Source organism: Vulpes lagopus, chromosome 4 (genome assembly GCF_018345385.1).
Source record: "Vulpes lagopus strain Blue_001 chromosome 4, ASM1834538v1, whole genome shotgun sequence".
In the NCBI taxonomy this organism is placed as follows: Eukaryota; Metazoa; Chordata; class Mammalia; order Carnivora; family Canidae; genus Vulpes; species Vulpes lagopus.
In genome coordinates, this window is record NC_054827.1 from 49,791,927 (window position 1) to 49,864,015 (window position 72,089).

At 40.9% G+C, this 72,089-nt stretch overlaps 1 protein-coding gene and 1 pseudogene across 2 annotated transcripts in view; both read right to left on the reverse strand.

Moving 5' to 3' along the window:
• The window catches only part of LYPD8 (LY6/PLAUR domain containing 8), a 10,744-nt gene extending 805 nt beyond the window's left edge, over positions 1-9,939 (reverse strand). The window contains exons 1-6 of one of the 2 annotated variants that reach the window (XM_041751283.1): positions 9,865-9,939; positions 7,672-7,780; positions 7,168-7,287; positions 4,621-4,785; positions 2,990-3,127; positions 1-248 (exon numbers count right to left, since the gene is read on the reverse strand). The exon at positions 1-248 is cut by the window's left edge and continues 805 nt beyond it. In XM_041751283.1, the coding sequence (XP_041607217.1) occupies positions 1-248; positions 2,990-3,127; positions 4,621-4,785; positions 7,168-7,287; positions 7,672-7,726 (726 nt within the window). In that variant the 5' untranslated portion in view covers positions 7,727-7,780; positions 9,865-9,939. Of the gene's footprint in view, positions 249-2,989; positions 3,128-4,620; positions 4,786-7,011; positions 7,134-7,167; positions 7,288-7,671; positions 7,781-9,864 lie in introns of those variants that run through there. The other variant, XM_041751285.1, reaches the window with a different exon arrangement.
• Positions 9,940-21,885: 11,946 nt separating this feature from the next.
• LOC121488729 lies at positions 21,886-54,955 on the reverse strand (annotated as a pseudogene).
• Between the last annotated feature and the right edge of the window lie 17,134 nt (positions 54,956-72,089).

Consider the following 72,089-nt stretch of genomic DNA (forward strand, 5'->3'; position numbering starts at 1 on the left):
GGAGACTCTGGAGCCCGAGTCCAGGCTGGTGGGCTTATTGGAATTGGGTGCTGAAGAGGTGCTGGAGTTGCTGACAGGAGGGTTGGTTGGGGGGGAATTAGGAATGGCAGTTGAGGAGGAGCTGAAACCTTCTACACACTTAAACTTTCGGAAGATGATTCCTCCAATTGTCTGGTTCTCAGCAGACAGGAACTGACAGGTGGAGTTACTGATTTTGGAACAGCCTTTCAGCACGAGCTTCTTGGTCTCTGTGAATGTAATGCGAACAGTAAGGACTTCACAACACTCTTGCCCTTCCTCCTTAGGCCTGTTTTAGGTCTGGTTCAGCAACCTGTTTTACGTCTGGTTCTAAAACAGGAGCCTGGAGGAAGGAGCCCAGGATCAAGAACACCACACCGTAATGGCAGAGGTACCATGGAGGTCCCAGCGCCCAGACACTCTCCCCCACCTAAACTCAAAAGAAACAGGCTCCAGAAGGTGGATGCAAGCCCGAGCTCACAGGTGAAGGCCAGAAATGGGCCTGGGACCCAAGTCTCTGGTGTTTTCCTGAGGGGCTGGCAGGTGATTAAAAACCCAGGAGATGGGCTCAGAGAGCGCTCTCCTCTCAATCCAAGAAGGACTCCTCCCAGGCTCCTGTCCTATGAATTCCGTTTTCTATCCCCACTCTTCTCTGGACCTGAGTTCTCTCTGCCTGAGTTTTATCTGAATAGAGGAAAAAAATAGCTGGAGGTGGTCTTCATTCTAAATCTGAATTATATTATGTTTAACTCTGTTAAAAGGTGTAGGTCCTAGGAAAAGGCCAAGGGGATTTGCAAAGAAAATGTGGGTGTGACTGCAGCCACCTCTATTGAGCTGCTACTATGTGCCAGTTGCTCTATGACTTAAACAGGTCTGAAGGACAGGCAGTTACACAGGGGTGGAAGGAAGTGGAGGACAGGACTGGCTACTTATCAGAAGGGCTATTAACTTGTTCTGAGAAGGAAAGAGAAATCTCTACATCCCTTAGAAGAAAATAATTAATTCCTTTTTTATAGCAAATAGCAGTGCTGGAGATTGAATTACAGTAAGCTAGAGAAATGTGTTGCTTGGCACATGTCTACAATATTGAAAAAAAAAAGTGATCTTGGGCAAAAATAAATAAAGGAAAAACCCCCACATGTATGATGGCTTTGATCTATCTGGCTTCAGATTAAATCAAAGGAATATTTTTAAAATTCCATCCTTGGCATCAGAAGACACCTGGGAACAAAGTGAGCAGAAAGAGAAATTGTTTCAGATGTTATTGTTATCCTCAGACATAGCTTAAGAATTAAATATCAGAGCTGCGTAGACATCCTAGAGATTTTTTAAATTAAAAAAACTTTTAAGTGCATATTACTAAGTGAAAGAAGTCAATGTGAAAAGGCTACCTATTATATGATTCCAAATATATGATATTCTGATAAAAGCAAAACTATGGGGAGAGTACAAAGATCAGAGGTTAAAAAACAAAACAAAACAGAAACAAAACAAAACAAAGATCAGAGGTTGCCAGAGGCTACAGATTAATAGTGCATAGAGGATTTTTAAGACAGTGAAGCTATTCTGTGTGATGCTATAATGGTAGATATACTTCATTATACATTTGTCACAACTCAGAGAATATGCAACCTAAACAGTAACCCTAATGTAAACCTTGGACTCTGGATGATAATAATGCATCAATGTAGGTTCATGGATTCATGAGGTACCATTTTGGTGGGGAATGTTGACAGTGGGGGAGGCTGTGTGTGTGGGGACAGAGGTATGTGAGAAATCTCTTTACCTTCCTCCCAGTTTTACTGTGAACCTAAAACTGTTCTAAAAAATAAAATTTATTTAAAAAAAAAAAAAGAGGTTCGGGATACTTGTGATGTTTGGCCCCACTTCTCAGCCTGCAATTACAGTTAAGCATGGATTTCCAGTACTATAATTGCCATTGGTAAAAGGTGAAATCAAATTGTACCTGGATATTGGTGCTCTTAAACTGTTATTAAGCTGAGCCATATTGTGGCAGAGACTGGCTGGCTGTTCATTTTAGCTTCATGTCTCTTCCTTTCTTGCTGGACCACACTAGACACCATGAGACTGCATTTCCCAGCCAACAGAACGTGAGAGAGAGTGATATATGCACTTCCAGGCTTTGCCTATAGAAATCCTCCTGCCTCCCTCCATTCCCTGTCTTCCCCCAACTGCTGATGAGAGACAAAGAATACAGCAGGGAGCTGCTACGTCCTGGGTGGCTGGGGACCAGATCCTCCAGATGAAAACGACAACAGGCCCCAGGACTCTGCAATGAACTGCCATATGAGCAAGAAATAAATATCTGTTACCTTGATCCTGAGGATTTAGAGGTTGCTGTTTAACAGTAACGAACTTATCCTTGCTAATAAATGTATTATTCTTTAAATATTCAGATGTAACATCTGCCTGAATCTTTAAAGCATAATATACGTATCAGTTTTCTATTTATAGTGGTTAATTTGATGGTTAGTATCAAATTACTTCTGTAGGAAAGAACAATTGGTTGGATGTTAAAATCCAATTTGACTCTTCAATCAGGTGACCCAAGTTGTCATAAGGCAGCCCCTCTCAGTGACAGACAGAAAAAAATGTAGGTATAAAAGGAAATAAAAGACAAATCCTACACACACCCACAGAGCAATGCAATCTGGTAAAGAAGTAAATGTCAGGAATAGCATGATGAGCTTAAATGAGTCTGGCTTGATTATGAGCCAGAAGAGAACAGGGTTCAAGAGATGTACAGCCCAGAAAGAATGGTTCTGGACTAAGGAGGCAAAATAGCAAGCAGCTCAGGGCTACATTAACAGCCTCATTATGCCAAAAGCATTCTGACCTTATTCTTTTAACCTCCCCCAGCCTCCTTTTGTTAACTCAGAACTTATTACCCAAGGCTTAATATGTTTTCAACTCCAGTCCCATAAAAGGGAATTGAAACCCCAAGACAAACCATTCTTAAATTCCGCAACTAGATCGACACACTGTTCTTCTTTATGACATTTCCTGGATTTCACACTACAGGAACTTTCATTAGATCCATAACATGCAGGACATTGTATGTTGCTGGATGAATCTTCCAGTGGAGGAGCTGGATAGAATAAGAGCCATTAATTTAGAACAAGGTTGTAACATAGAACATGGTACTGCCTTGTACTGAAGGGGACAAGTAAACAAAGATGCTAGCCAGAGGGATCTTGAAAATGGGACAATTGCATAAAGACAGCAGTCATCCTAACCTCATATCCCACCAAAATAGTTACAGCACACAACCTCACAGACCTTCCCTTACAAGCCATCCAGTCGTCAAGGACTGTGGTCAGTGGGTGTGTTGGGCTGAGAAGAGAAACGTAAGATTTTGATCTAAAACCAAGCAATGTCGGGGCACCTGGGTTCCTCAGTGGTTGAGCATCTGCCTTTGCTCAGGTCGTGATCCCAGGTCCTGGGATCGAGTCCCACATCAGGGTCCCCACAGGGAGCCTGCTTCTCCCTCTGCCTATGTCTCTGTCTCTCTCTTTGTGTCTCTCATGAATAAATAAATAAAATCTTAAAAAAAAAAAAAGAAAAGAAAATCAAGCAATGTCAACATTAGCCAGCTATTCTGAACATCGGCCAATAGATGTGTAATTATTACTAAATCTTTCTCTGAATAAATGATCGTGCCCCTTTAACATTTAATACAAAATTATATTGAGATACAGCTGTGCTACTAATGACTTGTACTCTAGAAACATGCCTTTTTGGCCATGGTTTCTTCTCTTCAAAAAGAGAGTTTTGGTATAAACCAACAATTTTCAATATCAATTTGTGGTCCAGGAACTCCTGGGAATCCCAAAGAACCACTCAGGGAGACCACAAGGTCAAAACCATTTTCATAACAATACTAAGATGTTCCTTGCCTCTTTCACACTCTTTCTTTCATGAATGTACAATGGAGTTTCTGAGAGACCACATGACATAAGAGATTGTAACAGACTAAATGCACAAGCAAATCTGAGAATCCAGTTGTCTTCTATTAAGCCAGAAACTAAAGGGCTTTGAGAAAATATGTAACAATGCCGCTCTTCTCACAAAATATTTTTTTGCTTTGGAAGATATAGTTATTTCTATGCAAAAATGTTATTGTTAACATGTAATGGGTTTATGATTTCTTAGTGAACTATAAATAAAGATTTTAAATTTGTTTAGAAATTCTTTGAATTTTTAAAATTTCTGAGTGTAAATATTGATAGTATGATTCACATAAATCAAATTTCTCTAGAGTCCTCAATAATTTTTAAGATTTAGAGTCTTAAAAGAGAGCCTGAAACCACAAAGTTGGAGAAATACTAATAAGCCTCTAATTTTATGCAACATGGAGTACTATGATTTCTGTCTGTTCTGACAAAGAGGAAAGCATGAAAGTAGTGATGATTTTCCCATTTGTTTTTCAAGTAATTGCTGTAAGTCAGCTGTTGATGTTACCCAGATATGCAGTGAAGTGCTTGGACTTGAGATGTTCACCAGAAGGTGAGGACTGCAGGTGGCAAAGGAAAGGAGAGAGCTGAAAGGCCAGAGGGAGGATGGCACATTGCCAGCACCCACCTAGAGCATCACTGGTGTCATTGCACTTCTTTCCTTGGCAGCACTGGCTTGTAAAATGGAAGTATTCTGTATCGGACACATGGACAATGATGGTTTCAACCATGTCTCTCTCTTCTAGGCAGTTGTCCACAGAGCAGGCCTTATCCTGGTATGTGTGGTCTGGATCTATTAAAAGGCAAACAAAGACTGTCAGTCCTGGGTGTAAGGCTTGGGAAAGGGTAGAGACTCTGAATAGTGACTGCTTCAGGCAACAGCAGAAAACACACCCCCAGTTCAATGTGATTTCAGAGACACTGAGGGTTTCCTTGCAAACAGAAAAATCTTCCTTGTGAGGTAGTTCCTTCTTGCAGCAGTATATGAGCAGAGATGCAGGCTAAATTTCAGATCAAAGATTGATGAGGAGCTTGGAAATGGTCGTTCAGGCCAACATCCAGAGCCACTGATCAGTCTTAGCATCTCTAAAAACAGCCAAGCAGAAGATGGTCCCACGTGCAATAGGATGTTAAATCTGAATACAGTCAAGCTTCTAGATCAGAGCTATCTGATATGGTAGCCAGTAGCTATATGTGGCTATTTAAAATTCAGCTCTTCAGTCATATAACTATATTTCAAGTGGCCAATAGCTACATGTGGCTACTGTACAGGACGGCATTGATATAAACATTTCCATTTTTTTAAAAGATTTTATTTATTCATGAGAGACACGGAGAGAGAGAGAGAGAGAGAGAGAGAGAGAGAGAGGCAGAGACACAGGCAGAGGGAGAAGGAGGCTCCATGCAGGGAGCCCAATGCGAGACTCCATCCCGGGACTCCAGGATCATGCCCTGGGCCAAAGGCAGACACTGAACCACTGAGCCGCCCAGGGACCCCAACATTTCTGTTATTGAAGACAGCTCTATTGAGCAGTATGGGTCCAATTTACAAGGAAACACCAGGAATATGGAAACAAAGAAATGACACCACAAGAAAATAATCAGCCAAAGCCAGAATATGGGACAGCTAGCTATAGGACAATTGGCCCAATTTATCCAACAAATCAATGGGATTGAACCAAAAAAAAAAGTGATGGTAGCTATTATAAAACAAATTTGACTTAATAGACCTAACAGCAAAATGCTATGTGGGGTTTTGTTTGTATCTGAAATCTAACACATTGGCTATAACACAACATCTGAAACAACTAGGATATTTCTAAGATGGCCTGGGTATTAGAAGAAATTAAAGAATCACAGTTAATTTTCTTAGGTATACAGTGGTATGGTAGTTATGTAAAAAAAAAAAAGTCCTTATTAGAGATGAATAATGAAGTGTTTTCAGGAGAAATTACATGATACCTAAATTTGCTTTAAAATACCATTGCAAGGGATCCCTGGGTGGCGCAGCGGTTTGGCGCCTGCCTTTGGCCCAGGGCGCGATCCTGGAGACCCGGGATCGAATCCCATGTCGGGCTCCCGGTGCATGGGGCCTGCTTCTCCCTCCGCCTGTGTCTCTGCCTCTCTCTCTCTCTCTGTGACTATCATAAATAAATAAATAAATATTTAAAAAAAAAAATACCATTGCAAGGGATCCCTAGGTGGCTCAGCAGTTTAGCACCTGCCTTCAGCCCAGGGCATGATCCTGGAGTCCCGGGATCAAGTCTCGCATTGGGCTCCCTGCATGGAGCCTGCTTCTCCCTCTGCCTGTGTCTCTGCCTCTCTCTCTCTCTCTCCGTGTCTCTCATGAATAAATAAATAAAATCTTTTAAATACATACATACATACATACATACATACATACATACATACCATTGCAGGAGTGCCTGGGTGGCTCAGTTGGTCAAGCATCAGACTTTGGCTCACATCCTGATCTCCAGATTCTGGGATAGAGTCCTGTGTGGGGCTCGACACTCAGTGAAGAGTGTCTGATTCTCTCTCTCCTTCTCCCCCTCCCCTCCTCCCAGCTTGTGCTCTCTTTCTCTCTCTCAAATAAATAAATAAAATCTCAAAAAATATAAAATACCATTAAAAGAAGCAAAATGATCATTGTTGACACAGGATAGTGGTTACATGGCAATTCATTATATTCTTCTTGCTTCTGTGCATATTTGAAAATGTCCATTATAAAACATTAAAAAGAAATCTAAGTGCTGTGGGAAAGAGGCAAAAATCATGCAGCAAACTACCCTGGGTGCAAGCGTGTTGGATCTCGAAAAGGAAGGAGCAGTGAGGAGAGGAAAGGGAGCCAGAAAAATGGAAGAATGCAAGCACCCAGAGCAAACTGCCTGCTTTGTAATTTAACTAAGAGCTGCCCTTGCTTCTCGCATCCACCAATATAGGTCTAGAATGGGATTTTAGACAAGAACAGCAATTCCAAGAAGTCACAAGAGCTTGTCAGCTTGCCCCACATTCTCACCTGACTCCTGCATGTTGCTTTTTCCAGAAGGGTCTTCAAACCCCATCTGTCTCCTTGCACAGCCCAGCCCTTTCTCAGTCTTCCTTTCCTCCCTGGCTGAGTTGCTCCTGCCCTGTGCAAATCCCAGAAATGGGGGTTATAGCATCCCAGGCTCACCTTGAGAAAACCTGGCCACCAAACTGGTACAGCTGGCATTGGCATTGTCAGGACACTGAGAGACGCTGCTGTTTTCACAAGGGTTTGTCACTGAATTACACTGCACGCAACTTAGGGATTCTGGTGAGACAAGATGGGCAGCACTGTCAACATTCAGGGGACACTTATAGACTGTACTCTGGACAAAGCACCACATCCACACCCCCCAAAGAATAGTGGGGATGGCATCCCTTCCCTCTGGGACCCCCCATACTTGAGGCTGTGAGATGGAGCCACCTCCATTACTTTCTCCGCACTGTGTACCATTTCCCAGTGGGAAGACCCATAGCACAGAGAGGCTCCTCTGAGGGCAGTGTGCCCAGAGGGGTCTCATATTTTCCACTGACCACACCTTGACATGAAATGCCATGGGACAGGACCCCAGAATACCAAGAGTGAGAAGACTTTGATACAGTGTGTCAGAAGAGGTCTTCATTCCCAAAGGGTGTCAGTGGTTTCTCTCACCTACAGCTGCAACCACAAATGCTGTGATGATAACAGCAACAAGGATGCCCTTCATGGTGCAGGACCTGGTGTCTCCCGAGGAAGAGGACTGTGGTGCAGAGCCTTATGCCTGAAAAGACACAAAGAAGGCAGTCTGGGGGCTGGCAAGGGTGCTGGGCCACAACATCCCATGTTACAGAAAAAATCAGCATTCTCAGCTGGGAGCACAGAACTGTGATGTAGTTTCTATGCTGCCCTTTCACCTGTGCCAGTCTGAGTTTCCCCCAATCCTGGATGCCTGCACATCTACACACAGCTACAAAACACAGCCTGGACATTCCCCACAGCCACTTCAGATACAACATGAGCAGACAGATGATTATCAGCCCCACTGGGGATGGGGTCCAAGAATAAAGTATAATGTAGTCCTCTAGCTAATAATATCTCACCACATTCACATAATTCACTTAGGAGCTCTGTCGTTGTCATCACCACCTATTGAGCACGTACTCTCTTCCAAGCACTTTATGTTCATTAATTCATGTGCTGCCTTCACCCTAGCAAGCAAGTGCTATTATTAGCACCACTCTCATTTCATAGGGGAAATCAAGTCCCAGAGAGATCAAATAAACCACTCAAAGTCAAGATCACATCCCTAGGAGGTATTAGAGCTGGGGTTGGCCCAGGCACCTAACCACGACCCACACTGCCTCCAACAGATGGGACTCCCAGAGCCCCAGGCCTGGACACACTCAACCTGCAGGACAGAACCAGAGGCCCCAGCACACCTCCAACTGATAAGTCTCCAAATCTTTCTGTGTTGACAGTCATCTGATAGCTAAGGTTTGCTGTATCCATTAGGATCCCGAATCAGAGCTCCCAGGATTTCAACTTGCCCATGTATCAGAGCAACAGGGAGTAGAAGTATCTGTCTCTGCCCTGAGTCCTTCCTAATTGTTAGTTCATTGATCCTATAAATGGTAGCCACAAACTGCATGTGGCTACTTAAATTTAAAGTCATTGAAGGAATGAAAGAAAAAACATTCTATTTCTCGGTCTCACCTGGCTAGCTACTACTTATTGGCCAGCACAACTTTGGAACATTCCCTTCATTACAGAAAGTCCCAGGGCATAGTGTGGCTTACTGTCCCACTCAGCAGGTGAGGAACCTGCCAATGGAGAGATAGGGAAGCTGCCCAAATTCACCGAGCTCATGAGGCCAAAACTGGGACTTCATTCTGCATCCTTCCAGCTCATGATAGCTGCTGCTTACCAAGACAACTAACACCTGAGGCTGCAGTCAGCCCCCCACCTCTTATCTCAGCATACCACAACCACACACACATACCACTGCAACTGTGATCACTTAGTTGACTTATTAGAGGTTGGCAAAAAGGAAGAGACACTAGTTCAATCAGGGTAGGTAGAGGGGTATATCTATTATGTAAGGGCCACATAGTACAGAAATCCAAGGAGAAAAATTAAGTATATATGGTTTGGAACTTGTGGCAGATGTTCCATACGTTGCACCCAACATACCCCCACGCCTGATCACCCCTCCAGGCCTGAAACCCCAGTACAGAGACAGGCTCAGAGGTTGAGCCTCCTGGGAAGGGCCTCTCAAGCCTTGTAAGTATAGAGAAGGGAAAAGGAAAGAAAGAGATGAGGGTAAGGAGGTCACAGCAGCCATGTCAGATATATCAACCACTTCTTCTTGTGGTATACCCCTGATTATTAGCCTCATCTTCAGAGGGAAATAAAGGAGGCCCACAGAGATCAGGATCTGGCCTAGAGACACACAGCAAAGAGAGCCTAGAAGTGGCCCTGCTCACCACCTCTACAGAGAAACCAGGGAGGTGGCTGTTGGTGCAGGAGGCCTCATCTGCAAAATAAGAACAAGTAGCATCTGAAAAACCCCTTTGCAAATTCCTTCCCACTCATCTATCATTGGATATTTTTTGAGTGCATCCTATTACAACTGCTTTCATGTTATACATAAGCAAGTTCAGAGCAGCTATGAAAAGGACATAGCACAAAACAGAGAGCAAACCCCAGGCACAGAGCTCTCCCCTCCAGACTTCCTTCCCCTGAGCACTGCTAAAGAAGCAAGGGCCATGATAATGCCCTGAACCCCAGCCATCCCACATTGGCCTTCTCTTGGTTTTAGCTTTTTAAAGCTGGGGCCCCCACCACAGCTTGGCTTCAGCCCCTCACCTTCAGAGTCTGGCCTGGAGACTGCTCTCCCGAAGGTGGATCCCAGTACAGCATAAGAGCAGGTGTGTGAAGGGCCTTATATAGCAGGTGACTGAACAATCAGAAAGCACCACTGCCTGCAGGGAGGGGTTTCTGGATCAGCTCTGCCAAAGCCAAAGAGCCACAGGCAGCTTAACCTTTTGGCAGCTGTGCAGTTGGTCAACTTTCTTAGGCCTCCAAAAATCGGGTGCAACTTTGGTTAAGGCCTGCCTTTGGCAAAACATGCAGGAGAACAAGGTGTGTCCTTGATGCTGTCTCATGTTGGCTATGCCCACTGAATGTATTCCAGTATCTATTAATAAATCATAAGCATCACTTTATACCAACCTGATAAAGAAGTCACCTTGATTAGACCATTTACAAATGAAACCAAGGCATAGAAGAGAAACATGAGACTTGTCCAAGCTCACACAGCTCGGATAGTCAGAACTCAGAATCATGCCACATGGGGTCCTTGCAGCTCAGGAAAGGGGGTCAAGGCCCCCTGGAGCAACTGTTTTAACCAGGATGAGAGTAAACCCATGATACAGCCTCACAGGGCAGAGAGGCCATGAAGCCCCTGCTTGCAGCATGTTCTACATACCAACATGAAGGGCCCACACCATTGCTCCTGCCACCTCCAACACTCCGGGCAGTTCATCTGGCCTGGCTGTCTGGGAAGCCACTGTTGGGGAGAGCCTAGATCAGCCCCTCCCAGCACCTTCACACAAAGCCCGAGGTACCCCTGGCATTGAGTGTAAACTGGACTTCCCTGGCCTCTCCATCTTTCTGCATTCATACACACTCAAACATGTATTCACATACATCATAAAACGTACATGCACACACACACACACACACACACGATTGGTGGAGGAGGACCAAGGAAACAGGGGTTGGGGTATATATCAGGCCAGCACCCCCTGCCTGCAGTTAGACTTTGGTTCCCTGCTCTTGAAAATACCCCTTATACACTTGCTGCTACTCTGCCCTAATCTGTGGCTCAACTCTCCTTCCTTTCCCAAACTCACTCATTCATCCAACAAACATTTGTGAGTTTTTTGTATTGTTCATGCGTTGGGTCTGCCCAGGCATTTGGGAGGTATCTGAGCAAAGAGACAGAGACTGCTCTCCTGGAATGTAGTCCAGAATGGGAGATAGACAACATAAATAAAGTGATAAATAAGCAAATTATAGAGTAGACTGGAATGTGGTAATTACTCTCACAAAAAGACAGAGAAGATGCAAAGGTAAAGGACCAACCATGCTGGGGGAAATAAGATTCAATTTTAAATAGTCAGATCTGCATTGGTCTTGTAGAGAAGACAAAATTTGGGTCATTTTTATAAGCAGAGCCTCTGGCCATCTCTCATTTTCTCTTCATTTCCCCTTCTGTCCTCAGGCTGACTACAACAGATTTTCCTAAACAAAGGCAATTCCCTCCCTAACAGAATTTTATTATGTCTTTCTTCCAACCACCTGGGATAGCCCAATGGGAAAAGTGGCAGCAGAAGCCACAACAGGATGTGTGTGAGAGAAAGGTCCCATGCACTGGGCTTTCCCCAGCCAAAGATGGAGGACTTCAAAGACACCGCAACAGCCTCAGGGGCCACTCTGGTAACACACTGAAAAAATGACAGTAGACTCAGGCTAATCTTTATTAATCCTTCTCAGAAGGCAAATGGACCAAAGGCAACAACTTCCTGAATCCAGTCTTTGCCCTTCATAAATAAGTCACTTATTAACCTGGCTCACTGGGCCTGAGCTCCCCTCTATAAAATGGGAACATCAGACCTTGAGGAAATGGTTGCTGGTTATTTATTTCCTCCTGGAGTCCTCACCCCACCTCACTGTATTGTTTCCTAATGTCATGTAACAACAATGGTATAGGAGGTGGGAGTTGATCATGTGTGATGTGGTTGCTATACACAGCCACTCACAGTAATCCTGAATTTGTCCATCCTGAGGTCTAGACAGTGTGCAGATGGGTATCATAAACTCTCCTTGACAGATGAGGAGGCTGACCCCAGAGAATTCTCTCCTCTAGGCCTTAAGACACCTAGGCCAACTTCCTTCCACTCCAACACAACTCATGTGGGGGCCCGCCTCTGTCCAAAGTGTTGGGAATACTGACCCACTTTCCTCCTTCCTGTTCCTCTCTGTAGTCAGCATGGGACTATGGAGCCAGAAGCTGGGATCAGTCATAAGGCATTATAAAAGAAAGTATCAATACAGTATCTACCACATAATAGATATTTAAAATATATTTTTCTCTCTCTCTCTCTCTCCTCTCTGTGTATTCTCATGAGTAAATAAATAAAATCTTAAAAATAAATAAAATAAATAAAATAAAAATAAAAGAAAGTATCCCCTAAAGCAGATTCTCCTTCTCACTAGCCAAGAAGTCCAGGGATCCAAGAGAAGCAGGATCTCAACACACTAAGTTTTGCTCTTAAACTAAGGATACTTGGCACATTTAAGGCACTACGGCTGTATTATCCCCTTATAAGAGAACAAGGATGGCTGGCCCCATGACCATTCAGCAGGTGTAAGCTAAAACTTACCCAGATATTGGAGAATCTGGGCTGAAACACATGTGGGAAATAGGCTTCTCCTGAGTTTCCCTAAACTATCAGTAAAGCTTAGAGGTGAGTTCTCAAAGGAATCCATTCCATTTTGGAATAAATATGCAGAGGTGAGCAGGGTTGGGGCAAGACAGTCAGAGCAGATACTCCAATAAATTCTAATAGGTGTCCAAGCCAAAAACTCAGCTAAGTGTCCCAACTGAGAACATCCCTCCATCTGTGTTTACTTCAGGGAGCTTTCGCTGACTAGCTTGTTCTTCCAGCTTGGAAATGTGAAAATAAGCTGAAGATACTGTTCCCAGTATTCCTGACCTGCAGACACCACTCAGGGAAAATGTGAGTGCTCTGAGAGATAAGCCTGCCAATAGTCCATGCCCTGTGCCAGTTAATGAACCTCTGAGTCTTGGGTTCCCCATCTGTCAAATGGAAAAAGCAATGCCACCCACTTCTTAAGAATTGTTCTGAGGGTTAGAGACCACTTAAGCAGACATTAGTATGTACTTACCATATTGTAAGAGCTCCAAAAATAATGGTTCCCACTCTGAGCTTACACCAGTGGCACCACAGCCTGGGGAAATATACAAAGCCTAAGAATTAGGCTAAGAATTTAGCCTAAGAAAATTTAGCTATTTTTACCCTTAACTCAGTCACTGGCAGTTTACCTGGGCTTCCTTTGTGGCAGGGGAGATGTCTAGTACTAAATCAATCATCATCTCAGGAAATTTTAAATATGACCATTTTCCTAAAAACTCTAGGCACTAAATACAAGGCATATTTGAAGAATTGTTGCATCCAACATTATAAAACCAGTTTGTTTGCATGATCTACTATTGTGGACCTTCACTGGATTGGTAAGGAAAAACAAAAACCAACAGACAGGTCTGGCTTGACAGCTGGCTACACCAGTTATTAGCTCTGTAACCTAGTTTAAGATTCTGAGCATCCAGGGGATCCCTGGGTGGCTCAGCAGTTTGGTGCCTGCCTTTGGCCCAGGGCACGATCCTGGAGTCCCGGGATCGAGTCCCACGTCAGGCTCCCGGCATGGAGCCTGCTTCTCCCTCCTCCTGTGTCTCTGCCCCACCCCCTCTCTATCATAAATAAATAAATCTTAAAAAAAAAAAAAAAGATTCTGAGCATCTGCATCAAAACAAAAAGAAAACAATGCTATTTCATGCAGATGCTGGCACACAAAAAGCACTCCCTGAAAATGACTATTTCTTTCCCCTCATCCTTTCTCTGCCAATATAGACCTAAATGTCTTCAGGATTCAACAAATATTGTTACTGCCTTTAGGGTAACCTCACTGGGTAGTGGGGTCACAAAGTTAATGAGACAGATGAGTTCCTTGCCCTAAGATTTTAAGCTGACAACTACAAACAAACAAGGAAACATTTTAAAAATACAAGTAAACAGACAAGATCATCGCAAATTGAAGAATTGTAATGGAAACAAAATGGCAGCTGAGAAAGGAAAGAATGACAGTGAGGCGGGAAGACCTCTCTAAGAGATGAGAAGAGACCAGACAAAGGAAGGAGGTCAGATGGCTCCCTGAAGAGGGCAAAAAGCATGAGCAAAAACGGCTCATTGGTGAAGAACATGCCTTGCTTAAGGAACTGAGTAAAGGAACACCAGTTTATGGGAAAATCACAAGGTCAGTATTCACACCCTCCTCAGCTCATTTCAACATTATGCTGCTATTTCTCACAAGCGGCTTAGGTGAGGTACAAAGAACACTGGGTCTGTTGGCAAAAGTGTTTTAGTTTTGCAATTTACTAGCTTTGTGTTAACTTTTCTCCATGAGTCACAATTTCCTTATCTATAAGATGGTAAAATAGGTAATATTTATCTAGAGAAAATAGGTGGTGACTTCCTGCCCCTTGTCTACAAAACATAATGAGAAATAATCAATTTTCCACTGGTTACATTATTTCTAATGAATGTGATATGTTAGTGGGACTAACCAGTACCCATTAAATATTGTGCCAAGCTTATTTTGTCCATGTGGAGCAGAGTCAAAGTCATGTTGACAGGAAGATGTGCTTTCTTGATATAAGACTGAATTATATATGTTGGGAAAACTATTAACACTCACTTTTGCCTTCTGAATAATGAGTATACCTGCAGGTATTGAAAATACCTGCAGGTATTTTCACTCCTAAGGAGTCTGAATTGAATCTGTTTACTTATCTTCCACTCGTCCATCCATTCATCAGATCCACAAACCCTGGACAGAAAACCACCTCCATTAGCAGCTGGTCAGAGCCCAAAGTGCTAGTACTGGGGAAACTCCAGAAGTAAATAAATGATGAGGCTCTGTGTTCCTTGGGATACAGTGGAGTTGAGTTTCTCTGGGGAATGGGAAGAAGGTAGAGGAGACATAAGAGTGGAGGCTTCAAAAAAAGATACAGAGGGATGGAAATCAGGGAGAACTGGGGCAGGGGGGAGGTAGAAGCAGAAGAAGGAAGGATCTTTCAGGACCTTCATTCCCTCCTGCTTCCTCTGTGAGACCGAGGACAAGAGTGAGTTGACTCAGTCTCTTTCTTGATATAGTTGTCTGCTCCATCCCACTGACCTGTGACTGAATGCTCTTTCACCAGGAGTCAAGACTGGCCTACCTCAGTGAGGTGCAACAAATAATTTTCAATCACTCTGATGGTGATGACAAACAGTAGTGCTGGTTTTTGTATGTTTTTCTTTTACTATATATTTGAAAATAAAATCTAGAAACTCTATGGAAATTTCAGATATATGTTTGGGAACCCCTAGGGCATAGACCTCATTCTTTTATTCAGTTTGTCCTAAAGACAGAAACTAGAATGGGGAAGAGTTAAGAAAGATTGTCAGGCCTAAAGGAAGAAAAAACAAGAAAAGGCAGCTGAAAACAGACAACTAGTGAGACTACTTCCTGCAGGTTGCTTCCAAAGCTCTGTCTATTGGCTCATGGGTATAAGAACAGGCTTCCTGGGACACATGGGTGGCTCAGTGGTTGAGCATCTGCCTTTGGCTCAGGTCATGATCCTGGGGTCCTGGGATCAAGTCCCATATCAGGCTTCCTGCAGGGAGCCTGTTCTCCCTCTACCTATGTCTCTGCCTCTTTCTTTGTGTGTCTCTCATGAATAAATAAATAAATTTAAAAAAAAAAAAAGAATAGGCTTCTTATGTTTCTGTGACTCATTGAAATGGAATTTTCATTTAGAAATATAATGTCAGAGAATCCTTGAGTGGCTCAGCGATTTAGCACCTGCCTTCAGCTCAGGTCGTGATCCTGGAGTTCTGGGATCGAGTCCCGCATCAGGCTCCCTGCATGGAGCCTGCTTCTCCCTCTGCCTGTGTCTCTGCCTCTCTCTCTCTGTCTCTCATGAATAAATAAATAAAATCTTTAAAATAAAAGAAAAATATAACGTCATTTCAGACATACTAAATGACTTATTAAAGGGTGAAACAGTTAAGGGCCTATATTGATGCTGGTGGCAATAAAAGATATAGAATATAGAGCTGGTTTCTATTTCTGGTTTTCATAGGCTGTATGACTTTAACCCATGTCCTTCCTCTTTTTCTACCCCAGGAAAGACACCATAAGTGCAGAATTCAGTCTAGTTTTAAGTGTATTATTCCAACAGAGCTAACTACTCTGGGGCTTCAGTCCCAGAGTTCAGGTCTCTTCTCTGAGTCCAAATACGGTCATTAAGATTAGGCAGGGGTGAGGAGCTAAGATAGCAGATCAGCAGGGGGGACTCTATGCTTGCCTTGTCCCTCAAACACAGCTAGATAAATATCAAAACATTCTGAACACCCAAGAAATTGACTTGAGGACTGAGAGACCAAACTGCACAACTAGGGCCAATGAAGAGACCACATCATGGAAGGTAGGATGTGCAGAGATGTGATTTGGAGAAGAAAAGAAACATTGGTGCTGAGTAGGGGAGGGAGCCCTGGTCACAGAGAGATGAGGGGGAGAGAGAGAATAAGAGAGAGAGCAAGAGAGCAAGCAGTGCACAGGGGATCACCCAAGAAAAACATTTTCCCAAAACCATTCACCAGGAAAACAAGAGAGGTTATCATCAGATTTTACAACCACCAGATGTCAACGACTAAAGTTTCAGAAGTCCATAGTGTGGCTGTGGCTGGTGTGGAGCCCAGCAAGTGCAGCGGTGCACCTGTGCAGAAAGAGAACAGAAGCCCGAGAGCAGATGAAGCAATTTGAAGATCCCCTGAGACCCATGGAGAGAGAAGTCTTCCCCTCCTTGGAGTGCATCTGACAGAGGTGGCACCACCTCTCCAGGGACAACAGAGCTGCAGGCACCAGTGTGCTGACCAGTTCCTTAGCATAGGGACAGAGACACCTGCTGAAGGCAGCTAACCTGGACACCAGTTTTTTGCTGTGCTTTACTCTAAACTCCAAGCTCCTGCTGGTTGGTGCGACTTCCCTTCTGGGACAAACTGGCACCAGTCCCAGCATGATAAGACCCTCTCCCAGAGGATCAACATGAGTCCACTCCTCTCCCAGTCCCTAAAGTTTGGAGTTTTAAAACCCAGCCAGTGTGCCTGATATAAAACACGGGTGCACTGGGGTATGTGGTGAGCACATAGCCTAGATACAGATAAGGTAAAGGCAGGATCTGAGGAACAGAGACACAAGAGGAGAAACTGTTTGCTCTTCTGTGAGGACTTCTCAGATAGTGATAGATATGAACTCCTCTTTCCAGGAACAAGGTAAAGAGCAGGTGCCATTTATCTCCCCCACCCATCAGCATGGACTGACTTCTGTGAGCAGCACAGCACCCACAGGAGAGGCCTGAACTGCCTACACCAAACCCCAACCACCTATGCTCAGCAGATGACAGATGCTTCTTTCCAAGGGCAAGTATGCCTGAGAACCAGAGAAGCAAATCCCTCCCCCAGAAGACCAGCACAAACTCCTCACATGCACCAAGTGTACTGACCATCCAGTGCTGCAAAGCTTTAGCTCTGGTGGAAATAGGATCAGATCTCTTTAGTGAGCAGACCAGAGCACAGCTGGTTAAAACTTGCCACACACTGGCCAAGGTCCAAGCACTCCTCATTGCAGGAAATGAGAAACTCTGCAGAGGACTGACCTGAGGGAAAGAGCAGCCAAAACAGCAGCAGACAGCATACTCCAGAAACACCTCATAAAATGATATTCCTCTTCTTTTTTGGGAAGAGGGTAGGGGGGGTCAAGGTTCTAATTTTTATTTATTTTTTTATTGGAGTTCAATTTGCCAACATATAGCATAACACCCAGTGCTCATCCCATCAAGTGCCCACCTCTGCCCCTCACCCTCCGCCCACCTCCCGTTTCTGCCTCTGCCCCTCACCCTCCGCCCACCTCCCTTTCTACCACCCCTTGTTCGTTTCCCAAATTTAGGAGTCTCTCATGTTCTGTCTCCCTTTCTGATATTTCCCACTCATTTTTTCTCCTTTCCCCTTTACTCCTTTTCACTATTTTTTATATTCCCCAAATGAATAGACCATATAATGTTTGTCCTCCTCAGATTGACTTTTTTTTTTTTTTTACGATAGTCACAGAGAGAGAGAGAGAGAGAGAGAAGCAGGCTCCATGCACCGGGAGCCCTAAGTGGCATTCGATCCCAGGTCTCCAGGATCGCGCCCTGAGCCAAAGGCAGGCGCTAAACTGCTGCGCCACCCAGGGATCCCCTCCGATTGACTTATTTCACTCAGCATAATACCCTCCAGGTCCATCCACATCGAAGCAAATGGTGGGTATTTGTCATTTCTAATGGATGAGTAATATTCCATTGTATACATAAACCACATCTTCTTTATCCATTCATCTTTCGATGGACACCGAGGCTCCTTCCACAGTTTGGCTATTGTGGACATTGCTGCTATAAACATCGGGGTGCAGGTGTCCCGGCGATTCACTGCATTTGTATCTTTTTTTTTTTTTATGATAGTCACAGAGAGAGAGAGAGAGGGGCAGAGACATAGGCAGAGGGAGAAGCAGGCTCCATGCACCGGGAGCCCGATGTGGGACTCGATCCCGAGTCTCCAGGATTGCGCCCTGGGCCAAGGGCAGGCGCTAAACCGCTGCGCCACCCAGGGATCCCCTGCATTTGTATCTTTTGGGTAAATCCCCAGCAGTGCAATTGCTGGGTAATAGGGCAGATATATTTTTAACTCTTTGAGGAACCTCCACACAGTTTTCCAGAGTGGCTGCATCAGTTCACATTCCCACTAACAGTGCAAGAGGGTTCCCCTTTCTCCACATCCTCTCCAACATTTGTTTCCTGCCTTGCTAATTTTCCCCATTCTCACTGGTGTGAGGTGGTATCTCATTGTGGTTTTGATCTGTGTTTCCCTGATGGCAAGTGATGCGGAGCATTTTCTCATGTGCTTGTTGGCCATGTCTATGTCTTCCTCTGTGAGATTTCTCTTCATGTCTTTTGCCCATTTCAGGATTGGATTGTTGGTTTCTTTGCTGTTGAGTTTAATAAGTTCTTTAGAGATCTTGGATACTAGTCCTTTATCTGATAGGTCATTTGCAAATATCTTCTCCCATTCTGTAGGTTGTCTTTTAGTTTTGTTGACTGTTTCTTTGCTGTGCAAAAGCTTCTTATCTTGATGAAGTCCCAATAGTTCTTTTTTGCTTTTGTTTTTCTTGCCTTCCTGGATGTCTTGCAAGAAGTTACTGTGGCCAAGTTCAAAAAGGGTGTTTAGGTTCCAATTTTTACTATGATTTGTTCAAATACATATTCTGGCCCTCTGGCCCTTTCAGTGTCCTTGGGAACCCCAATTAAACGTAGGTTTTTCTTGCTCAGGCTGTCGTTTATTTCCCTTAATCTATCTTCATGGTCTTCTAATTGTTTGTCTCTTTTTTCCTCAGTTTCCCTCTTTGCCATCAACTAGTCTTCTATGTCACTCACTCGTTCTTCCACCTTGTTAACCCTCGTCATTAGGACTTGTAGTTTGGATTGCATCTCATTCAATTGATTTTTAATTTCTGCCTGATTAGATCTAAATTCTGCAGTCATGAAGTCTCTCTTGAGTCCTTTATGCTTTTTTCTAGAGCCTCCAGTAGCTGTATAATAGTGCTTCTGAATTGGCTTTCTGACATTGAATTGTAATTCAGATTTTGTAACTCTGTGGGAGAGAGGACTGTTTCTGATTCTTTCTTTTGAGGTGAGGTTTTCCTTCTAGTCATTTTGCTCAGTGCAGAGTGGCCAAAAGCAAGTTGTACTGGGAAAAGGAGAAAAAGAGACAGAAAGAAGGAAAGAAGAGAGGAAAAGAAAAAAGAAAAAAGGAAGAAAAAAAGGAAAAAGAGAAAGAAAAAGAAAGAAAGGAAAAAAAGGGTGGGGGAAGGAAATCAAAAAGAAAAAAAAACAAAAAAAAAAAACAACACGGGGGAGTATCTTCTGATTCTGTATACTTTAAGTCCCTTGACTTCCCCTGGAACTTGTCCGTCTAGCTGGTCTTCTGGGGGAGGGGCCTGTTGTGCTGTTTTCAGGTGTTAGCACTTGGGGCAGCTGCTCTGCCCCCTGCCTGGTGCAGGGCTCAGTGGGGGTTGTTTACCCCGTGAGGCCCCAGGAGGAACAACCCCAGTGGCTGCGGCCAGCTCTGGAGCCCTGGATTCAGCTCCCGCAGGAATTCCAGAGCTCTCTGTCTGCAGGGCCTGGAGGTTCCGGGGCGGGGCCGCCTCCAGCAACTTTCAGTTTGTTTACTATAGTTAAGATTCTCTTATGGTTTTTGTCTTGCTCTCTGTTTTTACCTTATTTTATTTTTTTCTTCACTTCCCCTATGATCCTGTTTTGTTTTTAAATTCCACATTTAAGTGAAATCATATGATAATTATCTTTCTCTGTTTGACTTCTATCACCTAGCATAATAACCTCTAGTTCCATCCATTTTGTTGAAAATAAATGGTATGATATCATTCTTTTTGATTAGCCAAAGCAATCCTGAAAAAGAAAAGAAAAGCTGGAGGCATCACAATTCCCGACTTCATGTTACATTATTATAAAGTTGTAGTCATCAAGACAGTATGGTACTGAGACATCTGGATGACTCAGTGGTTAAGCATCTTCCTTTAGCTCAGGTTGTGATCCGAGGGTCCTGGGATCAAGTCGGGCATCTGTCTATGTCTCTGCCTCTCTCTGTGTGTCTCTCACGAATAAATAAATAAAACTTAAATAAATAAATAAATAAATAAATAGAAATAAATAAATAAGACAGGATGGTACTGGCACAAAAACAGACACATAGATTAACAGAACAGAATAGAAAACCCAGAAATGGACCCTCAACTGTATGGTCAACTAATCTTCAACAAGGCAGGAAGGAATATCTAATGGAAAAAAAGACAGTCTCTCCAACAAATGGTCTTGGGAAAACTGGATAGTAACATGCAGATGAATGAAACTGGACCACTTTCTTACACCATACACAAAAATAAATTCAAAATTGATGAACAACCTAAATGTGAGATAGGAACCATCATAATCCTAGAGGAGAAACAGGCAGCAACCTTTTTGACCTTGGCTATAAAAACTTTTTCTAGACATGTTGCTGGAGGCAAGGGAAACAAAAGCAAAAAGGAACTATTGGGACTTCATCAACATAAAAATCTTCTGCACAGGGAAGGAAACAATCAGCAAAACTAAAAGACAGCCTACAGAATGGGAGAAGATATTTGCAAATCACATACCTGATAAAAAGTTAGTATCCAAAAACTTCAAAGAACTTATTAAACTCAACACCCAAGAAACAAATAATCCACTCAAGATTTTGGCAGAAGATATGAATAGACATTTTACCAAGGAAGGTGCAGATGACTGACACATGAAAAGATGCTCAATATCACTCTTCATCAGAGAAATGCAAATAAAAACCACAATGAGATATCACCTCATACCAGTCAGAATGGCTAAAATTAACAACACAGGAAACAACTGATGCTGGTCAGGATGCAGAGAGAGGGGAACCCGCTTACACTGTTGGTGGAAATGCAAACTGATGCACCCACTCTGGAGAACAGTATGTAAATTACTTTAAAAAGTTAAAAACAGACCAGTAATTGCACTGTGACCAGTAATTGCACTACTAGGTGTTTATCTGAAGGATACAAAAATACTGATCAAAGGGCACATGCACCTTGATGTTTATAGCAACATTATCAACAATGGCCAAATCATAGAAAAAGCCTGATGAATGAATAAAGATGTGATACATATATATATTCATATATATATGAATATTAGCTATCAAAAAATAAATGAAGATGTGAGATATATATTCATATATTTATTAATTCATATATTTATTAATTATATTATTAATTTTTTGCCTTTCCTTCCACTTTATTTCATATTCCCACCACAATAATGACTCCTTTAATTTAAACTAAAAACCATAGAGGGTTCCTGAAAGGGTGGCAGCAAAGGATCGGAAATGTCAAAGACTGAGGGACAGGTAGGGTGGGGAATCAGCGAATCATCTTGACTGGGCTCTTGAAGTTGCTGGTGGCTTGGAGCTGCAGCTGGTAGGCCATTGGATGGATCTTGAAACCGTAGAGCCTGGGCACAAACTGGTTCGCGGGCCGCTTGGGCCGGTACTCGGGATGCACCATGAAGAGCATGTGAGGGAAACTGGTGCCGAAGTAGGCGCCATCCGTGTGATGGTGCCTCTATGACTTTGGTGTGTACATGTCCATGCACTTGGGGCAGTAGAGCTTCACCATGGCCTCACCTGGGATGTCCGAAAGGCTGATGGGAAGCATTGGATGGTTCTCACAGTACACACGGGGACAGTAGCCAAAGTCTCCCTGCTGGTACTTTTCCAACATCTGGGCGATGCCACGGTTGGTGAGGATATAGCGTGCGTGGATCAATCCATAAAGCATCTCAGCTGCCTGCTCAATCAGGTCGCTCTGGTTGGGGTTGTCTTCCAGCTCTTCATCAGGCTCCAGGTCCAAGGTCATGTCTAGAGCTTATCGAGTTTGTCGTTCCACTGTCAAAAAGAATAAAATCTTGCCATTTGCAGTGATGTAGATGGAGCTAGAATGTATTATACTAAGTGAAACTTGTCAGAGAAAGACAAATGCCATATAATTTCACTCATATGTGAAATTTAAGAAACAAAACAGATAAGGGAGAGAAAAAAAGGAAGAGAAAGTGGCAAATCATAAAAGAGACTCCTAACTATATAGAACAAACTAAGGGTTGCTGGAAGGGAAGTGAGTGGGAGGATGGGGTAAGTGGGTGCTGGGTATTAAGGATAGAACTGGAGGGTATTATGCTGAGTGAAGTAAGTCAATCAGAGAAGGACAAACATTATGTGGTCTCATTCACACAGGGAATATAAAAAAATAGTGAAAGGGAATATAGTAGAAAGGAGAGAAAATGAGTGCAAAATATCAGGGAGGGTGACAGAACATGGGAGACTCACTCTGGGAAACAAACAAGGGATAGTGGAAAGGGAGGTGGGCGGGGGGATGGGGTGACTGGATGATGGGCACTGAGGGGGGCACTTGACAGGATGAGCACTGGGTGTTAAAATATATGTTGGCAAATCAAACTCTAATAAAAATACATACAAAAAAATAAGGATGCTGTGATGAGCATGGGTGCTATATGTAAATGATGAATCACTTAATTCTACTCCTGAAATTAATATTACACTATATGTTAACTAACTAGAATTTAAATTTTTAAAAAAACTAAAAATAAATAAATAAGAAAACATTAAAAAATCATTCTGGACTAGAGACACATGGTAATTTTTTTTCTCTTTCATTTAATTACTAAACTTTTATTTTTTACTTTAGTTATTGGGTGTCAAATGTGTTGTTGCTATAAATGATCTAATCTCTTCAAAAAGTACAAAAAGTAGGGTGTAAATTATATATAAAAATAAAGACTATGTTTGTACCTAAAAAGAGAGTGAAAGAGAGAAAGATTAGGCAACCTGGCATTAGTGTAGACCATGTGTGAACCGATCACACAAAGCCTTTTAAAACTATCTCATGGGTTTACCAAAAGACTCCACCCCAAGATTCCTAGAACTCATACAGCAATTTGGCAGTGTGGCAGGATACAAAATCAATGCCCAGAAGTCAGTAGTATTTCTGTACACTAACAATGAGACTGAAGAAAGAGAAATTAAGGAGTCAATCCCATTTACAATTGCACACAAAAACATAAGATACCTAGGAAGAAACTTAACCAAAGAGGTAAAGGATCTATACCCAAAAAACTACAGAACACTTCCGAAAGAAATTGAGGAAGACACAAAGAGATGGAAAAATATTCCATGCTCATGGATTGGAAGAATTAATATTGTGAAAATGTCAATGCTACCCAGGGCAATTTACACATTTAATGCAATCCCTATCAAAATACCATGGACTTTCTTCAGAGAGTTGGAACAAATCATCTGAAGATTTGTGTGGAATCAGAAAAGACCCCAAATAGCCAGGACAATATTGAAAAAGAAAACCAGAGTTGGGGGCATCACAGTGCCAGATTTCAAGTTGTACTACAGACCTGTAATCATCAAGACAGTGTGGTCCTGGTACAAAAACAGGTACATAGATCAATGGAACAAAATAGAGAACCCAGAAATGGACCCTCAGCTCTATGATCAACTAATATTCGACAAAGCTATACAGGAATAAGGAAAGTCTCCTTAATAAATGGTGATGGGAAAATTGAACATCGACATGCAGAAGAATGAAACTAGACCATTCTCTTACACTAGACACCAAGATAAACTCAAAATGGATGAAAGATCTAAATGTGAGACAAGAATCCATCAAAATCTTAGAGGACATCACAGGCAACACCCTTTTTGAACTTGGCCACGGCAATTTCTTGCAAGATATATCCATGAAGGCAAGAGAAACAAAAGCCAAAATGAACTATTGGGACTTCACCAAGGTAAAAAGCTTCTGCACAGCAAAAGAAACAGTCAACAAAACTAAAAGACAACCTACAGAATGGGAGAAGATATTTGCAAATGACCTATCAGATAAAGGATTGGTATCCAAGGTCTATAAAGAACTTATTAAACTCAACACCAAAGAAAAAAACAAACAATCCAATCATGAAGTGGGCAAAAGACATGAACAGAAATCTCACAGAGGAAGACACAGACATGGCCAACAAGCACATGAGAAAATGCTCCGCATCACTGGCCATCAGGGAAATACAAATCAAAACCACAATGTGATACCACCTCACACCAGTGAGAATGGGGAAAATTAACAAGGCAGGAAACCACAGATGTTGGAGAGGATGCGGAGAAAGGGAACCCTCCTGCACTGTTGGTGGGAATGTGAACTGGTGTAGCCACTCTGGAATACTGTGTGGAGGTTCCTCAAAGAGTTGAAAATAGATCCCTATGACCCAGCAATTGCACTGCTGGATATTTACCCCAAAGATACAGATGCAGTGAAATGCCGGGACACCTGCACCCCGATGTTTATAGCAACAATGTCCACAGTAGCCAAACTGTGGAAGGAGCCTTGGTGTCCATCGAAAGATGAATGGATAAAGAAGCTGTGGTCTATGTATACAATGGAATATTACTCAGCCATTAGAAACGACAAACAGGGACAGCCTGGGTGACTCAGTGGTTTAACGCTGCCTTCAGCCTGGGGCCTGATCCTGGAGACCTGGAATTGAGTCCCATGTCGGGCTCCCTGCATGTAGCCTGCTTCTCCCTCTGCCTGTGTCTCTGCCTCTCTCTCTCTCTCTCTCTCTCTCTGTCTGTCTCTGTCTCTCATGAATAAATAAATAAAATCTGTAAAAAAAAAGAAAGAAAAAGAAAGAAAGAAAGAAAGAAAGAAAGAAAGAAAGAAAGAAAGAAAGAAGAAAGAAAAAAAGAAAGAAAAAAAGAAAGAAAGGAAAGAAAGAAAAGAAATGACAAATACCCACCATTTGCTTCAACGTGGATGGACTGGAGGGTATTATGCTGAGTGAAGTAAGTCAATCGGAGGAGGACAAACATTATATGGTCTCATTCATTTGGGGAATATAAATAATAGTGAAAGGAAATAGAAGGGAAGGGAGAAGAAATGTGTGGGAAATATCAGAAAGGGAGACAGAACATGAAGACTCCTAACTCTGGGAAACGAACTAGGGGTGGTGGAAGGGGAGGAGGGCGGGGGTGGGGGTGAATGGGTGATGGGCACCGAGGGGGGCACTTGATGGGATGAGCACTGGATGTTATTCTGTATGTTAGCAAATTGAACACCAATTAAAAATAAATTTATTATTAAAAAAAGAACATTGTATAGTTTCATTCATATGGGGAATATAAAAAATAGTGAAAGGGATTATAGGGGAAAGGAGAGAAAATGAGTGGGAAATATCAGAGAGGGAGACAGAACATGACAGATTCCTAACTCTGGGAAACAAACCAGGGGTAGTGGAAGGGGAGGTGGACGGGGGGTTGGGGTAACTGCAAGACTGGCACTGAGGGGGGCACTTGATGGGATGAGCACTGGGTGTTACACTATATGTTGGCAAATCACACTCCAATAAAAATATACAAAAAAACAAAACTATCTCATGGGTTTAAATGTGCCTAAAAATTTCATAAGGGAAGAATACAGACAGAATACCTGATCAAAAAAAAATAAAAAATCCTAGTCATAGAAAATCCCCAAAATATGTTTTACTTCAGGAATGGCAACATTAGGAGGTCTGTGGACCAACACCCCAGTGAAACTGGCAAAAATTCTTTTAAAAACAACCATATAGAAAACATCTGCAATTGTGCTAGGGTCATGCAGCAAGAGACTATTTATTCATGAAAAGCTACCAAAGATGGACCAAATCTACTAATCTACTAAATCCATAAGAATAGCAAATGTTTTCAACATTTGATCTGCAGCATACTTGCTTCCCCATCCAAGTTCAGCATGATAGAGACTACATTCAAGGTCGGTGTGACCAGAACACAGGGTTTCTATTACCGTCCAGGACCCAGTGGAGGGCTATGGTATCTTTCTGGGAGGGGCTTCTACCAGCATTTCTCATTCCCCATAGTCATATATTACCAGGACTAAATTTCAGGCAGATGCAGCCTTTGATCTAGCTACCTAGTGTCTGTCTACCTAGTGTCTACTCATGCACCAACAATATCAAGAGTAACATTATATAAACAATCCAATCAAAAGGCAGAGATTTTCATACTGGAGTAATAAAAATACATCCAAGTATCTGTTGTCTAAAGGAGAAACACATCAAATTCAAATATACAAATTGAAAGTAAAGGACAGAAAAATATTTTTATGTAAATAGCAACCATAAGTAAGCTGGAGCTATCCTAATACCAGACCAAAGATACTTAAATTTTTTTAAGTTATATATACACATGTATACTATGGAATATTACTCAGCCATTAGAAATGACAAATACCCACCATTTGCTTCGACGTGGAGGGACCTGGAGGGTATTATGCTGAGTGAAATAAGTCAATCAGAAAAGGACAAACATTATATGGTCTCATTCATTTGGGGAATATAAAAATTAGTGAAAGAGAATAAAGGGAAAGGAGAGAAAATGAGTGAAAATATCAGTGAGGGTGACAAAACATGAGAGACACCTAACTCTGGGAAATGAACAAGGAGTAGTGGAAGGGGAGGTGGGCGGGGGGTTGGGGTGACTGGGTGATGGGCACTGAGGGGAACACTTGTCAGGATGAGCACTGGGTGTTATGCTATATGTTGGCAAATTGAACATCAATAAAAAATAAAAAATAGTTAAAAATATAAAAAAATAAAAAATAAAAGTATCTGGACAAGGAAAAAAGTTTATATATACATACATATATTTTAATTATTTGTGTATACACACACACAAATTCATATTTGAATTTATATTTGAAATATGCACAAAATTCATATTTGTGTGTATGTGTATATACACATATATACACAAATATACACAAATATATATATAACTATATATATACATATAACTAGAGATATATGTAGACTTTTATAATGAGCCCAAGACCAGATGACTTCAATAATGAATTTTACCAAATCTTTAAAGAATTAACACCAATCCTTCTCAACCCCTTCCAAAAGATAGAAAAAGAGGAAATACTTCTGACATACTCTATGAGGCAATATTAGCCTGATACCATGGCCAAAGACATCACAAGGAAAAGCAAAACAAAACTACATACCAATGTTGCTTACGAACACAAATGGAAAAACGTTCAACAAAATAGTAGAAAACTATTATCTGGCAACATGTTAAAAGGCTTACACACCATGACCAAGCAGGAATAGAGAATCAATCTATGTAATATATCATATTAACAGAATTTTAAAAAGCAATGACATGGACATCCATATGCAGAAAAATGAATCTAGATACAGACCGTATACCTTTCAAAAAATAATAACTCAAAATGTATCTTAGTGTAAAAGACAAAACTATAGAACTCCTAGAAAATAACATAAGAAAAAAATCTCAAAGACTTTGGGTTAAGGTGATGATGTTTTAGATACAACATCGACATAGCCCATGAAGAAAAAAATAGATAAGTTGGACTTCATTGAAAGTAAAAAGTTATGCTCTGCAAAAGACACTGTAAAGAGGATGAAAGACAACCACAGACTGGGAGAAAATATTTGCAAAAAGATATATATATGATAAAAGACTATTATCCAAAATACACAAGGAACTCCTAAAGCTTCTACAATCAGAAGACAAACCACCCAATTTAAAAATTGGGCAAAACATCTGAACAGATTTCTCACCAAAGGAAACAAACAGCTGGCAAATAAATGTATGGAAATACACTCAGCATCACAAATCGTTAGAGAAATACAAATTAAAACAACAGTAAGATACCATTACACACCTATTAAAATGGGTAAAGCCCAAAACACTGACAGCACCAAATCCAGACAAGGCTGTAGAACAAAAAGAGCTCTCATTCAATTGCTGGTGGGAAAGCAAAATAGTAGGACTAGAATTTGCATCAATAAGTCAACCATGTACTCCATAGCATCTTTATGCTCAGGGTACTAAGTCAGGCACCAGAGATCCTGTGTTTTGACAATAACTAATACTCTTGATTGCTTATTTTCTCTAGAAAGATCCACATTTATTAGCTGAGAACCTATACATAGATTATACATTCTCAGTAAATAGTCATGACAATACTCAATGGTAAGCATCATTATCATTTCCATTGTAAAGATAAGCAAACTTGGATCTCACAGAGGTGAAGTAATCTGCCTGAGTGTAAATGATATAAAAGTACAGAGAAGAGAGTAAACTTGCAGGGGAGGAGCCAGAATCCTGAAAGATAATGAAATATGCAGGATCTTCTCTCCCAGGTCTAGTAGGCATTTTCTGGAACATGAAGAAGAGGAAGGGAATAAGTAGATAAAGGCGTATTTGATTTTGCTGACCTTTCAAACATATTCACTAAGATGATCTGTGTGGCCATTTTTTTCTGTCAAGTCAATTTCCAGGAAATTCCAAAAGAATTTTAAGACAATGAATCATCTCTGGAAACTAATCATGAGCTTGGTGAGGTGAATCCTCACCTAGGACCAAGAGGTAGGTCCTAGGGTTCAGATGTAGTTAGTTCCTCATCTCAACTGATCATTCTCATCTCAATCTCATGAAAATGTGATCAAAATGCTTAGCATTCACACTGCCTCAATAAATGATAGCTGCTAGTGTAGTATAGGATAGAATATTGTCCCATTATATTACTGTTCATCATTGTGTTGACCTTAAAAATAAAAGTCAGTTATTTTACCAGCAAAAATGAATTTATTCAGGAATAGCAAAGAATTGCAATTTGGGATAAGTAAGCTACAGGAAAAACTATGGTCTAGTCCAACAAAAAAAGGGAGAAGGATGTTATTTTATGGAAAAGACAGAGAAAGTTGGGAGTGGTTGTTTTATTTTTTATTTTTATTTTTTTAATTTATGATAGTCACAGAGAGAGAGAGGCAGAGACACAGGCAGAGGGAGAAGCAGGCTCCATGCACCGGGAGCCCAATGTGGGATTCGATCCCGGGTCTCCAGGATCATGCCCCAGGCCAAAGGCAGGCACCAAACCGCTGTGCCACCCAGGGATCCAATGGGAGTGGTTGTTTTAAACAGAAGTCCAGTGGAGAAAAACAAAAATTCAGCATAATGGTAATTTCTCTTTCGCTGAGTTGCTGGGGTAGTTGATTGCCTGTAGGAGATGCAATATATATATTTTTTTTTTAAAAAAAAAAAAAGGAGATGCAATATATATTGTTTTCTGTTGGAGCCTGTAATTGACTATTCTCTCTTGCTGACAATTTTTCTATTCAAATCTATAATTGACAACTTTTCCTGTGATTGACATCAAGTGTCACAGCATGAAAACTGTCACTTCTAGCCTACCCACTCCATTATAGTGATGTTTCCTTTTATTAATTTTCACAATTGCTGCCTGAGAGTTAAATCATAAATTCAGTCTGCAATGGGCTGAACCAGATATTTGTAAATTCATATCAGAGAGAATATGTTCTAGTCCAATAAGGATCTTTCAAATTTCTTGACCATGACCAATTTTAAGAAATAGAATTTCACATTATGATCTAATACATACACACACATGAGTGAAATAACTTTTACAGCATAATACTTAATTCTACATGAAATCTGGTATTTTCTACTTTATTTCCCCTTCTGTTTGTGCTATTATTGCTGCTGTTGCTGTTTTCCTGTACTGAGGGACAGAAAGCACAGTAATTAAGATCACAGAATCTGGGGCCAGTCCAACCAGGTTTAACACTCAGATTTCAAGTTGTAGGATATAAAATTAACATAAAAAATCAATTGCTACTCTATACGCTAAGGATGAAACATATGAAAAAACTTAAAATTATGCCATTTATAACAACATCAAAAACAAAATATTTATAAATAAATTTAACAAAGGAAATGGAAGATCTGTACAATAAAAACTACAAGATTTAGCTGGAAGAATTTGAGAATGACAAACAAATGGAAAGGCATTCTGTATTCTTTGATTGGAAAAAATTAATATTGTTAAAATGTCCATACCACCCAACACCATCTATAGATTCAATGCAATTTCCATGAAAATACCAATGGCATTCCTGAAAGAAATAGAAGAAATATATATCCTAAAATTTGCATGAACCACAAAGGATGTGGAGTAGCCAAAGCAATCCTGAGGAAACAAGAGAGAAGCTGAAGATATCAGAAGATATCACACTTCTTGATTTCAAACTATACTACAAAGCTACATTAAAATACCAGTTTGGTCCTGGCACCAAAATGGATAATGGAACAGAGTAGAGAGCCCAGAATTGAACCCCTGCTTAAGTGGTCAACTAATACTCAACAAGGCAGCTAGGAATCCCCAATGGGAAAAAGTCTCTTTAACAAACGATGTTGGGAGAACTGAACAAACACATGGAGAGCAATGGAATTGACCTCTCTCTTATGCCATTCACAAAATTTAAATAGAAATGGTTCAGTTTCAAATATAAGACCTGGTACTATAAAACTCCTGGAAGAAAATATAGAGAAGAATCTCCTTGACACTGGTCGTGGCAATGATTTTTTCCATATGCCACCAAAATCAACAAATGGGACTACATCAAACAAAAACTTTTGCAAAGCAAAAATATAAATAAATAAAGACCAAAATTAAAAGACAATTTACAGAATGGGAGAAAAAAAATTTCAAACCATATATCAGATAAGGACTTAATATCCAAAATATATAAAGAACTCTTATAACTTAAAATAAAAAATAATATAATTTTAAAATATGTTTTAAAAGACTAAATAGATATTTTTCCAAAGAAGACATCCAAATGGCCAACTGGTACATGAAAAAAATGTGCAACATCACCACCAATCATCGGGGAAATGCGAGTCAAAACCACAATGAGGGGGGAGGGGCATGATGGCGGAAGAGTAGGGTCCCCAAATCACCTGTCCCCACCAAATTACCTAGATAACCTTCAAATCATCCTGAAAAATCTACAAATTCGGCCTGAGAATTAAAGAGAGACCAGCTGGAACGCTACAGTGAGAAGAGTTCGCGCTTCTATCAAGGTAAGAAGACGAGGAAAAAGAAATAAAGAAACAAAAGGCCTCCAAGGGGGAGGGGCCCCGCGAGGAGCCGGGCTGAGGCCGGGGCGATTGTCCCCAGGACAGGAGAGCCCCGTCCCGGAGGAGCAGGAGCTGCACCGACCTTCCCGGGCGGAAAGGCGCCCGCAGGGAGTTGGAGCAGGAGGGAGGGGATGCCCTCGGGCTCCCGGGGACACTAACAGGCACCTGCGCCCCGGGGAGAGTGCGCCGAGCTCCCTAAAGGGCTACAGCGTGCAAGGCTGGACCCGGGAGTAGCTCCGAGGGGCTCGGGCAGCGGCTCCGCGGAGAGGGGGTTGCGCGGCCCTGGGAGCAGCTCGGAGGGGCTCCGGCGGTGGCTCCGCGGAGAGGGGGCTGCCCGCCGGGAGCGCGAATCCAACAGCGCAACCCGGGAGCACTGGGCGCCGGGGACACAGCCCGGGATCCGGCCTCCCCCGGGACAGGCAGAGGCCGGAGGGTCCAGGACAGCAAGGACGCTCCTGCCCCGAGCTGAGCAGATCAGCGGCCCCGCGCCCGAGCATCCAGGCCCCTGCACCGAGAGCTCTGTAGATACTGTGGGAGCTGAATCCAGAGATCCAGAGCTGGCCGCCGCCACTGTGGTTGTTCCTCCTGGGGCCTCACGGGGAAACAACCCCTACTGAGCCCTGCACCAGGCAGGGGGCAGAGCAGCTCCCCCAAGTGCTTACACCTGAAAATCAGCGCAACAGGCCCCTCCCCCAGAAGACCAGCTAGAGGACAAGTTCCAAGGGAAGGCAAGGGACTTAAAGTATACAGAAACAGAAGATACTCCCCCGTATTGTTGGGGTTTTTTTGTTTTTTTTTTTGTTGTTGTTGTTGTTCTTTTTTTTCTTTTTGATTTCTGTTTGCTTCCACCACCCTTTTTTTCCCCTTTCTTTCTTTTTCTTTCTCTTTTTCTTCCCTTTTCTTTTCTTTTTTTCTTCCTTTTTTCTTTTTCTCTTTTCTTTCCTTCTTTCTCTCTTCTTCTCCTTTTCCCAATACAACTTATTTTTGGCCACTCTGCAGTGAGCAAAATGACTAGAAGGAAAACCTCACCTCAAAAGAAAGAATCAGAAACAGTCCTCTCTCCCACAGAGTTACAAAATCTGGATTACAATTCAATGTCAGAAAGCCAATTCAGAAGCACTATTATAAAGCTACTGGTGGCTCTAGAAAAAAACATAAAGGACTCAAGAGACTTCATGACTGCAGAATTTAGATCTAATCAGGCAGAAATTAAAAATCAATTGAATGAGATGCAATCCAAACTACAAGTCCTAAGGACGAGGGTTAACGAGATGGAAGAACGAGTGAGTGACATAGAAGACAAGTTGGTGGCAAAGAGGGAAACTTTTAAACAATTAAAAGACCATGAAGAGGGATCCCTGGGTGGCGCAGCAGTTTAGCACCTGCCTTAGGCCCAGGGCGCGATTCTGGAGACCCGGGATCGAATCCCACGTCGGGATTCCGGTGCATGGAGCCTGCTTCTCCCTCTGCCTATGTCTCTGCCTCTCTCTCTCTCTCTGTGACTATCATAAAGAAATAAAAATTTAAAAAAAAGACCATGAAGATAGATTAAGGGAAATAAACGACAGCCTGAGGAAGAAAAACCTACGTTTAATTGGGGTTCCCGAGGGCGCCGAAAGGGACAGAGGGCCAGAATATGTATTTGAACAAATCATACCTGAAAACTTTCCTAATCTGGGAAGGGAAACAGGCATTCAGATCCAGGAAATAGAGAGATACCCCCCTAAAATCAATAAAAACCGTTCAACACCTCGACATTTAATAGTTAAGCTTGCAAATTCCAAAGATAAAGAGAAGATCCTTAAAGCAGTAAGAGACAAGAAATCCCTGACTTTTATGGGGAAGAGTATTAGAGTAAGAGCAGACCTCTCCACAGAGACCTGGCAGGCCAGAAAGGACTGACAGGATATATTCAGGGTCCTAAATGAGAATAACATGCAACCAAGAATACTTTATCCAGCAAGGCTCTCATTCAAAATGGAAGGGGGGATAAAGAGCTTCCAAGACAGGCAGAAACTGAAAGAATATGTGACTTCCAAAGAGCTCTGCAAGAAATTTTAAGGGGGACTCTTAAAATTCCCCTTTAAGAAGAAGTCCAGTGGAACAATCCACAAAAACAAGGACTGAATAGATATCAGGATGACACTAAACTCATATCTTTCAATAGTAACTCTGAATGTGAACGGGCTTACTGACCCCATCAAAAGGCGCAGGGTTTCAGACTGGATAAAAAAGCAGGACCCATCTATTTGCTGTCTACAAGAGACTCATTTTAGACAGAAGGACACCTACAGCCTGAAAATAAAAGGTTGGAGAACCATTTGCCATTCAAATGGTTCAAATACCATTTCAAAAGAAAGCAGGGGTAGCCATCCTCATATCAGATACACTAAAATTTATCCCAAAGATTGTAGTGAGAGATGAAGAGGGACACTATATCATACTTAAAGGATCTATCTAACAAGAGGACTTAACAATCCTCAATATATATGCCCCGAATGTGGGAGCTGCCAAATATATAAATCAATTAATAACCAAAGTGAAGAAAACTCAGATAATAATACACTTATACTTGGTGACTTCAATCTAGCTCTTTCTACACTCGATAGGTCTTCTAAGCACAACATCTCCAAAGAAACGAGAGCTTTAAATGATACACTGGACCAGATGGATTTCACAGATCTACAGAACTTTACATCCAAACTCAACTGAATACACATTCTTCTCAAGTGCACACAGAACTTTCTCCAGAATAGACCACATACTGGGTCACAAATTGGGTCTGAACTGACACCAAAAGATTGGGATCATCCCTTGCATATTCTCAGACCATAATGCCTTGAAATTAGAACTAAATCACAACAAGAAGTTTGGAAGGACCTCAAACACGTGGAGGTTAAGGACCATCCTGCTAAAAGATGAAAGGGTCAACCAGGAAATTAAGAAAGAATTAAAAAGATTCATGGAAACCAATGAGAATGAAGATACAACCGTTCAAAATCTTTGGGATGCAGCAAAAGCAGTCCTAAGGGGGAAATACATCGCAATACAAGCATCCATTCAAAAACTGGAAAGAACTCAAATACAAAAGCTAACCTTACACATAAAGGAGCTAGAGAAAAAACAGCAAATAGATCCTACACCCAGAAGAAGAAGAGAGTTAATAAAGATTTGAGCAGAACTCAATGAAATCAAGACCAGAAGAACTGTGGAACAGATCAACAAAACCAGGAGGTGGTTCTTTGAAAGAATTAATAAGATGGATAAACCATTAGCCAGCCTTATTAAAAAGAAGAGAGAGAAGACTCAAATTAATAAAATCATGAATGAGAAAGGAGAGAGCACTACCAACACCAAGGAAATACAAACGATTTTAAAAACATATTATGAACAGCTATACGCCAATAAATTAGGCAATCTAGAAGAAATGGACGCATTCCTGGAAAGCCACAAATTACCAAAACTGGAACAGGAAGAAATAGAAAACGTGAACAGGACAATAACCAGGGAGGAAATTGAAGCAGTCATCAAAAACCTCCCAAGACACAAAAGTCCAGGGCCAGATGGCTTCCCAGGGGAATTCTATCAAACGTTTAAAGAAGAAATCATACCTATTCTACTAAAGCTGTTTGGAAAGACAGAAAGAGATGGAGTACTTCCAAATTCGTTCTATGAGGCCAGCATCACCTTAATTCCAAAACCTGACAAAGACCCCACCAAAAAGGAGAATTACAGACCAATATCCCTGATGAACATGGATGCAAAAATTCTGAAAAGATACTAGCCAATAGGATCCAACAGCACGTTAAGAAAATTATTCACCATGACCAAGTAGGATTTATCCCCGGGACACAAGGCTGGTTCAACACTCGTAAAACAATCAATGTGATTCATCATATCAGCAAGAGAAAAACCAAGAACCATATGATCCTCTCATTAGATGCAGAGAAAGCATTTGACAAAATACAGCATCCATTCCTGATCAAAACTCTTCAGAGTGTAGGGATAGAGGGAACATTCCTCGACATCTTAAAAGCCATCTACGAAAAGCCCACAGCAAATATCATTCTCAATGTGGAAGCACTGGGAGCCTTTCCCCTAAGATCAGGAACAAGACAGGGATGTCCACTCTCACCACTGCTATTCAACACACTACTGGAAGTCCTAGCCTCAGCAATCAGACAACGAAAAGACATTAAAGGCATTCAAATTGGCAAAGAAGAAGTCAAACTCTCCCTCTTCGCCGATGACATGATACTCTACATAGAAAACCCAAAAGCCTCCACCCCAAGATTGCTAGAACTCATACAGCAATTTGGTAGCATGGCAGGATACAAAATCAATGCCCAGAAATCAATGGCATTTCTATACACTAACAATGAGACTGAAGAAAGAGAAATTAAGGAGTCAATCCCATTTACAATTGCACCCAAGAGCATAAAATACCTAGGAATAAACCTAACTAAGGAGGTAAAGGATCTATACCCTAAAAACTATAGAACACTTCTGTAAGAAATTGAGGAAGACACAAAGAGATGGAAAAATATTCCATGCTCATGGATTGGCAGGATTAATAATGTGAAAATGTCGATGTTACCCAGGGCGATTTACACGTTTAATGCAATCCCTATCAAAATGCCATGGACTTTCTTCAGAGACTTAGAACAAATTATTTTAATTGTGTGGAATCAGAAAAGACCCCGAATAGCCAGGGGAATATTAAAAAAGAAAACCATATCTGGAGCATCACAATGCCAGATTTCAGGTTGTACTATAAAGCTGTGGTCAAGACAGTGTGGTACTGGCACAAAAACAGACACATAGATCAATGGAACAGAATAGAAAACCCAGAAGTAGACCCTCAACTTTATGGTCAACTAATATTCGACAAAGGAGGAAAGATGATCCACTGGAAGAAAGACAGTCTCTTCAATAAATGGTGCTGGGAAAATTGGACATCCACATGCAGAAGAATGAAACTAGACCACTCTCTTTCACCATACACAAAGATAAACTCAAAATGGATGAGAGATCTAAATGTGAGACAAGATTCCATCAAAATCCTAGAGGAGAACACAGGCAACACCCTTTTTGAACTTGGCCACAGTAACTTCTTGCAAGATACAGCCAGGAAGGCAAAAGAAACAATAGCAAAAATGAACTATTGGGACTTCATCAAGATAAGAAGCTTTTGCACAGCAAAGGATACAGTCAACAAAACTAAAAGACAACCTACAGAATGGGAGAAGATACTTGCAATGAAGTGTCAGATAAAGGGCTAGTTTCCAAGATCTATAAAGAACTTATTAAACTCAACACCAAAGAAACAAACAATCCAATCATGAAATGGCCAAAAGACATGAAGAGAAATCTCACAGAGGAAGACATGGACATGGCCAACATGCACATGAGAAAATGCTCTGCATCAGTTGCCATCGGGGAAATACAAATCAAAACCACAATGAGATACCACCTCACACCAGTGAGAATGGGGAAAATTAACAAGGCAGGAAACCACAAATGTTGGAGAGGATGTGGAGAAAAGGGAACCCTCTTACACTGCTGGTGGGAATATGAACTGGTGTAGCCACTCTGGAAAACTGTGTGGAGGTTCCTCAAAGAGTTAAAAATAGACCTGCCCTACCACCCAGCAATTGCACTGTGGGGATTTACCCCAAAGATTCAGATGCAATGAAACGCTGGGACAGCTGCACCCCGATGTTTATAGCAGCAATGTCCACAATAGCCAAACTGTGGAAGGAGCCTCGGTATCCATCAAAAGACGAATGGATAAAGAAGATGTGGTTTATGTATACAATGGAATATTACTCAGCCATTAGAAATGACAAATACCCACCATTTGCTCCGACGTGGATGGACCTGGAGGGTATTATGCTGAGTGAAGTAAGTCAGTCGGAGATGGACAAACAGTGTATGTTCTCATTCATTTGGGGAATATAAATAATAGTGAAAGGGAATATAAGGGAAGGGAGAAGACATGTGTGGGAAATATCAGGAAGGGAGACAGAACATAAAGACTCCTAACTCTGGGAAACGAACTAGGTATGGTGGAAGGGGAGGAGGGCGGGGGGTGGGGGGGAATGGGTGACGGGCACTGAGGGGGACACTTGACGGGATGAGCACTGGGTGTTTTTCTGTATGTTGGTAAATTGAACACCAATAAAAAACAAATTTATTATTAAAAAAAATAAAACAAGAAAAATATTAAGATGAATTAAAATACCTAATGATTCAAAAATTAGTAATATACTTCTAAAGTAACTTTTGAATCAATCCAGTCATTCCATTCCCTAAGTATATATGCTAAAGAAATCAATGTATGTTTATCAGAAATATGTTCATAACAGTTTGTGTATAATGACCTGAAACAAGAAATAAACCAAATTGCCACCAGTAAAAGAGTAAGTAAATCATGATATATTCATATAATGGAATTCCAAACAATAAAAAAGAATGAAATATTGTTAAATCTTTTTTTTTTTAATTTTTTTTCTTTATTTATTTATGATAGTCACAGAGAGAGAGAGAGAGAGGCAGAGACACAGGCGGAGGGAGAAGCAGGCTCCATGCACCGGGAGCCTGACGTGGGATTCGATCCCGGGTCTCCAGGATCGCGCCCTGAGCCAAAGGCAGGCGCCAAACCGCTGCGCCACCCAGGGATCCCCTGAAATATTGTTAAACAGGACATGTATGACTCCTACAGATATTAAAAGTCAAGAAAGTCTGACACATAGAGTACATGCTGGATGATTCTGTTTATACAAATGTAAAACTTGTCTCTGATAATGCAAATCAATCTAGTGGTTATCTCTTGGAAGTGGTATATTGATGTGAAGGGGCACAAGAGAACTCTGGGGTGATGTAAATGTTTTATATGTTGATGGTGGTTACACAGACATATGGATATGTAAAATTCATCTAGAGGTATTAAAATTTGTGCATCTTAGAGTGTATAAGTTAGGCCTTGTTAAAGAAATATTTAAAATAAAGGAACTGAAATAATTCAGTGCCTATAAAAATAAAAAAATGAAATACTTCAAAAACAATTCGGACAAGATCAAATGTATAGCTTTGCATTCTTTCTTTGTTAAGGGGTAATAACTATAAATAAAGGAATCTAATATTGATCTTCAAATGTTGTAAAATGATAAAATAAGAAAAAATTAACAGAGGTAAAAGTTAATTATGATTAAAAGAAATAAAAAGTAAAGGTATAAAAAAAAAACCACAATGAGATTTCAATTCACACTCATTGGAACAGTTATTATCAAGAAAACAAGAGATAGGGGGACACCTGGGTGTCTCAGTGGTTGGGCATCTGCCTTCAGCTCAGGGGGTGATCCCGGAGACCTGAGATCATGTCCCACATCAGGCTCCTTGCATGGAGCCTGCTTCTCCCTCTGCCTGTGTCTCTGCCTCTGTGTCTCTCATGAAAAAATAAATACAATCTTTAAAGAAAAAAAAGGAAAAGGAAACAAGAAATAACAAATGCTGGCAAGTATGTGAAGAAAAGGGAACTCCTATACTGTTGGTAGAAATGTAAATTGGTTCAACCCCTATGAAAAACAGTATGGAGTTTCCTCAAATAATTAAAAATACACCCACCATATAATCCAGCAATTCCATTATGGGTCTATACCCAAAGGAAATAAAAACAAGATATTGAATAAATATACAAATTACCCTGTTTATTGGAGCACTATTCACAATAGCCAAGATATAGAAGCAATCTAAGTGTCTAACAACAGATGAATGGATAAAGCAGAGGTTTGAATGTGTGTATTTTCAAATAGTATTTGAAATATTATTTAGCAATGATAAAGAAGGATAGATAACCTGCCGTTTGCAACAGGGATAGACCTGAAGAGTGTTATGCTAAGTGAAATAAGTCAGAGAGACTAAGACAAGTACTGTATGATATCAGTCACATGTGGAATTGTAAAAAGACAAACTTAATTTAAAAAAATGCCAAACTTATAAAAATAGAAAATAAAATAATGATTACCAGGGAAGAAGGGTGGGGAGACAGGATAGATACTGTTTAAGGGTAAAAATCTACAAGTAGTAAATAACATTAGTAATATAATCCACAATACCTTGAATGTAGACAACAATATTGTATTATGATCATCCAACTTGCTAAGATACTAGATCTTAATTATTCCAACTACTAAAAAGAAAGGATAATTATGTAATGTGAGGGGGTGGTAATTATCACTACAATGGTCATCATATTATAATATGTAAATGTAACATATTGTACACCTTAAACTTACACAAGGTTACATATCAATATATTTCAATTAAAATAAATGAGTATCCCAGTTCTGTCAGGTGCTAGCTGTGTGACTTAAGGGCTTTGTACCTCAGGCATCTGCTCAGGGGTAGATATGAAGATTAAATGAGGAAATACACAAAGAGCACTTAGACTGAGCTCAACAGTGAGGGATATGTACATGTTTGTACTAATTTGTACTAGCTTTCTCAAAGCTAGTCAAGACACACTATATTGATTTCATGACCCAGTAACAAGTCAAACCCAGCAGTTAAGAAACATAGACTATGCTATAACCTAGACTGTATCCTTCAGATCACAAGCCACACAGCACTCAAAAGGCAAAGTGCCTATAGCCTGTATCAGCAGGCTCTCCAAGCCAGCAGCTGGCACAGCAGGAGCCTGATGCACAGACAGTGATGCCATGATGTCTGCACCCTCACCATAGTACTCTCACCAGGACACCTTAAGAACTGCTCTATCTAAGTGCTTGCCCACAAGGAGTCTGTTCTAGAATGGAAAAGACGCATCCATGAGAAATATGTTGCTCCTATGACAACATAAAAGGGGATATGTTGATGGTAAGATTTCCTTCTTCTGCCAATTATGGCCAGAGACAGGGAATTGGGAGCCTGTTGCCAGGGGAGAAGAGGTCTGCTGAAATGCTCCCCCTTTCTTTCTAAGAAGAGTGCCTCAACACAATGGGAAAAGATAGGGGCCAAAGAGGGCCATCCTGCAAAGATTCCCTGATCAAACTCCAGCCAGGTTACTCTGAGCCCTCTTCTGGACTGACCTCAGCCCCGGCCTATAAAGACCTGAACAAAACACGAACATAATCCCTAAAAATTCAAGCCTGTATTGCTAGAAAAACCCCAAGCCCCTTAAAATGCCTTCCTGAGAAAACTTAAGGCTGCAAAGGAGTTAATGGTTTGTGGCAGTCAGCCAGCCTGAAGCTAGGGCCACTGTCCCCTCACCTCTATGGGAGAAGCCTTTGCCACATGCACCAGTTAGCAAACTCAGGTGGCTTTAATGTGGATCAATGCCCTCTTCCCTATTTGTGTAAGTTTTCACTTCCCTGACTCTGTTCAAGTCCCCCATTTCCCCTCCGTACTCCTTCAATTCTGTCTTCAAAATGCCCAGTCACCTCTGCACAAATCAAACTTGAGTTCAGTTCATACCGGACTATTCCCTATTGCAATAGAATATTACTGATTGAAATCTGTCCTTACCACTTTAACCAATGTCCAGTTTTCTTTAATTTTGACATCCCTACCTCCTGGGAATTAAATCAGGGCCCTTGCTAATTGTAATAAAATACTAGGAAGGTTCTAGGGCATTTAACTCTGCTACCCGATCAGGTTTCCATATCATATTGATCAGGCCCCTGGATACACAATGCTGGCCAGGAGAACACAGCTGGGGGAAAAACATTGTAAAACAAACAGTGAGAACAGCGTGGATTTTAAAAGTCTTACTGAAAAGGATCTAGTGGAGATCACCTATAGAAAATGATCCCAGAAATGAACAAGGGGTAGTGGAAGGGGAGGTGGGCAGGGAGATGGGGTGACTGGGTGATGGGCACTGAGGGGGCACTTGGTGGGATGAGCACTGGGTGTTATACTATATGTTGGAAAATCTAACTCCAATAAAAAAAAATATATACAAGCAAGCAAGCAAGAAAATGATCCCAGGACCATAGCTAATACATAGGATGCTCTTTCTGCTTTAAAGGGTCTGTAAGATTATAGTACGATGGGGAAGAGCAAGAATAGTGGAATTCCTAAGAACTGAGAGAGGCAAACCCTATGGAAAAAGCAAACAGTTGTCAATCACGTGCATTAGAACAGTCGGAAGTGGTGCTGTCTCCATGCTGGTGAGCTTTGTAATCCTGGAAAACGCTGTGTGCCTTCTTGGTGCACTAAAAGATTAAAGTATTTCATGAGAAGCTGATACATCCAGGCATTAATTCTAATTCAGTATTTAGAGGTGCTTCGTTAATTTTACAATTGGAAAAATATTCCATGCTCATGGACTGGAAGAATTAATATTGTGAAAATGTCAACGTTACCCAGGGCAATTTACACATTTAATGCAATCCCTATCAAAATACTATGGATTTTCTTCAGAGAGTTGGAACAAATCATCTTAAGATTTGTGTGGAATCAGAAAAGACCCCGAATAGCCAGGGGAATATTAAAAAAGAAAATCATATGTGGGGGAATCACAATGCCAGATTTCAAGTTGTACTACAGAGCTGTGATCATTAAGACAGTGTGGTACTGGCACCAAAACAGACACATAGATCAATGGAACAGAATAGAGCATCCAGAAGTGGACCCTCAACTTTATGGTCAACTAATATTTGACAAAGCAGGAAAGACTATCCACTGGAAAAAAGGCAGTCTCTTCAATAATTGGTACTGGGAAAATTGGACATCCACATGCAGAATAAAGAAACTGGATCATTCTCTTACACCAGACAGCAAGATAAACTCAAAATGGATGAACGATCTAAATGTGAGACAAGAATCCATCAAAATCCTAGAGGAGAACACAGGCAACACCCTTTTTGAACTTGGCCACGGCAATTTCTTGCAAGATATATCCATGAAGGCAAGAGAAACAAAAGCCAAAATGAATTATTGGGACTTCACCAAGGTAAAAAGCTTCTGCACAGCAAAAGAAACAGTCAACAAAACTAAAAGACAACCTACAGAATGGGAGAAGATAGTTGCAAATGACCTATCAGATAAAGGATTGGTATCCAAGGTCTATAAAGAACTTATTAAACTCAATAGCAAAGAAACAAACAATCCAATCATGAAATGGGCAAAAGACATGAAGAGAAATCTCACAGAGGAAGACATAGACGTGGCCAACATGCACATGAGAAAATGCTCTGCATCACTGGCCATCAGGGAAACACAAATCAAAACCACAATGAGATACCACCTCACACCAGTGAGAATGGGGAAAATTAACAAGGCAGGAAACCACAAATGTTGGAGAGGATGTGGAGAAAAGGGAACCCTCTTACACTGTTGGTGGGAATGTGAACTGGTGCAGCCACTCTGGAAAACTGTGTGGAGGTTCCTCAAAGAGTTAAAAATAGACCTGCCCTACGACCCAGCAATTGCACTGCTGGGGATTTACCCCAAAGATTCAGATGCAGTGAATCGCCGGGACACCTGCACCCCGATGTTTATAGCAGCAATGTCCGCAATAGCCAAACTGTGGAAGGAGCCTCGGTGTCCATTGAAAGATGAATGGATAAAGAAGATGTGGTCTACGTATGCAATGGAATATTCCTCAGCCATTAGAAATGACAAATACCCCCATTTGCTTCGACGTGGATGGACCTGGAGGGTATTATGCTGAGTGAAGTAAGTCAATCGGAGGAGGACAAACATTATATGGTCTCATTCATTTGAGGAATATAAAAAATAGTGACAGGAATAAAGGGAAAGAAAAGAAAATGAGTGAAAATATCAGTGAGGGTGACAAAACATGAGGCACCTCACTCTGGGAAACGAACAAGGGGCAGTGGAAAGGGAGGTGGGGGGGTTGGGGTGACTGGGTGATGGGCACTGAGGGGGGCACTTGGAATGAGCACTAGGTGTTATGCTAAATGTTTGCAAATTGAACTCATTTAAAAAATTAAAAAACATTTTACAATTGATATTTGTACATTTTGGGAAATATAATTTGGTAAACTCAGTGCAGGTACTTAGGGGATTATTCACTGTTTACTTTGCTGAAGAGGCTAGTTGTCTGATAGCATAAGATGAAATAGTGTGTGCTGGGCCTCAGACATTACAGAATTCTCCCCGATGATGAACTCTAGGAGGTATGAAGTATGATACACAACTTTACTGTTTCCTCCTTGGAAAGAGAGAGAATCTAGAATGAAGGGAGTTTCCTGAGTTCTGAGGAAACGGGAGTCTTATCTATGGTGAGCCCCGTGACAGGCAATGGCCTATCTGGCTGGGCAGAAGGGAACCCCAGAATGTGGACGATCTCTCCCCGTGGAGAAACAGGAGAGTGAATCACTGTTTCTGTTTCTCTAGGCAGAGCAAGTAGGGAGACATTCACAGGTCCTGGATGTTGCCCCTCACCTGCACCCCTCACTCCAATCCCCATGAAGCAATTCTCAAGCATGTGTTCTTCCCAAGAAGAGAATCCAAGTTCAGAAGACCAGGCAGTGACAATGGGGTGGGAAATATGGTGGACAGATATGGGTAGCAAAGGCCCCAGCCAGGCTAACTTCTGGTCCTTGCTATGGAAAGCCTGGACTGAGAATGCCTCTTCATCTCTTTCTACCTGTATCTCTTTAAAACCTGGAAGTGAGGGTTACCTCCCACCCACTTCTAACCCTCCATTCACGATCAGTCATCCATTTCCCACACTGATATGTGATATGAGGAAACCTGGCTATGTCATGTCATTCATCTGACTCAAGGCCTGACTGTGAATCACCCTCCAGTAATTTATGGATACTCTACAGAATGTTAGAAGGAGGTTGAAGGTGAACCATCAGGTGTATTGCAGAATTGTATATCATCAGCTATAGGTGCTGTTAAGCTACATTGAACAGTTAGAGTTAAGTAGTATTTTAGCTGATTACTCTCTATAATCAGTTTTCAGGAACATTTTTGTTTGAATCATTTCAGTTTGATTTCATGCAATTTCAGTAGCTTTGAGGATTTGTGTGCACAGGCACAGGGTGCCCAGATTATACACATTCCGACCCTGTGTGACTCCCTCTAACCCCCTTCCTGTGAATCTATTTGCTTGAGGATAAAGAATCTCCTTCCTCAGCCTCGGTGTCCATCGAAAGATGAATGGATAAAGAAGATGTGGTTTATGTATACAATGGAATATTACTCAGCCATTAGAAATGACTAATACCCACCATTTGCTTCAACGTGGATGGAACTGGAGGGTATTATGCTGAGTGAAATGAGTCAATTGGAGAAGGACAAACATTATATGTTCTCATTCATTTGGGGAATATAAATAATAGTGAAAGGGAATAGAAGGGAAGGGAGAAGAAATGGGTAGGAAATGTCAGAAAGGGAGACAGAACATAAAGACTCCTAACTCTGGGAAACGAACTAGGGGTGGTGGAAGGGGAGGAGGGCAGGCAGTGGGGGTGAATGAGTGATGGGCACTGAGGGGGGCACTTGACGGGATGAGCACTGGTGTTATTCTGTATGTTGGCAAATTGAACACCAATTAAAAATAAGGTGTCCATCGAAAGATGAATGGATAAAGAAGATGTGGTTTATGTATACAATGGAATATTACTCAGCAATTAGAAACGACAAATACCCACCATTTGCTTCAACGTGGATGGAACTGGAGGGTATTATGCTGAGTGAAATAAGTCAATCGGAGAAGGACAAACAGTGTATGTTCTCATTCATTTGGGGAATATGAATAATAGTGAAAGGGAATATAAAGGAAGGGAAAAGAAATGTTGGGAAATATCAGGAAGGGAGACAGAACATAAAGACTCCTAACTCTGGGAAATGAACTAGGGGTGGTGGAAGGGGAGGAGGGCGGGTGTTGGAGGGGAATGGGTGACGGGCACTGAGGTGGACACTTGACGGGATGAGCACTGGGTGTTTTTTTTTCTGTATGTTGGTAAATTAAACACCAATAAAAGTTAATTAAAAAATAAAAAATGTATTATTAAAAAAAATCTCCTTCCTCAAACAGCAAACATAGTTACCAAAGCGAGAGTGGAATGTCTGATTAGTGGCTTCTCTGCTGGTGCTGAAATGTGCTTAATTTTCATTCCCACTCATCACTCCTTGCCTTTCTGGAAAGGGCAAATTTAGCAGAGCTCTCATTCAGTACCGTGGAGTGTAAACTGCTGTTCATGACCACCACGTCATTGGAAGATCTTTTTCATTATAACCTTAGCATTTTGTAACAACTAGTGAGCTAGTCTTTTTTAAAATTTAGAAAAAATTGTTTTAAGTTCTAGATGCTCTGGGTAGTAAGAGGCCAATTTCACAAAATGCTAAAGTAAAACATTCTCTAAATTCAAAAAGAAAGAAGAAAGAAAAAAAGAAAGAAAGAAAGAAGAAAGAAAGAAAAGAAAGAGAAAGAAAGAAAGAAAAGAAAGAAAGAAAGAAAGAAAGAAAGAAAGAAAGAGAGAAAGAAAGAAAGAAAGATAGATAGATAGATAGATAGATAGATAGATAGATAGATGTTAGAAGGGCATCTCTCCCCATACTAGGCCTCTGGCCTTGGCCTCACCATGGATCTCTCTGGACTTCAGATTCATAAAATGAGGTCATTGTTCCAGTTTTCCTAACAGAAACACCATGTGTCCATAAAAGTGCTTCATGAACTATAAAGAGCCATGTCCCTTCCAATTCCTGCTGCTAACGGTGGGATGGGGAGGGCTGGATACACATGTTCTAAAATTTTACAGGATAAGGCTGCATAGGCCTTAATTTTAAGGGTCTGACAGTTTAACAAAAGATTCAGAGACATGGAAACAAATCATCACATTTTATGTGGAAGTCCAGTTCCTCTAATTCTCCTAAAACTCTCAAAGTTCTCTAGGGGTTTGGGGAAGGAGAATTCTGAGAGTAGAATTAATGGCAAGATTCAAGATGAACTTTTCTATGGCCTTCCAGTCTTACGTTGACCAAAACCTCTGGCATCGCCTTTCCAAGCTGTCAGCCCTGAGAGGCAATGGTCTCTAAGGGAGAAGCCTCTTCATCCCCTGCATGGATGGAGTCATCCTCACCTAGTTACTGGTTCTAGTTCCAACAGATCTTTTTGGAGAGTCATCACCTCTAACTACCATATCTTTAAGCTCATCATCTACAACCTGCTTCCTCATAGATCCATTCTGTGCTCTTCTCCAGTTCTACAACAGTCTTTTCCTATGAACCACATTTCCCAGGATCTTTTGCCCACTGACTTCAATGAGGTTCAGCCAGTAGAATGCTCTTAAGGAGGCAAACCCTAAGAAGTGGGATACCAGAGGTTGGATGAAGGGAAATAGCAGATTAATCACTCCTGTGTCTCCATTCCAGGTGGTGTCTCCAGCCGTGGCTACAACTCCTTATAGCAAATCTAAGATATCATGTCCTTCCCCACGTAGTCAAGAATACTACCAAAAACATACTGTGAAAAACATGGATACTTCCGCAGACCTAAAAAGGGGCAAGGCTGACCCTCTAAAGAAGAGGAGCCTCCAGAATCCATAGCTGTGAAGGGGCAGAGCTAGAAGTCAACATCAAGACTTCCAACTCCAAACCACCTCCAGAGACCACAGCCACACCCTGCCCCTACCACAGGTCCCACTCCTGCACACCTTGGGTCCCTACAGACCCAGCTTGGGTCCTTGAAACATTCTACAGTGATCCTGACACATGCATTGTCCACTTTTGGCAAATGTCTCAGGCCACTCCAGAGATCTTAGAAAGTGCACCAGGTGCCCTCCAACTCCTCCTTCTCTTCCCATTTCTTTCTTTTTTTTTTTTCAAGATTTTATTAAAGACGATGAATGCGGAGGGGAAGCCCAGCTTTATGTTAGGTCTTGAATTCCCTTCCTAACATTTCTGTAGTGCTTATCCTACCTGGTCTTCATGTCTCCTTCATGTCTCCTATATATATATATATGTCATCCACTTACACTGAAGGCTAAGAGCAGGCAGAAAAGTAGGTTAACCATCAACTGCATTTCCCTAGGCATTTATAATGGAGCTACTGTGTGAAAATCAGAAGCTCGGCATATGAAAGGAATTCCAGATAAGTCCTGGCAACGACCCTTCGATCAGGTTATTATAGAACCCTACTTGAAAAGCTTCTTCCTCAGTGGAATTAGTCCTTTCAACTATTTTTGGCATAGGATTACTTTCAGCTGGGTTTTAACATCTATAACCTGGAAAAAAATCAACATCACACAAACACATACATTCATCCCAGAAAACTGAGATTTCTCCTGGAGCAGCCCCTCTCAAATATGGTGTTTTGTACAGGTATCCAGTAAGTTGTGAGGTGTTTCCAAAGCAACCTTTAATAAATAATTACTGAAGATAAAGAACCTCCCTTTGAAGGAGACTCATGGTTACCCCTTCCACAGGTCTGTGCCTCCATCCCAGACCTCTCTCCTGAGTGTCATTCCAGTATCTCTATCTCCACAAGGATATTGATGGGAAAGTGAAACTCAATACCACTCTGGGTAAACTCAACCCCTCTCCTACTTTACCTGTCAAATCTTATTCTCCTATCCCCCCTCCCGTTATGGGTAATGGAACCACAATCCTCCAGCCAGTTAGCCATGTCAGAAGCCAGGGAATCACCTTAAATTGTTCCCTCTCCTACTAACCCTTCTTGTCTCTTAATTGGGGCATACACAGCCCTAAGCTGGGTCACTGGCCCATAGTTTTAGTTTCTGTTGATGTTTATCTCCTTATGAGGGAACAAGATCAAAGAGGCTCCTTTCCAGAACCAAAGAGGGCCAGTGCATGTTTGTCCTTCTCTTCTAGGCTTCTATACCTACTCTCTGGCAGCTTTACTCCACTCTTTCTGCTTCCCTCTCAGCTTCACACTTCAGGCATGAGCCCAGACTTAGACAATCCCAATGCTGGTTAGTTACTCACAGAAGTAAAGCATTGAGTCTTTGCCCTCGAGTCACCCTCACAGAAGAGTGGGTGCCTACGTAACCTGTCAGGGCTTCCATCCTTATAGATCAGGGTGAGAACAGCAGTGTCCACAGTGACCATCTGCTGTGTTCTAACCAGGTGAGATGATTTCATACACCCAACAATAAAAGAAGGCTAAGCCAGAGGGATGTCATTGTGGAATTAAACAGCCTATCTCTGGAACCACCAGCTTAAGCTTCCCATAGCTAGCACCAAAGAGAGTCCTCCACACTGGTTGCACCTACATGGGATCCCCTACCATGGAATGCTTTCACCCTGTCTTTTCCACCCAAACTGTTCCTGGGAGCAATTTGAGAGGAGTTTGTGATCTGCATTCATACAACTCTGAATTGGAGCTACTGAGCTCCTAGCTCGAAGGACATTGTACTTGTACAAGGTGAGGTTTTACCTGTCACTGTGGATTTCCAGCTTGGAGGTTTCCAGGAAGGAGGGGCTTACCATTCCTACCTCCAGAAGAGACTGATCTAGGCCAGCACATAGGAAATACTCTGTAAGGTGGACACATAGATGCACCAGGCAGCCCAGGCATTGAGAGACAGAGTCCCTGTTCTTGGCCTCAGTTCCTGACCATGTTGTGACACACTCCCTCACCCTACCAGGCAGCAGCATCCAGCAGCACTGTGCAGGGAGCATCTTGCCCTTTGCAGGTGGTTATCAAAGTGCTTTATGAACTGTAGAACACCAAATACATAGAAACAGAAGGAACAGTTTAGCATGTGCCCTGTGATGGAAGTGATAGGAAGAGACTTTCATTGTTGAGGGAATGGAAAAGCTTCCTGAAATGATAAATGCACGAACATCATAGTGCTCATGCTACTTGAGTTCTGCAATGTACCTATTACTAATGCTTTCTAATTTGACTCTCAGAACTACAATGTGCATGCTTCTTTGGGAGGACCATAGTGCTGGGAGTACCATAGTACCCAGGACACTGGGTAAAGGAGCACCCATTGTGCTGCCCAGTGCTGATACTTAATGCCTTCTTTGAGCTTCTGGCTTTCTGTCAGCAAGTAGAAGAATATTAGTACCTGCTCAGAAGTGGTACCTTTCTTTTCTCTACATCTAGTAGTCTTTAGAAAAAAATCTATCAAACAACAAAGACCTAGCCTAAGAGTTCATAACTCAGGCCCAAAGCCTGTCACTAATAGATACTGTACAATACTCCATTACTGTCTGGAAATGCAACTCATGGATAAATTCACCCATCTACAAACTTTGTCCTTTTTAATAGATTAATGCCCTCAGGTTTCATATAATGGATCAACAATAGAAAGGTCATTTATAATAAAATGATCAGTGTTTCAATGTGGAAATGCTTAAGAGCAACTAGAGTAGACGATATAACAAAGAAGCCAGGTGACTGGATTTAAGAGACTAGATTTAGGAGAATATATTTTGACATTTTAAAATAAAGGCTAAATATGCATAGAGCCATAATGAATGCCAGAGCAACAGAGTCCAGCTGGAGCATGTGTATGTGATGTTTTGGCCTCTCAAATTACCACGAATGCTGTTGCTATGGATGATGGAGCTTTTCAAAGTGAGTGATTCTCAGTAAAGTTCTGAGCATAATGTTTAGTTCTCTTTACATGACAATTGTATGCTTGGAAAATTCAGTCCAGGGATCCCTGGGTGGCGCAGCAGTTTGGCGCCTGCCTTTGGCCCAGGGCGCGATCCTGGAGACCCGGGATCGAATCCCATGTAGTGCTCCCTGCATGGAGCCTGCTTCTCCCTCTGCCTGTGTCTCTGCCTCTCTCTCTCTCTCTCTTTCTCTCTCTCTCTCTGTGTGTGTGTGACTATCATGAATAAATAAATAAAATCTTTAAAAAAAAAAAAATTCAGTTGAAAAACCATGCCCCCAAATGCTTTCTTTTATATATAAAACTGAGTTGGATCCTATTAACAATAATTATAAGCTTCTGATTAACATGAATGTCCTCTTGGACATTCCAGAGTCATGAGGTATGTGGGATATACCTTGTTATTCAAGACTGAATTACAAATGTCTGGCATCTCTATTGCCCACTAAATGTCACGTACTACCACCACCATGAGTAATAACTGTAACAATTCTAAAACACCTCTATAAATCTCAAAAACACTCTTCGGGGGACAGTACTTCCCTTTTTTTAAAGATTTTATTTACTTATTCATGAGAGACACAGAGAGAAGGCAGAGACATAAGTAGAGGGTAGAAGCAGGCTCTTCCCAGGGAGCCTGATGGGGAACTCCATCCTGGGACCCTGGGATCATGCCCTGAGCCAAAGGCAGACACTCAACCACTGAGCCACCTGGGTGTCCCAGTACTTTCCTATTTAGAATCGCTGACCTACCACTAAAAACTTTGTTAATTAAAAGATAAATATTGATTGGAATAAGAAAAAAGCAGTTATCAGGTCTGATTGGTGGATAGGAGCGGCATAATATCACAGATCTCCTAAAGGATATGTCAGCAACTGTATAAGCCTCTTTTTCTGAGTATATGAGTTACTTGAATTAAGTTATGCTGCAATACCAAACAACCTCTACATCCCAGTGGCCTAACAACAAATGTTTATTTCTCCCTCGTGTTTCATATGTGGAATACATTGACAAAAGCATTCTGCTCATCTTCACAACTGAGCAACCAGGCCTGACAAAGGCTTCATCCTAACATTGAGCTCACTTACACAGCTGTGGTAAGAAGCAGGTCTGGGGAGCCCTTGGCTTCTAAATCTTCCACCTTCAAGTGACAAATGTCATTTCTTACCAAGGAAATCACCATGGTCATACAACTGCACCTAGAGAGTGGAGAAGGGAAATCCAACATACACCTAGGAGAGCCAGAAACAGAGATATTCTGTTAGTGGTTCCCCAGACTACCATACTGGGCTTTGGAATCAGAAAAGCCTGAATTCAAACTCAGTCTGCACTTACTAACTGCAATATGTGCCATTACTTAGCCCTTCTGGACTTCAGTTTCTTTTCTTTTTTTTAAAATACTATTTATTTATTCATAGAGACACACTAGAGAGAGAGAGGCAGAGACACAAGCAGGCACCACGCAGGGAGCCCGATGCGGGACTCCATCCCAGGTCTCCAGGATCACGCCCTGGGCTGCAGGTGGCGCTAAACCGCTGCGCCACCGGGGCTGCCCTGAACTTCAGTTTCTTTATCAGTAATAGTAAAAATAATCATAGCACCTGCTACTTATTGATCATTTACTTTGTGCCAGACAGGGCACAAAATGTTTTACATTTCACTGGACTGACAGAAGAGCAAATGCTATTCTGAGAGAAATATCTTCCTTATGGTAATGGTGTAAGACCAAATGAAGTAGTGTCTGCAAATTGTATTTGGTGCTTTAAAAACCGTATTTGATTCCAGCTCTGTGAAAGGCATGGCAGGAAGAAGCAGCAGAGTAGTAGGAGGCTAAGGAAAAAGAAGTGGGAGACATAGATATTAACCTTCAAGAAGATTATAGATGGTTGGAAAGACATGAATGTGTGACCCAGAAAACTAAGAGACACTTCCCCTGCAGTGGGAAAGTAAAATCCTTTAAGGAATTCTTAACAGGTTTTGAGGAAGCAGAGAAGAAAGAGGAGAGAATACCAAGCTGGGGGAAAGTAAGCCAGAGTATGGAAACATACTCCAGGGTCATTTCCTGGTGAGGGCATTGAGAAAAGTTCCCACAGTATTTCCCACTAGTATTTCATTTTGTATTCTGATATCTAGGGATGCACCATTAGTCGTTCCCTGATGGATCTGAGTTTTCCACATAGTCGTAATCAGCTCCAGCTGGCACCAACATCAGCACTTGTCCGATCTAATCTCTAATTCCTAGGATGAAGAATCTGAGGCTCAGAGAAGATGAAAACTTGGCTAAAGTTGACTGAGAGCTGATGTGGGTCTCCTAATTTTGTCGAGTGCCTGTTGCCTCCACCACCAACTGCCCTCAACATCAGGAGAACCACAGAAAGCTAGCTCTACCTGTTGCTGTCCTACCTCCCCAGTTCTTAGAGGAATATCCAAGGGCTTGCTCTTGAAAATAAACAGGGTGTGAGAGAATGTATTAGTATCTTCAGAGATTCACTGACACTCTGTTAGGATAGAATATACTTCCTTGTCTCACTGACAATAGACATGATCATATGATTTGCTCTAAATACTAAAATGTGAGCAGAAATGTGTATTCTATGTTTCGGCAGAAGCTAGGGTATAGTTGGTGTATGGTTCTCTCTATCTCTCTTCATTTTTTTTAATTGTGGTACAATGCATATAAGGTAAAAAGTTACTATCTTAAATTTTTTTAAAAGATTTTATTTATTTATTCATGAGAGACAAAGAGAGAGAGAGAGAGAGGCAGAGATACAGGCAGAGGGAGAAGCAGGCCCCATGCAGGGAGCCCAATGTGGGGCTTGATACTGGGACTCCAGGATTATGTCCTGAGCCAAAGGCAGACGCTCAATAGCTGAGCCACCCAGGTGTACCTATATTAAACATTTTTAATTGCACAGTTCAGTGGTGTTAATATCCATGTTCTTTTTTCCCTCCACCATGACAACCAGCAATTCTTTAGAAAGCATCTTCTCCATCAGCTTGAGTCCCAGGTTAATGTGACTTAGAGTAGACACGCAGCTGACCTAGATGGTATGAGCCAGAAATAAATCTTTAATTTTGTAGCTTCTGACACCTTGGAGTCACTTAGTATAGCAGCAGTACTTAGCCTCTTAGTACTTAGCAGTACTCAGCCTGGCTGATACCAGGATAACACATGGCTGTCATCTCTAACTTGCTGTCCAACCTGCTGGCTAAAGACCATGAAGTTTCCATGCAATAGCATCTGACTTACAACTAAGTAGAAGAAAGTGTTTCTAGCTTCTAAAATCTCAAGGTGAAGGATGCAGACCAAGAATAAAAACATCTGAAAGCAAGGGCAAATGTATACAACTGAACATGTGCTTTCATTGGCACAGGGCATGCTCAAATAGCCTGATCTTCTGACTTCTTGAGAACGGATTTTCCTCAGATGTGAGTCTTTGAAACAGGGTGTCACAGCCAACTTTCTCATTCTAAAGAAAAGGATAGAAATGAAGAGAAGCCAGGGCAGTGGGAAAAATAAGTTCTTCAGTCACTGACTATCACTTCAGGCAGGGAATTTTTATTACTGTCTACCCCTAAAAACATGTAGGAAGACAGACCAAAGAGATGTGATGGTGTCAAGTTGTCCACCCTCAGCCTGGGGCCACCCAATGCTTGCACAGTCCCTGGTAGCCTGCCACCCAAGAGTACAGGTTCTTTGAGTGACCAAGCCCTCTGCCCTTAATTGACAAGAGACAGATGGTGTTTGTACTTCTTTCAAGGATAGACTATGTCATGCATAGGCGGAGGAGGAAATAAAAGCTTCATAAACACACTCAAGCCCTCTTTATGGTATTCACTTATATACCTGGCAGATGTCCAACTCATCAAAATCCCACTCTTTCCTGAACATGTCAAATGACCAAAGTTAGGTCGAAGTTTGAGAAGGCAGAGAAGGGTCTGGAGGTGATAGAATTAGGTTAAGCACAGGCAGTGTTCATGGTGGGACCCACCCTAGAGAAAGACAACCAATTACACATTTCCCCCTCAATTTCTGGCCCTTGATGTACTCACCAATATCTATCATATCCCTTCTAAGAACCTGGGCCTAAGGGAAGTATAAAAGCTTACAGTTTTTTCACCTGGACTCTGGAGCCAGAGTGCCTAGACTCAAAGCACCTAGAACAATGCCAGCATGACTAGATTTGAATAAAGTTTAGCTATAGCTGCTGCTATAATGCTCTCACTCATCACTTTTCATAGAGCTCGTAATTCAAGAGCACAGATATGCAGCATTTTTCTGAACCTGAGGCTTGGAAGATAAGTGAGATTCAGGTAAGTTCACAGGCCCTTGGCCTGTGAAAATCCCACTCCCTGAGGCCTAGAGGGAAAATGAAGAGGCAGTTGTCATGTGGAGAAACCACCAATACCAAGAATGAGGATCCCAACCCTGAATCCCAGCTTTTTGGTTATTTCAAGAGGTGGGAATGGAACTCCTCAAAAGCCAGTCTGGAGAGCCAAGAGTAAGGTGTCATCCTGAGGCCCACCACTGTTCATCTGAGAAGTGGGCAAGTCAGAGTAAGGATGTACTGGCAAGTGGCCTAATAACAAGAAGTAGGGCAGCAGGGCCTGATGTGCAGGGCATTGTGCACAACATTGTGATGCTCACACAATCTTGCCAGTAAACCAGGGGAGATAAAGGTTATGTGCAGGTCTGGGTGGGAATTTTGGCCCAGCATAGGGATGCTTACCTGAGACCACTGCTCGGTGAGAATCAAGACTCTATATCCAGCTGCCATGGGAGCATGAAAGGAAATGACTATAAGAGAGAAAATGTCACCCTAACTACTTCTTACTACCAGCTTAAAGCACTCTCCCCCACTCACTAATTCACAGGACCAGAAGGTATTTTCTAACCCCATATGAACATGTAATGGGCAGAACATATAAGGGTGAATGAAAAAGAGTTAAGATGAAGATATGGAAGTTTTCCAGTTAACAAAATAAGCCTAGAAGTCAAAAAATAAAAGTTTCATGTGAGGGCTATGAATGAAAGTTTGGACAGGGTGGTGTGTGTGTGAAGGTGTGCAGCAGGGAGGCATCTTGGGTTCAAATTATGAAGGTAACTGTCTTGGTTTCTTAGGGCTACCATAACACAGTGCCACCAACTAGGTAGCTTAAACAACAAAAATGTGTACTCTCACAGTTGTGGCATCTAAAAGTCGGAAATCATGGAGCTGGCAGGGTTGGCTCCTTCAGGAGGCTGTGGAAAAGATACTGTCCCATGCCTTTCTCCTGGCTTCTGGTGGCTGCAGCAATCTTTGTCACCCCTTGGCTTATAGACACATCACTCTGATCTCTGCCTCCATCTTCACATGGAGTTCCCTTGTGTGTCTCCCTCCTCTTTTTATAGGGATAGGGACACTAGCCATATTAGGTTGGGGCCCACATTATTTCAGTATGACCTCATTTAACTGATAACATCAGCAATGACCCTACTTCCAAATAAGATCATATTCTCAGGTATCCAGGGCTTAGGACTTCAATATATCTCTTTTGGAGGTGCAAATCAAAGTCATAACAGGAATAGAAGCCCTTGGATTCCCCCCTCTCAGTGCCTCATTCCTTCTACCTGGGTCCCTCTAACTTTGTCCTTTCATGTGTCCATCCAAATGGCTAGCACTGCTCTCCTCAGGGACACTCTTTACTGTATGAAAGGGGTCCATCTGAGAGTGGAAATTGGGACAGCCACTATGGAAAACAGTAGGAAAAAAAAAAGGAAAACAGTAGGAAGGGTCCTCAAGAAACTATAAATAGATGCACTTCTGGGTATACAACTTAATGAAACAAAATCACCACCCTGAATATATCTACACCCCATATTCATCACAGCATTATTCACCATAGCTAACCAATGGTAACAACCTAAGTATCTATCAACAAATGAATGGATGAAGGAAGTATGTTTGTGTGTGTGTGTACACACACACACACACACACACACACACACACACACAATGGAATACTATTTGGCCATAAAGAAAATCTTGCCATTTATGACAACATGGATAGACATTGGGGGAATTATGCTAGGTGTAATAAGTCAGAGAATGACAAACACTTATAATCTCACTTACATAATAAATTGATAGAAACAGAATAGATTGGTGCTTACCAGAGGTAGAGGGAGAGTGTAGGGCATACTCCTTAGTTTTGTGATCTTGGAGCTAAATTTACCTTTTTCTTTGAAAAACTTTTCATGCCCTGTCTTCCATTTTAAGTACCATATTTATGGATAATGATCATTACAAAGAATACATGTTTGTTGCAAAAAAACTCAGAATGTATAAGTATAGAATAGAGTGGAAGTTACCTGCCTTCTGGTGGCTTCTACATCCTGTGATTGTTTTCTGGGTGAGGATGTTCCAGAGTGTAGTCTTCCTGAGGCAACAACTGTTCCTGTAAACTGTAGTGAGGTAGTTTAAGGAAGTGGGTTTATATATGAACATAAGATTCATCCCTAACTGGGTTCAAATTCCTACCCCTTCTGTTACTAGCTCTTCCAAACTGGATGCTATTTCAGCTTTCCATGCCTCTCTTTATCTTTAAACTACAAAATGATCATGGTAGTAGTCCCTATATCATGGAGTTGCTGTGAGAATTAAATGATTTCACAAACATGGTAAGTCTTGGCTACTTTTATTATTGTTTTGTATCTTTCTGCCTACTGGAGGTCTTTGAGCCAAGGAATAATGAGATAGTACAAGTTCAAGAATGTAAATTAACCAACAAAAAGACCAATAAGGATAATAGCACTGTCTCTGAGGTGTGGATGGAAAACCTAAAAACAATTTTAAAAATTAATTTTTCCAACTTTATTGAGATATAAATGACATGTAATATTGCATAAATTTAAAGAATATAATAGTTTAGGGGATCCCTGGGTGGCTCAGCGGTTTCGCGCCTGCCTTTGGCCCAGGGTGCGATCCTGGAGTCCCGGGATCGAGTCCCATGTCGGGCTCCCGGCATGGAGCCTGCTTCTCCCTCTGCCTGTGTCTCTGCCTCTCTCTCTCTCTCTCTCTATGTCTATCATAAATAAATAAAAATAAAATCTTAAAAAAAAAGAATATAACAGTTTAAAAAATATTTTTTTAATTTTTATTTATTTATGATAGTCACACAGAGAGAGAGAGAGAGAGAGGCAGAGACATAGGCAGAGGGAGAAGCAGGCTCCATGCACCGGGAGCCCGACGTGGGATTCGATCCCAGGTCTCCAGGATCGCGCCCTGGGCCAAAGGCAGGCGCCAAACCTCTGCACCACCCAGGGATCCCTAAAAAATATTTTTATTTAAATTCCAGTAAACAGTGTACTGCATATTAATTTGAAATATATATATATATACTGTGAAATTACAATAAATTTAATTAACATCCACACCTCACATGGTTACAAATTCTTTTTCTTGTGATGTGAACTTTTAAGATTTACATTCTTATCAACTTTCAAATATATAATATTGTTAACTATAGTCACCATGCTGTGCACTATATCCCCAGACCATTTCATAGGTTGCCTTTTAGTTTTGTTGATGTTTCCTACACTGTGCAGAAACATTTTGGTTTGATACCATCCCAATAGGTTTATTAGTTTCAGAGGTAGAGCTTAGTGATTTATCAGTTGCATATAACATCCAGTGCTCATTACATCATGTGCCTGCCTTAATGCCCATCACCCATTTACCTCATCCCCTCACTCACCTCCCCTCCAGCAATCTTGTTTGTTTCCTAATGTTAAGAGTCTCCCGTGGTTTGCCTCCCTCTCAATTTTCATCTTATTTTTCCTTCCTTTCCCCTATGTTCATCTGTCTTGTTTCTTAAATTTTACATATGAATGAAATATTATGGTATCTTTCTCTGACTGACTTACTTCACTTAGCATAATACCCTCTAGTTCTAGTCACATCACTGCAAATGGCAAGATTTCATTCTTTTTGATGGTTGAGTAATATTACATATTATATCCATATATATTGCTTCTCCATTCATCTCTCAATGGGCATCTTGGCTCTTTCCATATTTTGGCTGTTGTACGCACTCCTGCTATAAACATTGGACTGCATGGGCTACTTTGAATAACTATGTTTGTATCCTTTAGATAAATACCTAATAGTACAATTACTGGGTGGTAGGATGGTTTCATTTTTCAATTTTTGAGGAACTTCCATACTGTTTTCCACAGAGGCTGTAACACTCTGCATTCTCACCAAGAGTGTAAAAGGGTTCCCTTTCTCCACATCCTTGCTAACATCTATCGTTTCCTGTCTTGTTAATTTTAGCCATTCTGACTGGTATACCAGCCATTCTGACTGGTATGAGGTGGCATCTCATTTAGGCTTTGATCTGTATTTCCCTGATGACAAGTCATGTGGAGCATTTTCTCATGTGTCTGTTGGCCATATGTATGTCTTATTTGGAGAAATGTCTGTTCATGACTTCTGTCCATTTCTCAACTGAATTTTTTGTTTGAGTTTGATAAGTTCTTTATAGATTTTGGATACTAGCCCTTTACCTGATAATTGCCAATATATTCTCCCATTCCATAGTTGCCTTTTAGTTTTGATATTTTCCTTAACTGTGCAAAAATTTTTATCCTGATGAAGTTTCAATAGTTCTCTTTTGCTTTTGTTTCCCTTGTCTCCAGAGATATGTCTAGAAAGAAGTTGCTGCAGCTGAGTTCAACAAGATTACTGCCTGTATTCTCCACTAGGATTTTTTTTTTAATTTTTATTTATTTATGATAGTCACAGAGAGAGAGAGAGAGAGAGGCAGAGACACAGGCAGAGGGAGAAGCAGGCTCCATGCACCGGGAGCCCGACGTGGGATTCGATCCCGGGTCTCCAGGATCGCGCCCTGGGCCAAAGGCAGGCGCCAAACCGCTGCGCCACCCAGGGATCCCTCTCCACTAGGATTTTGATGGATTCCTGTCTCACATTTAGGTGTTTCACCCATTTTGAGCTTATCTTTCTGTATGGTGTAAGAAAGTGGTCCAGTTTCATTCTTCTGCATGTGGCTGTATAATTTTCCTAACACCATTTGTTGAAAAACTGTCTTTTTCCACTAGATGTTCTTTCCTGCTTTGTCAAAGAGTAGTTGACCATAGAGTTGAGGGTCCATTTCTGGGTTCTCTGTTTCATTGATATATGTGTCTGTTTTGTATCAGTTACCATACTGTCTTGATGATCACAGTTTTGTAATATACCTTGAAGTCCAGAATTGTGCTGCCTTCAGCTTTGGTTTTCTTTTTCAACATTACTTTGGTGATTTGAGGTCTTCTCTGGTTTCATACAAATTTTAGGGTTGTTTCATAGATCAATGGAACAGAATAGAGAATCCAAAAGTGGACCCTCAACTTTATGGTCAACTAATATTCGACAAAGGAGGAAAGACTATCCACTGGAAAAAAGACAGTCTCTTCAATAAATGGTGCTGGGAAAATTGGACATTCACATGCAGAGGAATGAAACTAGACCACTCTCTTGCACCATACACAGAGATAAACTCAAAATGGATGAAATATCTTTTTTTTAATTTTTATTTATGTATTATAGTCACAGAGAGAGAGAGAGGCAGAGACACAGGCAGAGGGAGAAGCAGGCTCCATGCACCGGGAGCCTGATGTGGGATTCGATCCCGTGTCTCCAGGATCGTGCCCTGGGCCAAAGGCAGGCGCCAAACCGCTGCACCACCCAGGGATCCCTGGATGAAATATCTAAATGTGAGACAAGATTCCATCAAAATCCTAGAGGAGAACACAGGCAACACCCTTTTGGAACTTGGCCACAGTAACTTCTTGCAAGATTCATCCATGAAGGCAAGAGAAACAAAAGCAAAAATGAACTATTGGGACTTCATCAATATAAGAACCTTTTGCACAGCAAAAGATACTGTCAACAGAACTCAAAGACAACCTACAGAATGGGAGAAGATATTTGCAAATGACGTATCAGATAAAGGGCTAGTTTCCAAGATCTATAAAGAACTTATTAAACTCAACACCAAAGAAACAAACGATCCAATCATGAAATGGGCAAAAGACATGAAGAGAAATCTCACAGAGGAAGACATAGACATGGCCAACATGCACATGAGAAAATGCTCTGCATCAGTTGCCATCGGGGAAATACAAATCAAAACCACAATGAGATACCACCTCACACCAGTGAGAATGGGGAAAATTAACAAAGCAGGAAACCACAAATGTTGGAGAGGATGTGGAGAAAAGGGAACCCTCTTGCACTGTTGGTGGGAATGTGAACTGGTGCAGCCACTCTGGAAAACTGTGTGGAGGTTCCTCAAAGAGTTAAAAATAGACCTGCCCTACGACCCAGCAATTGCACTGCTGGGGATTTACCCCAAAGATACAGATGTACTGAAATGCCGGGACAGCTGCGCCCCGATGTTTCTAGCAGCAATGTCCACAATAGCTAAACTGTGGAAGGAGCCTCGGTGTCCATCGAAAGATGAATGGATAAAGAAGATGTGGTTTATATATACAATAGAATATTACTCAGCCATTAGAAATGACAAATACCCACCATTTGCTGCGACATGGATGGAACTGGAGGGTATTATGCTGAGTGAAATAAGTCAATCAGAGAAAGACAAACATTATATGGTCTCATTCATTTGGGGAATATAAATAATAGTGAAAGGGAATAGAGGGGAAGGGAGAAGAAATGGGTAGGAAATATCAGAAAGGGAGACAGAACATGGAAGACTCCTAACTCTGGGAAATGAACTAGGGGTGGTGGAAGGGGAGGAGGGCAGGGGTGGGGATGACTGGGTGGCGGGCACTGAGGGGGGCACTTGACGGGATGAGCACTGGGTGTTATTCTGTATGTTGGCAAATTGAACACCAATAAAAAATTTATTATTAAAAAATAAATAAAATAAATAAAAATAAAAATTAGTGAAAGGGAATAAAGGGTAAAGGAGAAAAAATGAGTGGGAAATATCAGAAAGGGAGACAGAACATGAAAGACTCCTAACTCTGGGAAACGAATAAGGAGTGGTGAAAGGGGAGGTGGGCGGGGGGGTAGGAGTGACTGGGTGACTGGCACGGCGGTGGGCACTTGACGGGATGAGCCCTGGGTGTTATTCTATATGTTGGCAAATTGAACACCAATAAAAGATAAATTTATTTTTAAAAAATGTAGAGTTGTTTGTTCCAGCTCTATAAAAAATGCTAATGCGAGCAGCCCAGGTGGCTCAGCGGTTTAGCGCCGCCTTCAGCCCAGGACCAGATCCCGGAGTTTCAGGATCGAGTCCCACATCGGGCTCCCTGTGTGGAGCCTGCTTCTCCCTCAGCCTGTGTCTCTGCCTCTCTCTCCCTCTCTGTGTATCTGTCATGAATAAATAAATAAAACCTTTTAAAAAATGCTAATGGTATTTTGATAGAGATTGCACTGAATGTGTAGGTTGCTCTGGGTAGCAATAGACAATTTTTGGGATAGCATTAACAATATTTGTTCTTCCAATGTATGAGAATGGAATGTTTTTCCTTTTCTTTATGTCTTCCTCAATTTCTTTCATAAGCATTCCATAGTATCCAGAGTACAGATCCTTTACCTCTTTGGTTTATTCCTAGGTGTCTTATGGTTTGGGGGACAATTGTAAGTGGGATCCATTCCTTGATTTCTTTCATCTGTTCATTGATAGTGTATAGAAATGCAACTGACTTCTGTGCATTGATTTTATATTCTGCGATTTTGCTGAATTCCTACATCAGTTCTAGCAATTTGGGGATGGAATCTTTTGGGTTTTCTTTTTTTTTTTTTTTTAATTGAAAGTAATTTCTTTTTTTTTTTAATTTTTATTTATTTATGATAGTCACAGAGAGAGAGAGAGGCAGAGACACAGGCAGAGGGAGAAGCAGGCTCCATGCACCGGGAGCCCGACGTGGGATTCGATCCCGGGTCTCCAGGATCACGCCCTGGGCCAAAGGCAGGCGCCAAACCGCTGTGCCACCCAGGGATCCCCTGGGTTTTCTATATAAAATATCATGTCTACAAATAGTAAAAGTTTGACTTCTTTGCCAATTTCAATGCTTTTTATTTCTTTTTGTCTGATTTCTGAGGCTAGGACTTCTAGCACTATGTTGAACAGCAGTGAGAGTGGACATCCCTGTCTTATTCCTGACACTGGAAGAAAATCTCTGTTTTTCCCTGTTAAGGATGATATTCACTGTGGATTTTTTGTATGGCTTTTAGGATACTGAGGTAAGTTCCTTCTATCTTTATACTGCAGAGAGTTTCAATCAAGAAAGGATGCTGTATTTTGTCAAATGTTTTTTCTACATCAACTGAGAAGGATCATATGGTTCTTATTCTTTCTTTTATTAATGTTGTATATCACATTGATTTGCAGATGTTGAACCACCCTTGCATCTCAGGAATAAATTCCTCTTGTTCATGGTAAATAATCCTTTTAATGAACTTTTGGATCCAATTTGCTACTATCTTGGTGACAAATTTTGCATCCATATTCATCAGGGATCTTTGGTCTGTAGTTCTTCTTTTTGGTGGGGTCTTTATTTGGTCTTGGGATCAATGCTGGCCTCGTAGAGTGAGTTTGGAAGTTATTCTTCCATTTCTATTTTTTTGGAACAGTTTCAGAATAGGTACTAATTATTTAAATGTTTGGTGGAATTCCCCTGGGAAGCCGTCTGGCCCTGGACTCTTGTTTGTTAGGAGATCTTTGATATCTGATTAAATTTCTTTGCTGGTTATGGCTCTGTTCAGATTTTCTATTTCTTCCTGTTTCCATTTTAGTAGTTTATATATTTCTAGGAATGCATCCAAATTGCCTAATTTGTTGGAATATAATTGCTCACAATATTCTCTTATAATTGTATTTCTTCAGTGTTGCTTGTGATCTCTTTTTCATTCATGATTTTATTTCTTTGAGTCCTTTCTCTTTTCTCTTTTTGATAAGTCTGGCTAGGGATTCATCGATCTTAATAATTCTTTAAAAGAATCAGCTCTTGATTTCATTGATCTCTTCTGGGTTTTTTTTCCCCATATCATTGCCTTCTGGTCCACTCTCTATTATTTTTCTTCTCCTGCTAGATTTAGGCTTTATTTGTTGTTCTTTTATCAGCTCCTTTAGATTTCAGGTTATGTTGTGTCTTTGCAACTTTTATTGTTTCTTGAGAAAGGCCTGCTTTATACTTCCCTCTTAGGACCACCTTTGCTGCATCCTCATAGTTCAGGGGACATGTCTAGAAAAATGTCGCCACAGGAATATCAGAGAAATTGCTCTCTTCTAGAATTTTTATAATTTCAGATCTCACAATTAGGTCTTTGATACATTTTGAGTTTATTTTGTGTATCATGTAAGAAAATGGCCTACTTTCATTATTTTTGCAAGTAGCTATCCAGTTTCCCAACACCACTTGTTGAAGAGACTTTTTCCCACTATTTTTTCCTGCTTTGTCAGAGAGTAAATGATCATATAATTATAGATTTTTTAGTGTTGTTTTATTAATCTATGTGTCCATTTTGTACTAACAGTATACTGTTTGAATTACTACAGCTTTGTAATATAACTGGAAGTCTGGAATGTATTACCTCCTGTTTTGTTTTTTCAAGATTGCTTTGGCTACTTGGGGTATTTTGTGGTTCCGTATAAATTTTAGGATTGTTTTAGCTCCGTGAAAAATGCTGGTGATATTTTGATAGGAATTGCATCCAAAGTGTAGATTTCTTTGGTTGGCATAGACCTTTTAACAATATTTGGCCTTCTAATCCATAAGCATGGAATGTCTTTCCAATTGTGTCATCTTCAACTTCTTTAATCATTGTTTTATAGTTTTCAGAGTATAGGTCTTTTACCTCTTTGGTTAAGTTTATTCCTAGGTATTTTAATATTTTTGGTTCAATTGTAAATGGGATTATTTTATTAATTTGTCCTTCTGCTATTTCATTATTAGTGTATAGAAATGCAACAGATTTCTGCGTGTTGTTTTTGTATCCTGTGACTTTACCAAATTTATTTATCAGTTCTAGAAAGTTTTTGAAGAAGTATTTAAGGTTTTCTGTGTGTACTATTATGTCATCTGCAAATAGTGAAAGTTTTACTTCATCGTTGCCAATCTGGATGCACTTTATTTCTCTTTGTTGTCTGATTGTTGTGGCTAAGATTTAGAGTACTATGCTGAAGAGAAGTGGTGAGAGTGGACATCTTTGTCTTGTTCCTAACCTTAGGGGGAAAGTTCTCAGTTTCCTCATTGATGATGGTGTTCTCTGTGGGTTTTTTACATAAGACATTTATTATATTGAGATACGTTCTCTCTAAGCCTTTGTTGAGAGTTTCTATCATGAATAGATGCTATACCTTGTCAAATACTATTTCTGCATCTGTGAAATGATTATATGGTTTTTATCCTTTTACTGATCTGACGTATCATGGTGGTTGATTTGCAAATATTGAGTCATCCATTTGATTGTGGTAAATGATTTTTTAATCAATGTGTTGTTTGTATTTTATTGAGAATTTTTGCTTTTATATTCATCAGGGATATTGACCTGTAGTTCTCTTTTCCAGTAATGTCTTTATCTACTTTGGTATCAAGATAATGCTGGCCTCATAGAATAAGTTTGGAAGTTTTCCTTCTTTTTCTATTTTTTGGAATAGTTTGAGAAGAATAGGAATTAATACTTCTTTAATGTTTGGTAGAGAAGAGTTAAGATGGAAGAGTAGTATGGGGATCCCTGGCTTTCCTTATCCTTTGAACATAGTTGTATTGAGGTCAGATCACTTGGAACACCCAGGAAATCAATCTGAAGATTGGAAGAAGGATTTCCATGGCTGGAGGGAGACAGCATGGCAGGTGCAAGGTGTGTGTGAGTAAATTAGGGGAGAGAAAATCTGCCCTGCTGCAATGGGGAAGGATATCTTTCCCCAGGGAAAGGGGAAAGAGGGAGAGACGGGTTGAGAATGTGCAGCATCAGGTTAGCACAAGAAGAAAACTTCTTGGACTATTGACTGGGAAGCCAGAGGAACTGAGTGGTACAGGTTATTGCAAACAGTGAGTGGAGCTCAAGTTCAGAGATTTTGGAAGTGCACAACTTTCTCTAGAGGAAAGCTGTACTGAATATGCAAACTGGCATAGCCACTGTGGAAAACACAGTATGGATGTTCCTCAAAAAGTAACAAATAAATCCATCCTACCACCCAGCAATTGCACTCCTAGGTATTTATCCAGATATAAACATAATGATTTGAAGTAGCTCATGCATTATAATGTTCACAGCAGCAATGTCCACAATAGTCAAAATACGGAAAGAGCCCAGATTTCCATCAATATATGAATGGATTAAAAAGAAATAGTATATATATATATGCCATTGTTATGTACATATTTCACAGAATATTACTCAGCCATCAAAATCTTGCCCTTTGCAATGACATGGATGGAATTAGAAGGTTTTATGCTAAGCTAAATACGTCAAGTCAGAAAACGACAAATGCCATTTGATTTCACTGATATGTGGAACTTAAGAAACAAACAAAAAACCACCCATGAACATAAGGGAAGGGAAGAAAAAAATAAAATAAAAATGGAGAGGGAATCAAACCATAAGACACTTCTAAATATAGGGAACAAACTGAGGGTTACTAGACAGATGGTAGGTGGGGGGATTTTGTAATTTGGTGGTGGGCATTAAGGAGGGCACTTGATGTAATGAGCACTAGATGTTATATGCAACTGATGAATTACTAAATTCTACCCCTGAAATTAATACACTATATGTTAACTAATTTGAATTTAAATAACATCTAAAAAATAATTAATTAAAAAATAAATGTTTGGTAGAATTTGCCTGTGAAGCTATCTATCTGGTCCTGGACTTTTGTTTGCTGTGAGGGTTTTGATTACTGATTCAATTTATTTGCTGGTTATCAGTCTCTTCAAATGCTCTATTTATTTCTGCTTCTGTTTTGGTAGTTTATACGTTCCTAGGAATTTATTGTTTCCAAGTTGTACAATTTTTCATACTATTCTCTCACAATACTTTGTATTCCTGTAGTGTTGGTTGTTATTTCTCTTCTCTCATTTGATACTTTTTTTTGAGATTTATTTATTTATATGAATCTAGTGAGAGGTTTTTATTGATTTGTTCAAAGAATCACCTCTTGGCTTCATTGATCATTCTATTGTTCTTTTTTAGTTTCTATATCATTTATTTATGCTCTAATCTTTATTATTTCATTCCTTCTGCTGGTTTTAAGGGGTTTTTCTCTAGCTTCTTTAGGTATAGGGTTAGTTTGAGATTTTTCTTGCTCTTTTGAGCTAGATCTGTATTGCTATAAACTTCCCTCTTACAACCACTTACTGTATCCCAAAGTTTTTGCACTGTATTTTCATTTTCATGTTCCCATGTGCTTTTTAATTTTTTCTGTTTCCTAGTTGATGCATTCATTGTTTAGTAGCATGTTGTTTAACCTTCATGTATTTATGGTCTCTTTAGATTTTTTCTTGTAGTTAACTTCCAGCTTCATAGTACTTTGGCCAGAAGAGATGCATGGTGGTGAGCCTGGCTGGCTCAGTCAGTGGAGCAGGGAAATCTTGATCTTGGGCTCATTCAGGCCCCACATTCAGTGTAGAGATTACTTAAAAATAAAATCTTTAAAAAAAAAAAAAGGTATGTGTCGTATGACTTCAATCTTCTTGAATTTTTTGAGGCAGGTTTTTAAAGCTAATATGTAATCTATTCTGGAGAACTTTGGACAGGCCTTCTTAACTCATTTTGAGCATGGACTCCTCTAGCCATTTTGTAAAAAGACTTCAGAAATGTGCTTGTATGCATAAAATGAGGTACAGAGCCTCATAAGGGAAATCAATTATATTAAAATACAGTAATAAAGATAGTAGAAATTTTAAAACCTTACAAAAATAGTTATGTGTACTTCTTTATTAATTTATTAAAGCATTAGCCTGCCTGAAGATCTAATAACCACAGCTACTTTCAGGTTGTGGTGAGTATAAATAAAATTTTGAATTGTTTGTTAACAACTATGGCATAATATGACCTGTGGTTTCTCTTGGCATCCAATCCACTGGTCTTTCTAATCCTTCTCTTTGGTTGGCTCCATTCATCATGGAAGAGAAAGCAATGATTCTTGTAAGCTGGGGAAAATAAATAAATACTTTTAACTATCCACATTAATTGACCCCTAAATGTTGTTCATAGACTGGAAGTCTGTAGAACCTAGGTAAAGAACTTCTGAAGAAGCAGCCTACATGGGCTCAAGGAATCTTTACTGTACTCTGGAATTCCATCCACAGCATCCAGTAGATGGGAAGTAAAATAAAAGAGCTCCAACCATCAGGACTGGAGTCAGACCACTGCCACCACCACCATCCCCTTGGAGTGCAAATGGCCATTCCTGGAAGAGAGCAATCAGTAGGTGCAGTCATCTGACTGGAAACTATGGACCTGTAAGTCATAGTCCATGGACAACTTGATGCAGCTGCAAATGGGTGGCCAGTGTGTTAACTGAGGTTCATAGTCCCTAGATTCAGGGCATGGAAGAAGGGACAGCTAGGCAGACATAGGCAGAAGAAAAAAGGTGAATAACTGACTATTCATTTCCTCTGGGAATGGTGAGCTCTGTAATTGGGCTTCTTACTTGACTTATCTACTGCTGTTGCCACAGTGCCTGGGCAAAACAGGCATTAAGAAGATACATATTGAGGGATCCCTGGGTGGCGCAGCAGTTTGGCGCCTGCCTTTGGCCCAGGGCGCGATCCTGGAGACCCGGGATCGAATCCCACATCAGGCTCCCGGTGCATGGAGCCTGCTTCTCCCTCCGCCTGTGTCTCTGCCTCTCTCTCTCTCTCTGTGACTATCATAAATAAATAAATAAATAAAATTTAAGAAGATACATATTGAATAGAATAATAAGCTTTTCTATCTGAGCAAGATCTTTGAAATTATCCTATTCATGTATTTTTCTTTTCTAGGTAAGTAAACAGACCTCATTTGGTTCCACAACCAAAACCATAAACTTGGGAAGAGAAAGACTGGAAGGAGCTTATGCTTCCACCTCCTGACTTTTTCTGCCACCCATTATGGCCCTGACATATTTCTGTCATAAAATCTACCTATATGTAGAGCTGAGCAGGATGTGGGAATTTCCAGAAGTCTGAGGACAGTGTTAAGAGCTGTTCCTGGGATCCCTGGGTGGCGCAGCGGTTTGGCGCCTGCCTTTGGCCCGGGGCACGATCCTGGAGACCTGGGATTGAATCCCATGTCGGGCTCCCGGTGCATGGAGCCTGCTTCTCCCTCTGCCTGGGTCTCTGCCTCTGTGTGTGTGTCTATCATAAATTAATTAATTAATTAATTAATTAATAGCTGTTCCTGCCTCAGGATCTGTATACCTGAGTCAGGATCTGTGTACTGCAAAGGGAGAAGTTTCAAGTGAAACTAGGCAATGATGTAGGATTCAGACTAGGTTCTCTGGGCAGAAAAGAACAAAGGAAGTTTGGTCTCTGTCCATCAACTAAAGTGTCAAGGGTAGAAGGACATCCACATTCAAAGAGACTGCAAGATCCATCTCTGAGCACTCAAAGATCTTTATATCCACAGATGCTTCCTTCCTGGGAGATCGGAAGCCCAGATTCCTTTCTGCTCTGGTAGCAGTCAGTATGATGGTCCATAGGCATAGAAGGATCCCTGGATCCTATAACCTTTTCCATGCCACTACCTAGCCAAGGGTGGGCAGAGAGGCTCAAGATAGAGAATGAGGAGGCACAGTGAACTTAGTCCTCTTCTGGAGTCCAGGGCTGGGCTCCTCACTGGAACCTCTTATACTTGATCGCACTTACTATAATCAACATAGAACTGATGTGTAGGATGGCAGTTAGAACTAGGCTTAGGTGACAGACTAGGGTGGGAATGCCATGAGTTAAGTTAGGGTGGAAGGAGAGGTCACCACGAATGTGTCAGTGACTGAGGAGGTGACTGTGTATGTGTATGTGAGAGTCACCTGCCATAGTCTATATCTGGAAGGCAGTTGGAAGGAAGACCCTTTCTCCCTACATACCATCCTTTCCCACATACATAATTGTAATGGGAACATGGTGGTTTAGTTCTGAACTTAAATGTAATCAGCATGTCCTGGCTCCAACAAGCTTTGGGGACTCCTGAGACCAAATTAAAGTGGCATCAGTGAAAGTTCCTAGTGAAAGTTCCACTTTTAGTACATTAGTATAAAAAAACTCTGTAGACCAGTAAACTAGTGGAAAAAAATTTAAGTCTGTAAGTTGTCATAAGGGCATATAGTAAATAAAAAGTTGTTCAAGAAGTCTACTACGTTTAGTAAAAAAGAGAGAGAGAGAGAGAGAGAGAAGTCCCAACATTACTTGAACCAAGATCCATGCCTTGTCCCTATTCTAGCTCAGCAAGATGGAATTTCCCCTCACCATTGGTACTGCCAAGAACACAGGGCTCCTTCTCACTCCTGCCTCTAGTCAGAGGGCTGTCTTCCTAGGAAAGACAGAAATCAGCACAAGAGCCATGGCTCAGACATTTTTCCAGTGGAGAGAAGCAAACCATAGAACAGAGAGTTCCAAATTTCCCTCCAAAGGAAATGACCTCATTTGCAATAGGTTGTAAAAAATAGTCAAACCTAAGAGAGCCCTAAAACCAGTGAAGCCTGTGGTAAAATGCAGTTGGGAAACAATTGATGCATTCATCAAAGATACAAGCTAAACTTTAGGCCAGTTAGTTTGCCAGAAAGAAACAGGAAAACAGGGAGCCAAGAATCTTCCTGGGGTCAAAGCAAATTTCAAACACTAACTTTGAAACTTATCTCTTCAAAGGAGCCTGAATTTGATTAATTTGGGGGCCAGAGGTTGAGGAGGGCTCTTCTCAAATAATGCAGTTTCAAAATTCTCAAGGGCAGACAATGACCCATAACTAGCACTAACAACATCCTAAGACTAGGTACATGGGTACATGACTTAATAAATAGGTAAGAATGATGTTTAACTTACATTATCAATTATTGAGAATTGAATGCCCCTCCACAGATCAATAAAAGAAACCAGAAAGGTCAGAAATAAACCCATATTTATATAATTAATCTTTGACAAAAGCAGAAAGAATATGCAACAGGAAAAAGATAGTCTTTTCAACAAATGGTTTTGGGAGAACTGGACCACTACATGCAAAGGAATGAAACTGGACCACTGATTTACATCACACAAAAAATAAATTCAAAATGGACTAAGGATCTAAAATGTGAGAGCTAAAAACTACGAAAACCCTGTAAGAGGGTGCAGATAGTAATTTCTCTAAAATAGGATGTAGCAACTTTTTTCTAGATATGTCTCCTGAGGCAGAGGAAACAAAAGCAAAAAATAAATTATTGGAACTTCATCAAAATAAACTCCGCACAGAGAAGAAAACAATCAATAAAACTAAAAGGCAACCTACAAACTGGGAGAAAATATTTGTAAATGACATACCTGATAAAGTGTTAGTATCCAAAATGTATAAAGAACTTTCACAACTCAACACCCAAAAAACAAATAATCCAATTAAAAATGAGCAGATGAATAGACATTTCTCTAAATAAAACATCCAGATGGACAACAGACACATGAAAAGATTCTCAACATCACTCATCATCAGGGAAATGCAAATCCAAACTACAATGGGATATTACCTTACATCTGTCAGGATGGCTAAAATCAACAACATAAGAAACATCAAGCGTTGGCAAAGATGTAAAGAAATAGAAACTCTTGTGCACTGTTGTGAGTGCCAACTGGTGCAGTCACTGTGAAAAACAGTGTTGAGGTTCCTCGAAAAGTTAAAATTAGAACTATTCTATGACCTAATAGTTGCACTACTGGATATTTACGCCCCCCCCAAAAAAAAAAACAATAATACAAGGAGATAAATGCATCCTGTTGATTGCAGCATTACTTATAATAGCCAAACTATTGAAACAGCCAAAATGCCCACTGATTGATAGACAAATGGATGAAGAAGTGAGATATATATATAGATACAATTTAGCTATACAAAGAATGAAATCTTGCCATTTGCAACAACATGGACAAATCTAGAGAGTATAATGTGCATGAAATAAGTCAATCAGAGAAAGACAAATATCATATGATTTCACTCATATTTGGAACTTAAACAAAACAAACATACAAGGAATAGAGAGAGAAACCAAGAAACAGTCTTAATTATGGAGAACAAACTGATGGTTACCAGAGGTAGATAGGTTAAATAGGTGATGAGGATTAAAGAGTATACTTATCATGATGAGCACTGAGTAATGCACAGAATTGTTGAATCACTACATTGTATAGCTGAAACTAATATTTTATATATATATATATATATATATATATATATATACTATAATATATATATAATATAGTATGTTAACTATACTGGAATTAAAATTTAAAATGTTAAGCAATAAATAAATTTTAGAAAAGAATTGAAGTACTCAAAGAAAATCCTTTTTCTCTTGAATAACCTAATTCTAATGTTTACTTATTCAGCAAATCTCTAAATCTCTAAATATTTTAAACTTTAATGAAAGTAAGAAAAAGAGGGAACGGGATGTAGGAACAAAGGGAGAAAGAGAAGAAGGGAGAGAGGGAGGAAGGCCTCTAAATGACTTCCTCACCTCTAATCTTGCTTCTCAGATATAATCACATATAACATGTTATGATTTTAATTCTAAAGTCACTTCTACATCTTTTGGTAAAGTTTTCTTTTTAAAGATTTTATTTATTTATTCATGAGAGAGACAGAGACACAGACGTAGGAAGAGGGAAGAGAAGCAGGCTCCATGCAGAGAGCCTGATGCAGGACTCCAACCAGGGACTTCAAGATCACA